Raw genomic sequence first — 72,089 nt, 5'->3', positions numbered from 1 at the left:
AAATATTTACCATATAATAAACATAAAAACGAAAATAACACGCAAAGGAAAAACTGGAATTTATTTTACAAAAATTTAAAAATTATAGTAAATATTCGTAATGCCCCCGTTTTGTTATAATAATAATTGACAACTTTTTCATTCAGATCTTACTCCATTCAGTATATACATTGGCTTTATTTTTATAAATGTTTGATAAATACTTTGGAATTACTCTTCCTTAGTAAAAACCAGTTTTATAAACACTGTTTTTTTTTAAATCGTTAAATAAAAAAATAAGAAGGATTTAGAACAAGACCCATAAGTTACACCGATCCACTGATTATCAAATGTTTTATTTAAATAATTTCCAACGAATTTGGCATTATGGGCAGGTGCTCCATCTTCTTAAAACAAAAATATATTCTTCTCGGCCAGATATGTATTTCTCATTAAAAATGTTGTTTCGATTCGTTTTTAAGATACCTATATCCGGCAGTAGTTAGTTTATCATCACATACAAGATAAATTAATTTATTATGCTTAACAAAACACTATGTATTGTATTATTGCTATTAAAATGTACTAAGTTTTATGTATTAGTTTATTTAGTCATCGATTCGGGAATATTCTTAATTATTTGCACATTTTTGTTACTTCCATATTTCAAAGATTTTTTATGTGACAGTTTAGTTTTATCTTAAATTTTTAATTTTAATTCTTCTGCTAATACTTACATATGTATATTACTTTAGCCAATATGGTTAAGTTAATTTTAAGTTTACATTATTATATCTTTTATTGTATTTTTTATACGGACTTCAAACTTTATGTAAAGTGGTCAATAAACGTTCTATCTATCTATCTATCTATCTATGGTTAAAATTAGTTTCTTCCTGATCCCCTGAACTAAGTGAGAATTTAAGTCATTCCAATATCGTTCATTGTGTTAGTTAAATATTCCTACACGGGATATGCGAGCTTTATCGCTAAATATTACCTTCACTATTACCTTTTAATATAACCTACTCTACCAAATCTAGACGTCAAAATAAACTTTATTTAAAGTAAAATTGTGGCTTATTCCCAATAAAACTAGTAAATTGTATTAAAATCAATGGAGAGAAGTCACATGAAAATAACTTCAAAACAATAATAGAAGACAATATTATATCGGATATAAAATTATAAATAAAAACAAAAAATGTAATAAAATATCGTGTATTCTATTTGGTGACAATTTTATTTATAAAATATGGAAACAATACTACAAAACGGCAGTTTTGGAGATGTTAAGTCTGGAGAATGTGCAGGATAGGGGAAGTCAGTAAATCGTAAAATAAATTTGTTTAGAAAATGCCCTAAAGAAATTGACGAACTGCGACAGCAGTATGGCAAGTTGCTCCATCCTGCTGGAAAAATTGGTCTCGAAATGCCAAATTACGTGCACGATAAAATTGACGTAGATCAGGGATAAAGCGTGTTAAAATTTGTATGTACCTCTGTTGATTAAGTGTGACTTGCCTACCGTTTTCTTCAATAAAGTATGGACCAATGATTCCGTGTCCCGAAACTGCAAACCAGACACTCACTTTGGTACTATGTAAAGGAACTTCTTGAACTTCATCTGGTCTGGCAAAGCCCAGAAATCGATTTGGGCGACGATTTACATGGCCTGACAAATGAAAATATGCTTCGTCTGAAAACCATACATTTTTCAAAAATTCAGGATTTTCATAATGCAAGAATTCTGGCACAATATTTACATACGAAAATGCCTCCAGCTCCTTTAGGATTCTTTGTAAGGAAGTTCGTTTAACCCTGCTGTCCCGTTCGATTCAACTACACAAATGTACTGTTCGGGTCAATATGACCCAACTATGGCTTACGCTCCTTAATCGAAATAAAATAAGCTAATAGTGCTAAACAAAACTTTACTAACAAAAAATTATGGTTAATTAAACAAAAATGATGTTGTTAATGTAAATTAAACCTTATTGACAAAAACAAAAGGTATTTTTTTTTCATTAACCAGAAAAGCCTAATAACAAATATCTACAAAATTTAATTCAGTTTACAACTGGGACAGTAATAAAAAGAATGGGTTTTACAAATATGTTTATGACATATACAACATTAAATATTAGTCTTATTATCCTTTTTAGAACAAAATTTACAGCGTGATCGTTTAGCAGGTGGAGTTGGATTGTTCATAGACGGTTCACACGAACTAGAATTTCCATCTTCTCAACTCACTTCTGCTAGTGTCCTTTTTACCAGTTCTTGTGAGTCTTTGGTTCTTGGTAAATTTTTCCTGGAAAGGATAAGTGGTTTCACCAGTGTTTTTCCCAATTCCTTAAGAAAAATTCGCCGTTTTGTAAGTTTAATGGTGTTCCATTGGGGATTTGTTGATGTCCATAAAACGAACGCGTTGTAGGAAGAAATGTCCAGCGTATTATAAAAAACAATCATGGGCCAGCGATTTGTCTTTCTCTTACATGTATATGTACCAATATGCTGATCTAGAGTATCCACTGCTCCCTTACTGGAATTATAATCTAAAATAATTTGGGGCTTTTTGTCATTTCTGTCACTAATAGCCTTTTCATGATGCAAAGTACTCATAAGAACAACATTTTTATTCTTTTTAGGAATATAGTTAACAACAGTGGTATCTTGCGTGAAGTAAAAATACGAACTATGAACTTCTTTATTCGCAATTTGTGCTGGAAGCTCTGGTTTATTTTTTCTTATAGTTCCCAGCATTGTATTTTTTCTTTTTAGAAGAAGTTGGCCTAACATGTACGATGTAAAAAAGTTATCGCAAGTAATATTGTGGCCTTTTAAATCATTAGTCAAGTCGCACACCACACGCATTCCCTGATTTCGTTCTGGCGCGGCACCTGCTTCTTTTCCTGTATAGATCTGCAATTTTAGAGCATAAGAACTTTTGGTGTCACATAAAGCCCAAATTTTTATGTCATATTTCGCTGGCTTGCTTGGAATGTACTGTTTGAAGGGACAGCGACCACTAAAGGCTACTAATTGCTCGTCGATAGTAACATTTTCATCAGAGTTAAAAAATTTTGGTAGATTTTCCACCCATTTTCCCCAAATTTCACGTATTGCAGCAAGTTTATCTAATCGTCTCCTATCCTGTCTAGTAGTCTTGTTATCAAAACGTATCACTTGCGAAATTTTTGTAAACACTTCAAGGGACATTGTTGCTCGAAATATAGTACGACCGGTTTCTTCATTCCACAAACTTTTAGTTGATTCACCATGGGACTTAAAAACTCCAGCTAACAATAAAAGACCAATGTATGCTTGAAAACCAATTTTATCCAAGCTTTCCAGTTGGTTCCAAAAACACGCTGACCTTCCATGTTTGTCATATTAATAATTTGGTTTACAACTATGTCAGAAAAGAGCACGTCAAATGAATTTTTGATATCGAAAATTCGTGCACATGCGTACCTTGTAACTCCTGGAGCATTATTTATAATATTGGCCGTAGAAAAACGACCGCGTTGATAAGGAGGATCAAGCGACCACTGAATATTACCATCTTTCGAAGGAACTGTTACAGAAGGTTCTACAGGATGTGGTACGTAGAATGGAATAACAGAATCATCACTACTTTCTTCTTCACTCTCACTACTTGTATGGTTTTCTGTTTCTGATATGTATTCATCACTGTCTGACACGTTCGCGAGCTCGCGCAGCTCATTTTCGGTTAGCGTTCTTCGATGCGACATTATCAACATGCAAAAATAGACTGAAATGTATATGAATGGCATGAATGCGTTTGACATATCATCAGTGTCCTATCACTTGTCTATCACCCCCACTTCCTTCTACATGACGTGCCCTTCTACCTGACATCGTCCAGCTACACTTCAAATTTTTTACAAGTTCTAGCTTGCAGAAACTTGTTTTTATTTATAAACTTACATGACTGACAAACACTGTTAGAAAATATAAAACACTGCCAACTAAACATACGTACAAAGGAAATTTTTAACGGTTTAAATACGTGGGTCATATTGACCCGAACGTATCATAGGTAACAATTTAATTTTTATCAAAAAAATCAGGAAGTTGAAGTTTTATCTCATATGCAATTGAAAGACCTCAGATTAGGTAATAAAGTCACGGAATACCAAAACGTTACGCCGCGTAATAATTTGTAAAATAAGAAATAATTTTTTTTTTGGGTCAAATAGACCCGAACAGGACAGCAGGGTTAAAGTCAAGATGCCACGCTGTTCTTGTCTGGCTGGCTTTCGGATTTTCCAAGATTCGCTTAAAAACACGTTTATGGTTATTGTTGTTAACTGTCCTGGGACGCACTGAGTTTTCTTTTAATGGCACAATATTTTACCCGTATTTCTAAACTTTTCAAGAACCTTCAAAATTACAGCATTACTTGGAGATCGTTTATTAAACCGTTGTGTGAATTGATCTCACACGTATTGCAAACTTGCATTATGACGTCGGCCGATTCCGTATGAGCGAAAATAATGCTCCACAAGAAACACTTTCTCCTCTGTACTTAACACTATTGTTAACAATTAGGCCTTAATAATTAATTGTTTAAGGATTAATTGACAGGTCTATACTAGTTTATTTGAATATATTTCATGCTTTTAGTTTCAGTACTGTTTATTTTGGGCAATACTGTATTTCTATCAAAAGTTCTTGTAAAATTTTTAAAAATTATTCTTAATAAAGAAGATATTTAACCCTGTCGTTCTCGATATTTTTCAATAATCGCTTTGTATCTTGCTACTGTGAAGAGCTATTTTTTCTATCTCCTCTAGTTTTCGGTATACCCTGAAAAACATACCAATTTGGGACACCCTGTATACTGTTTATCACATGTGCATTACGTTATATATACAGCAATCAGCAGTTATTTATCCATAATAATTTTCATTTTGCAAGGTTTCAAAACTTTCATAACACATAACAACTACAATTTCTTGCACATGCAATCCCATAATGTAATTATAACTTTAAAGCTACATAATTAAATAATAACAAAGTTTGAAAATCTGCGTGTTATACATGTATTACGGTGGCATCATCTACAAACTTTGCTTTAAATCGCTAACTTATCTGTTTAGTTAACGCAGAAGTTTTGATCCTTTATATAATCCATCAGCGTGTTTAGTTTGAATCATTAGGGCCAGATAATTTACAGGGAATTTTAGGATGATAACTTTGGTAGGGTTGTTAATATTACTTGGCCAATTACGTTGATTTGTATAGTGGTCATCGCTGTTTATGCAGTTTCATATAAACTATTTACCCAAGGAAATAGTACGGATAATGATCATAGTATTTAATGATTACTTTTATAACTGGCATTATATGCACAAGCCCAGTGCTGAAGCTGAGTTCAGTAGCTAGGTCATAAGTGTCGGATAGTGGGTAACTTTTATAAAGGTTAACTAAAAAATATATTAAATATTCAGTCACCGACCAAGCAGCAACGATAATGAAAAGGGTAGTGGGTATGAGTTATAGGTCTATCATTGATAATAAGGAAAGGAAAGGACTGTATTCAGTTTAAATTCGAGACAAATACGTTTTACTATAAAGGCAATGAAGAGAATATCAGTAACGGAGTAAGCTTTGTAATAATTAAGAGATTCTTTAATATATATCGTCTATTAAGGGCACATTAGATGTACTAGCGTATATTATGCTTAAATTAAAAATATCATATTTTAAAATCATATGGATATACGAACCAAGAAGCACATATAGCGATAAAGACATTAAAATTTTCAACGAACAGATAACACGTGCTATGGAAAGAAAGAAAACCAAACTAACATTACTAATTGGAGATCTTACTACCACGAAAATTTTTATCGCTTGTGTTGTGCATTTATTTTTCTATGCGAATTTTTATTTTGCTAGCAAAGTTATAGATCGAAATTAAATCAATCGTTTGTTGCAAGGTTAGCATTTTACCTTAACGAAAAGATCAAAAGATAAAAAGATAAAAAATTAACCGAAAAATTTTTATCACCGAAAGGTATTCTTCGGTATGTCGGCCATGTGTTCTTTAAGAAACCAAAGCAAACGTTAATTTATCATATTTTCTAGTAGTTTGCACAGATTAGCATGTATATATTGGGATCCTTAGAAGTCATTTTTTCTGATGGGTATGGTAAGCGACTGCCGCCAAAGACTCAGAAAGCTTTGGCTAAAGCATATCTTAGTGTAGAACGCAAGCAGCTTTTGAGGGTTGCTCTCTGTAGATGTTTGAGAAAAATAGACGGGATGTCATTAGGACCTGCAGATGAGTTTTTTATTGACAAGATTGCCAGGTTTAGCTCTTCTTCTGTGAAGGCAAGGATTATTGAATTGATTTGTATAGGGATAGGTGGTGACTGGTTTGTGGGGTACGAAATGGAGAGTTCAGACTTAGTTTTGTTTTGAAAGTATTTGGATAGCGTTTCGATGAATTTTCTAACAGTACTGGAAGAAATAGATTAAAAAGTCATGGTAATACATATTTAAATAACACTTTTTTGGAAAAGAGATGATATACTATCGTTTTTTCAAGATGGCGTCCGATAGTCAAGTCGCAGTTTTAACAATACCACTGTCCGGTTCTAATCCTCAGTTATCAGAGTACGGTAATAGATTAACACAAACAGTGCAAAAAGATACTAAAGCATTTAATGTCACATAACAACATAACTTTTAGGAGGAAAGTAAGCATCATTCCATTTAAAAAAAAACGTACAGAAGAGGAACAAGATTTAATGTCTTTATTAAAAGATAAATACAATAACAATTTAGCCATATCCATACTTACATGTACCAAAAGTCGAAGAAAGATGGGATAACATAAAAAATGGTATCATCGATACAGCAACGCAAAGTGGAACTGTCACCCATTATAAAAAGCAAGCATGGATGACAGATGAAATAATCGAAATGTTGGACGAAAGAAGACAGCTTAAAAATAGAAATAACTCAGAGTATAAACGAAAGCATAATCTGATTCGAAGAAAAATCAGGGAAGCCAAAGAGTTATGGATGCAAGCAAAATGTGAGGAACTAGAAGAATTGCAACGAAAACATGACGAATTTAACACACATAAGAAAATAAAAGAAGTTACAGTACACAAAAGAAATACACCCATAACATTAACGAATAATGAAGGTCATGCACTATCCCTAGAAAACGAAGTAATGGAGGAATGGGAAAACTACATTAAAGCATTATTTAAGGATGATCGAGGATCACTACCTAACTTAAGTGCAAATACAGGACCATCAATCTTAAAAGCTAAAGTGGAAAAAGCCATACACCAAGCCAACAACAACAAAGCCAGTGGACCAGATCAAATATACAGCGAATGGCTAAAATTACTCTCAAATGACAATATAAAAGAACTCACTGTACTTTTCAATCAAATATATGATACCAGTGAAATTCCATCGAACTGGTTAAAATCGATCTTTATTCCTCTACCTAAGAAACCAAACGTTAAGAAATGTAGCGACTGTAGACTCGTTAGTTTAATGAGCCATGCCGTTAAAGTACTGTTGCATATTCTCCTAAATCGAATTAACAACAAGTGCGAAGAAATAATTAGTCATGAGCAGTTCGGGTTCCGGAGATGCCTTGGAACTAGAGAAGCACTATTTTCTATGCAAACACTCCTTCAACGATGTTGGGAGGTAAGAAAACCAGTATATATGTGCTTCATTGATTTTGAAAAGGCATTTGATCGCGTTCAGCATACCAGACTAATTACCGCCTTGCAGAGCATCCAACTAGATGAGAAAGACATCAAACTTATTGCCAAACTTTACTGGAACCAAACAGCCATTATTATTACCAACAACAGAGAATCAAAGCCAATCAGTATTGAACGAGGCGTAAGACAAGGCTGTATACTATCTCCCACCCTCTTTAACGTGTATTCTGAGAATCTATTTAGGGAAGCTTTAAAAGATCAAAAAGGAATTATCATAGGAGGAGAAATAATTAACAATATACGGTACGCCGACGATACTGTGATTCTAGCTAAAAACATCGACGATCTGCAGGAGCTAATCAATAGAGTTGACATGGAATGCACAAATTGGGGACTGTCGATAAATATCGATAAAACTAAATACATGGTGTCCAGTAAAGTGGATATCGGCGCAACCCAACTGATATTAAACCAACAACCGCTGCAGAGAGTTCAGAGATTCAAATACCTTGGATGTTGGATTACCCAAAATCTAGATCCATCCTTCGAAATTCGATGTAGAATTGAACAGGCAAGAAACTCATTTCAAAAATTCAAGCCTCTATTATCCAATAACTTATTAAATTTGGAAATCCGTGAAAAGTTTACAAGATGTTACGTGTGGTTTGTACTTTTGTATGGATGTGAAACTTGGACTTTAAACGCCGATATCATGAATAAAATCGAGGTGTTTGAGATGTGGTTGTATCGAAGGATACTAAAAATTCCATGGACTAGCAGAACCAGAAACGAAGAAGTTCTTCGAAGAATGGGACATCAACGAACTCTATTAAATATTATTTAGAGGCGTAAACTAGAATATCTTGGACATATAATCAGAGGACCAAGATATGAGTTCCTTCGGCTAATTCTCAACAGTAAAATCAAAGGAAAGAAATGGATAGGACGGAAGAAACTCTCTTGGTTGAGGAATTTGCGGCAGTGGACAGGTTTGACAGCGGACCAATTGCTACACGTAGCGCAAGACCGAGATCAGTATAAAAATATTATAAGCATGGTAGTCGCCGACGTTCCGTAGGGATATGGCACTCAAAGAAGAAGAAGATAGTTACATCATCGAGCAAAAAACTAAATAAAGCAGGCCCAAACAACTCAGATTCTACCAGTGAAGAACCCATTAAATTGTCATTAAACAAAAACCCAAGTCGACCTCATTCATACAAGAATGAAAAACAAAAAGAAAATAAAAACCATCTAAAAACAGGACACACGTATTCCGCATAGATGTTGATATTAAAGCCGATGAATGATCTTCTAAAATTCTTGGGTGAGAGGGTACCCGATACTTTTAACTGCGCGGAATGGCATAGAACTGATAAATACTCCACATTTTTCAATTAAATTGACGAAGTCTACAAACCTAATTCTTTGATCAAAAGAAGCTGCAGTGAGGGGATTTAACTTTAAAAGAAATTTTCAGCATATAAAGAAGACGGAGGAAGAAACCTAAAAGCTTCTAGAAACTTTTAAGAAAATAAACTAACTCAACAAGTTACGTTAAGCATGTTTCATGTTAATTTGCAGTGTTTTTCAAATAAAGTCGATATAAGCAATGCTTTTCTTGCGGATCAAAATTTATATGACGTCATTTATGTTTTTCTGAGCACTGGTAAAGTGAAAAAAATTAAAAATTAATTATCATCTCCGGCTTTTCATTAGCTAATTTCTTTTGTAGAGTAAAAAAGAAACAAGGTGAAGTTGCAATTTATGTAAAAGAAAATCATATGTGTTAATCTAAATGAATATAATATAGAGGAAAGTTCAGAGTTTTGTGCCATTTATATACCTTCAATAAAAACCAATATTTTTACTGTATACAGATCAGGTAAAGGTGACTTTGACTTGTTTTTGGTGAATTTTAAGAATGTCATAACGTCCTCGCTTGGTAAAACAGACAAACTGATCATTTGATAATTTTAATATAAACATATTTTGGTCTAGAAGTAACTATAAACGATTATACTAGAATCACATCTCAGTAAAGTAGTTGCATCGACATTATGGCAAATGATCCTTATTTATTGACAGTCTTTCTTACCAAAACTTATAACAACTTAATATCAAAGCATTTTTTACTAAAAAAAGTACGACAAACTTCTGAAAAAAACACCCGTGCAATGGTTTAAGACCCGTTTAGAGACTGCTGTAAAATAGTAAATTTCGAAAGAAACAACTCAAGATCCAGTACGGTACAACCTGATCTACCTCCAGACGAAATAAATCAATTTTTTACTATAATTGCAGAGAATATAATTACATCTCTTTCCACTATTAATGTCGATGTCTTTTCAATTATAGAAATTATCCTTTTCCGAGCGTTTTTTTTTTCGTCCCGTTGTGGAAGAAGAGATATTTCAAATTATGAAGTCTCTTAGTAATTCTAATTGTAGGTACGTTCACGAAATTAATAGCAAAATTTTAAAAGAAACTTGCCAAATAGTTTTAGCACCTTTCACTCATCTTATTAATTTAATTTTACCAACTGGGGTATTTCCAAACGTACTAAAATACTCAAAAATACTATATCAGAATCATATAAAAAAGGTGATTCCTCAAAAACTGAACATTACAGACCCAAAAGCATTGTTCCCCTTTTTGGGCAAGTGATTGAAAAGTCCACAACGAAACTAAATTCCTGTTGCTGGCTGTAAACGATGTATCACAAAAAATTTATTTAAAAATCTTATATAGAAGGTATACAATTAATTATATACCTTTTATAAAGGATTTTTAAATAATTTTTTATTGAAAGGGTTATCAAACAACAATTTTATTTCTACTTTGAGTCAAATAATTACTTTAGCAATTCACAATATGAATTTAGAAGTGCTCGTTCTACTACGAACGCGGTATTGAATGTTGTGTGCGAGGTGATTGAGGGTAGGGATGGCGGTTTTTGACAAAACACCGGTTTTCGGTTATACCGGTTTTTTTTGCTTACGGTTTAACCTGGCGGTTATAACCGGCCAAAAAAAACCGGTTTTTCCAAAAACCGGTTTTCGGTTTTTTTAATCCAATAGTTACAAAGTTACATTTACAATGCACTTTAGTTTGGGATACTTCATTAGACTCGATATCAATATGATCAAAATTAGAACTATCGAAAGAACATCAATATCAATATAAATAAAACACAATTTTTAATAAAATTATTTTATTTTATTAATTATTATATTTATTTATTATTTTATTATTAATTATGATTATGATTATTATGATTATTATTAAATATAATATGGCGTAAGATTAATATATACATATTGCAATAATATACAATAAAATAATATGAAGTAATATTTTAAGTAAAAAAGTATAGGTTAGAAGGTTACAAATAGGTTATATTATATGAAATGGATTTAGCATTATGTTGGCCAGTATTTTTCATGAAGCCTATTAAGAAAAACTCGTTCATATAATATGTTGGTCGGTTAAGCGGCTTCTCTCATCTGACACAATATCATTCAATGATGACACAAGTCTCTCTGATGCCACCGAACTTCCGACCAACGACATGTATTTTTTTAGCTATAAAAGCCAAGCCTGGCATACAGGTTCTGTTCTGATCCCAGAATGAAAACGGATCACTTTGCAGCAAAGGCCGCTGCAGATATAGAGTCAGTTCATTTGAAAAAGAACTTTGAATCTGTGTGTCCTGAGAACTTGAACTGAAACCACTGTTCACCAACTCCAGATCGCGTGAAGACCAAATAGGGTTTGATTTTAAACTCACTTTGGCTTCTTCATTCTGGAAGGAGCAGGAAGGATAAAGTTTTTCGATTTCGGTAAGTTACGTCCTAACTTCCGAGCCTAAATTGGATGTGACTGTCTCCGCTATATACGGATTCAGATATAGTTTTTTGAACCTCGGGTCCGTGATTGTAGCATGGCAAAGCAGGGGATTTCGTAAAAGCCTAGTGCCCCTCTCTTGAAGGCTAGTTATAAGCTTTTGGTATAACTTTTGAGCTGTACTAAGGTTTCGCTTGAGGTTTCTTAAAAATCATTCGATAATAGACACAAGGGGGATAACAAGGCTAGCAGTAATGTCCTGGGAACCCGAGATCTCCTTTGTGGCCTTATCGAAAGGCGATAAAATGCTTACAATTTCAGTGATTAGTTTTATATCTGAATCAGAAATCATCCTTGGTGCTTTTTTAGTTGAGGGATCTGCCAATTTTGCAGCTATATATGGGAACATTAGTGTAAATCTTTTAAGCATATGGTAGACAGAATTCCATCTGGTTGTAGTCAGATGCAGAGAGCAGTAAACCAAAATTATTATACTACCTACTGCTCAACAGAGAGCGCTAAAATAATTCAGGTTCTATTGTCAATGAATATAATGAGAGTAAAATATAATATGCAATTATTGTATTCAATTAATGATGCAAATTTAATTTACTATTTAAAAATATAATCCTCTAAAATACCCACCAATTTACCTCTCCTCCCAAACCCAAAAAATTCCCCACCCCAACCATTTCAACTTATAAAAAATTTCCCAGACTCTTTCAAATGGGATTTAAAAAAAAAAACTAATATCAACATAAATATTTTACTTAAAAATAAATTGAATAATGCAATTCATCTTTTATTTTTACTACCATCAAAAAAAAATTATCATGTATTACTTTTAACACGTTTGTATATTTGTATAATAGGTACATTTTAACTCATTTAATACTTCCTGTATGTGTGTATCGTTTTGAAAACGTAGGGAAATCCTTGGAGATTCGTATTCGTAATCGGTAATTCGATATTTATAGTCAGAACATTATTTTTGGTAATCAGAAACAACTAGAAACAACCATTCACCCACTTTCAATGTCAAGAGTCAAGTGTGAAAAATATATGATGTAAAAGATCACTTCTTATGTAAATATTATGATTACAAATACCTTTTCAACGAAATATTATAATAAAACCTAATTGTTTCTGGCTGATGAGAGTTTGCACTTTCAGTTTGCTTCTGTATTTATAAAATAAAATAAAATTTGAATTATGGTTTTGTTTGGAATAATTACTTGAAAATAATAATTATGATTGGGATCCAAAAAAATACCTAACCTAATCATAATCACCGTAAAAACCTAATAACCGGTTTTTACTTTAAAAATAAAAAACCGGTTATAACCGGGACAAAAAAACAACCGATAAAACCGGTTATTGCGAAGTAAAAAAACCGGTTTTCGGTTAAAACCGGTAGGTTTTTCCCATCCCTAATTGAGGGGCTTGAACGCGGCAATCGCATAGCAATTTCTCTTTGTGACTTGTCGATGGTTTTTGACCGAGTTTCACAGAAGATACGACATAGGTACGTTATATCAGGAAAAAATGATGATTTAAAAATGTCTTATGAGAAAGTTTCTACTAAATCCTGCACATGGTTTGCTACAAACAAACTAAAACTTAACTCTAATAAAACGCAAAATTTGGTTATATCTGCAAGTAATTTATACAAAGATCTAGATAAAAAAGAGACTGTTAAACTATTGGGAATAACCATAGATAATCGATAAAGTGGTCGGCTCATATCTCACAAATAAAGAAAAAGCTGTCAAGTTTATTATTTGTTATTCGCCAACTAGCAAGGGTTGTCAACTTTGAAACATTAAAAATGACATATTTTTCTTTATTTCATTCATACCTAAGCTATATATTAATCATATGGGGCAATTCCACAAATGCACTACATGCGCTGTAGATTACATACTTTCAGATAAAAATTGCCTTAATTCTAACTATTATAATATTTTACCAAAAAGTATTAAACAGTCAAGCTGTAATAGTTTCGCAAAAGTTATAAAAAATATCTTCTGAAACATTGTTTTTACTGCTCAAAAGAATATATTATGACTCATTGCAGAACATCTACTGAACTGCTTACCGTAACTTTGCCATAAATCTTTTTCTGTTAAATATGTGTTCTTGTTTGTGATACATATACATAACATAAAAAAAATATGTTATATCAAAAAGGAATATAAAACCAGATATCTTAAAACACATAAAGATAGGACGTCTGAGGTGGGTAGGCCATGTAATGCGGATGGAGCAAACCGACCCAGCTAGAAAAACGCTCCTTGATAGACCTATTGGTCAAAGAAGAAGAGGAAGACCCAGAACAAGATTCCTAGATAACATAGACCAAGATATGAGAAATATGGAAATACGTGCTTGGCGGAGGAAGGCGATGGATAGGGACGACTGGAGAAAAATTCTTGGGGAGGCTAGGACCCACACAGGGTTGTAAAGCCAAAATGATGATGATGATGATGATATAAAACGTAACTGGAATATAGTTAAGTGGTGCAAAAATACAAAAATGAGACAGCCGAAATTCCGCGGAACATAGAGGGGTTAGGAAAGAAAAATACCACCGTAATGGCCTGCATTTCAGGAGGTTGTACTTTGTTGTCTCTTCTAATAATTTTCCAAGGACAAAATTTATGGAGCAGTTGGAAAGGTAAGATGGCAACCTTTTGTTAAAATATAGTTAGTAATAAAAATATGTTTTTTAGGTAAGGCCGATTTACCGAATACATGCTACGCAGCATCTGAAAAGAGATGTCTTGTCAGATGACAGATGACTTGTCAGATTTTTCAAGAGTGGTTCCAAAAGTTTTGTGCACTGGTTCATGAACGCCCACTTCTTATCATACTGGATGGAGATGTTACCGATTTGGATAAATCGGCGATAGAATTGGCTGTTCAAGAAAATATAATTTTATTGAAACTCCCTGCTCATACAACTGACTTATTGCAACCGTTTGACAGATGTTGCTTTGGTCCCTTGAAATTGAAATGGAATAAAGCTTTAATTAACTGGCAAATACTTAATCAGAGAAAACCATCTAGAAGCGAATTTAGTGATTTGATTTGTAGTATTTGGACTGAAGGTTTATATGCCGAAATTATTAAATCTTCTTTTGAAAAGGTTGGGATATTTCCATACGATAAGAACAGATATCCAGCAGAACGCTTAGATCCTGCAAAGTTACTTGGTTATAAAGAACAGAACAACAACGAGCCTTCAGAAAATGGAGAAACAAACCTTGAAATTACGGAAGCATATGAACTTAGAGAAAATAATTTTATCCTAACTAAATTTAATACTAAGAAGACGCAAGTTTACTACGTGGCACAAATTCTTAAAATTTTTAAGAGCGATGTAGAAGTAAAATATCTGAGGCGCAAAGGATTTAAATTTATTTTTTCAGCCATTGAGGAAAAGTACTTCATCGAGAAAAGTGACATAGAAACGAAACTGCCCCTGCCAGAAATAGAAAGTACGACCTGTCGTATCTCTCAGCAATATTGGTTTCCTATCGACTTTCAAAAGTACGTCGATCAATAATATGTTTTTTACTTTAGTTCTTTAAATCCTAATAAAAATCTTTTTTATCTAGTTTTTGAATTAGGTATGGTCTATTTAACTTGTTTTTTTAAATTGTTTTCATTTTAGTTTAATAGCAACATAGTTTTGTATTTATTTATGTGAGTTTTCTCTAAGAATATTCTTACAATTTAAAACCTAACTATGTTATTTGATTTAGTAATCTCTTAAAACCTTTGCATGTGTATCGTTTTTATTCCACAGTGGCTCATTATTTGCACACTCATATAAAATAACTAAAAGCGCAGAAAATACAGTGTCTTATTTTTAACCTCTCACTGTCTTATATTTAGCCTAAATAGTGGTTAAAAACAAGACACCGTTTTTAAAAAATTACGCTCTTTATTAAAAACATTATAAATTTTATTTTACCGTGAGGTATACTACATGGCTTTCTCTATACAGGGCAATATGACAAAGCCTTAAAATCATGCTTTTTGGTTACAAAAAATTAAAAGTTTTAAAAATCGTCTCATTTTTGCACCACTTTACCCTATATATTTGTATTTGAATTTGCTACTTGGTTTGTCCTAAAATAATGAGGGACGCAAAATAATATAAAGACAAATTTCGATACTTTAGTAGGTTGTAGTGTACATTGGAAGATATGATTTTACTTTTTAAGTTATTCTGTGTTTTATCTGACTACTAATGCTGGCTACTACTGCATGGTGCTCAAATAATAATTAATGGTAACATGTATTGTTACTGGCAGTGTTTCTACGAAGAAAACATAGAAATATGCATAAATCTATGGTATCGGTGTAAAAATAAAACATCAACACAAATTATTACTTAAATATTATACAAAATAATGAAATTTTATTTATAATATAAATAAATTCACAAAATAAATGGTCGCTATTTAATATATTAAGGAAAGTATCAGTTTATAAAATATCCATTTCTCATCGAACCCAGTTTTTGGTTTAAAGAACGAGTTCGCAATTTATTTCCCCTGGAGACCGGTTTCACTTTATCATTAATCCTTATTACCCTCCTAATAACCGTCCATTTTTCCTGAATTACACACCGATTTATTATCTTGTGGTTATAAATTCTAATTAAACTCTTTTTCTTATTTATAGTTTTTTAATATCGACGGGAAAATAGCCTAGAAAATTTAAACATTGTTTTCTAGAGGAACTTTTTTAATACGTTTTTAAGTTGAATTTAAAACATGTTGAAGCTACAAAAAATTGTACTATCAATATACAACATTTAGTAAAATATAACAAGAGGAAAACTTCGGTTAATTAATTTTTATTCATTTAATAGAGTTTTCCGCTATTAAGATGCGGCCTAAAGTTGCACGTTAAATATATTGATCGCTACACTTAAACAAAAACGAAGAACAAATTGTCTTAAAATTTCATATCCACTAGAAATATTGGTAACTATATTAGCTCATTTAATTTCTTTGATTGGTGATAGAAATAATTCTTTGCTAATCCATTATTATATATTTTTTAGGCGAAGATTTCGCCATGTTCTTTCGTTCCTTTAGCTCGACTCTGTAAATGTATATCTAATTAACAATTACATAAAAATCTTTTCCTAGAATTTCCCCTAAATATTACAAAAACTATCGAAAACATCTACCAAAACAACAAAATGGAAGTCAGAATAGATGGACAACTTACAGAACCTTTAGAAATAGGCAGCGGAATAAGACAAGGAGATTCATTGAACTTCATGCTCTTCAATTTGATCTTGGATGAAATCATCAAAACCGTTAACAAAGGAAGAGGATACAGAATGGGAAACAAATAAATAAAAATACTCTGTTACGCAGACGACGCAATATTGATAGCCCAAGATGAAGATAGTCTGCAAAAACTGGTACACAGATTTAACATAAGAGCAAAAAAATTTAATATGACAATCTCATCTCAGATAACTAAAACAATAGTAGTCAACAAAGAACCAACTAGATGTAAAATAAAAATTGATGGCATCAGTATTAAACAAGTTATGACAATAAAATACCTGGGAATTACACTGTTTAGCTATGGAGACCTGGACAAAGAAGTGAGGGATCTCACGTATTTATTTATGTGACATGGGATGGTTGGATGAAAATGGAATTACGTGGTCAGTCTGTGTGGGTTTCAGTATCTATAGGAAACCCACACAGACTGACCACGTAATTCCATTTTCATCCAACCATCCCATGTCACATAAATACGCAGCTTTTCATAGTTACATCCATCGCCTAGAAAGCATTCCACTGTCAGATTCAAACTACAAAAAAGAACTAAATATACTCAGACAAATAGCAGTCAACAACGGATATGATCACAACATCATCAACAAACTCATCCACAATAAACACCTTAAGACCCTGCGGGACACTGCGTTCTCCAGAGACCTTACCACCAAACACATCTATGTTTCACTCCCTTTCTATCATGAAAGTCTTTCTGGAGATATTCGAAATCTCATCCAACGTTCGGTTGAAAACACCCATGTTTCTTTCAAAGTACCCAACAACTTGGGACAACACATTTTGAATTCCAAAGATCCTATCAATTATATGAACCGAAGTGGAGTATATAGACTTAAATGTTCAGATTGCAATGCCACCTACATAGGCAGAACATGCAGATTTCTTTCTTCGCGCTCTCTAGAGCACATAAAAAGAGAAAATACTTCCATTTTCTCTCAACATCTCAAAGAACACAACCACACCCTCAATATCCCAGAAGACGTTTCACTTATCCACAATATCTCCCAAAAAAATTTCCTCAAATTAGATTTATACGAAGATCTTGAAATTCTTAAAGAAACAAAAAAGCCCAAATTGCGTTAATCGTTATGTTTCATTCAATCAAGATTTTCTCCCTCTCCATCGCCAACTATTCTCCTAACCCACATCCCCAATTTACTTCTACAATTAAAATCTATATTCATTATTAGTTCTAAAATAATACTCATCTTCCTTAGTTCACTCTAAAAACCTTTCTTCCAATACATCTTACTTTCCATCTATCCCACTCTTTTCTTTTCAACCCAAACTTCATGTCTTAATAATCACTATAACCAACACTTTCCATGCTTCTATTTCGACCCTTCCAAATTCAGATCAGATCATCCTTCATCCACCACCCATTCCATATTATTAAATTCTTATTTTACTTCTCTACACAATTCCCTCAGGGTTTGGCTTCGGTTCTCTGGGAACCTCAGCCTTCCGCAGTCTATCCGTTTATCACAATTTTCTCAAAAACACCTTAATTTTCATTCTTTTTACTCAAATTTAACAGAGCCACCTACAACAATTTCATTTTACTATAATAGTCAATATAGACCAATAGTTCATTCAATTTACCAACTTATAACTTAATCTTTTATTTTCCTATGTACCTAGTGTTGTTTTATAACAGATAGGACCTTTTCTCAAGTTATAAGTTGAGTACCTTACGACCAATATATTACAACACCACTTTCAACCATCAAATTTTGTCCATTTCATATACTTGTCAACACACAAAATATAACTACATCACTCAGTTTGTCAACATCGAATCAGATATTTATATTCATAAACTTGCAACTCAAGAAGTTTTACATTTTCCAGGTACCAAATGTTGTTTTTTGACATACAGGGCCTAATATAATTGAGTTATAAGTCAATTTTTTACATGAACTTTATATCATAATAGTTTTATTTCATTCATTGAATAACATCCTCACATATTAAATATATTTTTTTCTATACTTTTTCAAGAACCCAACTTTCCACCTGTGTCTAGTTTCGATTTTCCAGGTAACAAATGTTATTAAAACATAAAGGGCCTTATATTAGAATCTTTTCATCACACCACTTGACACTGTATAGTTGGTTGCCAAACTATAATCACATAATTTTCTCACCACAATTTCATTTCACATACATAATTTATAACAATAACATTGATGGTTGATACTGTTATAATTTTATTTTATTTCAACTTTCACAATTTTAAACAACGTTGGCTTCTGTCTTAAATAGACATATACAGTTACACTGACTGCTCTGTCATAACTTCCGTCATAACCTGCCAAGATTGTCATTTCAATCAGTTGCTTTGATAAAGTCCTCGTAGACATACCGTCTCAGGACTTGCAACTTAATGTAGAGTCATATGTCGCCATGTTACCAATCCAACGGTAACTTTACCATCTTAATTGTAAATTAGACATAATGTAAACTAAATTTCATTTAATAATTTTTAAAGGGTTTTTACCCACATATTTAGTGGCTACATCCATGTATTAACTAGTAAGTATTAACCACATTTTACATTAACCTTAGTCAAAACTTAAATTATTTCATGTTCTTTTTAATTAAGTGGTTAAATACTATTTTAGGACACTGATGATGGAATACTTATTCCGAAAACGTTTTGTCAATTCAACATAGCCCAACTGGGTTTTTTATATACCTTTTTATAAAGGATTTTATTCAAAAAATTTTTTTAACTAATAATTAGCCTTGGATCAAAATTACAAACCAAAGACGAACAATCTGTTCGTCTGTGTGAAGTAGGTGAAACTGATAATGAATACAGTTACATAAGACCGTACAGGATATACCCAAAAAGACAAATTAGCTTATTTAAGAAGTTAAACAAAAGAAAATAAATCTACTAGTCAGAATAGAAACCATGAGAAGGGACAAGGTTCAGCAAACATAAGACAATATGACAATTTTTTCTCAAGTGTTCCTAAAGAGACGTAAAGAAGAGAGTATCTATTATAATATCAAAAATGGCGTAAAAATATAACTTCGTGGGAAGTAATCTCTGAAAGAATATTTAAGATGTGTGTATGTTTGAAAAAAAATTATAATTTTAAATTTATAAAGCAAAACTATGCATAGATTTTATTGGTAATCCAGACTGATCGAGAATATATAAAATAATGCATCCATGGCCGTAAGACTACACAATGATACAAAATTTAGAAAAATCAAATAAGAAACTAGGCAACGAGACACGTTATCTTCCAAACTCTTTACGGCAGTTCTGGAAAATGCTTTTAAAAAATTGGAATGGGAAGCCAAAGGGAAAAAAAATTGAAATTATGCTTACTGAGTAAGATGCCTACTGTAATGAAGTTGGTTTGAACATAAATCTGGAAAGACACAATAAATGCTTAGGTCGTGAAATTCAAACTACGATAAACAACCAAACTGCTGAACTGCAACAAAGAATCCCTTTAGCATAGACCGCATATGGTACTCTTCCGATATCTTCAAAAAGAATATGCCAAATTATTTGAAAAAGAGAGAGTTAGAACTAAAGAAATTAGAAGGATAGGGGTAACAGATAGAGCGCATAGCATGGCTGAAGTGAAACTGGGTGGTCCATGTAACCAGAATGAATGACAAGTGGTAGACCCAAAAAATTACCCACGTTTTGACAGAAGAAGCAGAGGTAGATCACCTACACCATGGACAGACGACGTCAAAAGTATCGCTGGGAATTGGCTACAGGAAGCTCGAGGCACAGAACTAAACGAAATTAGGGAGGTCTATGTTTAACTTTGGACGCATAAGACTGGATGATGATGAATATGCAGCAAAAAAGTAGAAGTAAAAGAAAATATACACTCATATGCAGGGGAAGCTAGGATTAAGGATAAAGATACTAAAAAAGGCGTAGAAGATAAAAAAAAGAAAGCCGAAAAATTTCTAAGTTCAAAAAATCTAACACAAAATACAGTTTAAGGAAGCGCAGTGGAAAGTTCGCGGAAAGATCGCCCAGAAAAAAAAAACCAACACATAAGAGATAATAATAATAAATAATAATATTAACATCTGCTAAGAGGGCAGCGAACCAAGTTAAGAGAAGAAAGTATACAAAACATACCAGCAGAAGAGCCACCATAGGAATATCAAACACTTTCTTTCTTTCCCCCCTTCCTTTTACCCTAACAGGGTGTCGGATTTGGGCTAGCTATTTTAATTTCCATTTACCCACCTCTTCCATTCTTTTCTGTTTCCTGCCATTATTTTCAATTCTTCGAGTGATTTTTGTTTAAGTTTTCCCGCCTCTACTACTTGCTGTATCCATTTTTTTCTTGGTCTGCCTCTTTTTCTTTTTCCGATGTTTTTTGCTTCATAAATTTTTCTTGTTATTCTATTGGATTGCATCCTCATCAGATGCCCATACCAGTTCATTTGTCTCTTTGCTATTTTGTTCATTATCGGTTCCTGGTTGGCCATTCTCCTAATAGTCTCGTTGCTTAATCTATCCCATTTTGTCTTTCCAACTATCCTTCTTCAGTATCGATCGTTCCTTTGACCGAGTCAGTCGTTAATTTCGTTAAAGGCCGAGCCGGTTCCTAATTACTTGGTGTTTGGATTTAACTTTTTACGTATAGACAATAATTATAAAGTGTAAACTGATAATTAATACGAAATAATATCGGTCCCCGATGGGGGACAAAAATAAAGGGACGTCTTTTATGACGACAGATACTGACATGAATAACAGTGAGTTAAGTGTTAATAATATTAATAATAAATCTAGTGAGGATAGTGATGTCCAGAAAACAGCGAAGCAGTTGGAACCGAAAACATTCAATATCCTCTCAGATAAGTACAACGTGCAAAATATTTGGGTATATATAGAAAGTACCGACAATAACAATTTAAGTAGATTGCATCCAATGACTGTTGGTCATATTCTTTTTAAAAAATTTAATCTTAAAAGCATTCTTGAAATTAAAAGTATAGGCCGAAACCGGATTAAAGTGTTATTAAAATCACTTCTAGAGTCAAATAATTTAGTAAAACATCCACTACTGAAATCAGAAAATTTAAGAGCATTTATACCGAACCATTTATTAGAAATTAAAGGGTTAATAAGAGACGTTGATACTCGTTATGATATCAACTATCTCATGGAAAATATCGAATCAGACTCACGCGTTACTAACATATATAGGTTAAATAGAAAAGTCCAAAAAGAAGACAAAACAGTCGAATTTGTACCTAAAAAATCTATTGTCGTTACTTTTGAGGGGAATATTTTACCAAATCGCGTAGCTTTTAATCGAGTTTTTTTCTCGGTTGAACAATTTGTAGGTAGAATAACCCAGTGTTACAAATGTTTGAGATATGGGCATGTATCTAAACAATGTAACAGTACTCAAGAAAGATGTATAAATTGCGGTGAGATTAAAGATGATAAACACAATTGTGATAAAAATTTGATTTTTTGTATACACTGTAAAAGCAGAGATCACGTATCTATCTCAAAAAAGTGTCCCTCTTATGACAATCAAAAAAAAATTAAAAATATAATGATAGAGCAAAAAACCTCATTTAAGGAAGCCAAAGAAATATTTGAAAATTCCTTATCCAGTTTAATAAGTCACAATTCCTTTTCACCGCTAACAAATTATGACAAACATTTTCCAGAACTTCCTAACAACGATCGTATATCGTTATCTCATCCAAATCGTAATCAAATCTCTACAAATTTCAATGGCAATCAAAATAATTCCTTTTCCCAACAAACTCATGCGAGGGATAGACCGCCAACCAAAAAAAAGAGAAAATCAAACTCTCCCACTATCCAATCACCTGTCCAAAAACCATTATTTCCATTCACCTTTGGACCTTCACAACCTTTGACAATAAATTCAAATAAACCAAACTACTCTAGTTTGGAAATCAAAAAAAGCAGTATAGCTAGCAATTTATCAATTTTTATCATGGACTTTATTAATAAAATAATTTCAAGTAACAACAGACAACCTGTTGATATTAACGTAATTACAAGTAGTATAGAACAAGTATTGGAGGATACTTTGAAAAACCAATAAAATTTAATCCTAAAATACGCAATTTAAATATAATGCAATGGAATGCACGTTCTGCTATAGCTAACAAAAATAGTCTGATACAATTTCTTTTTGATAAAAATATCGACATTGCTCTTATAAGCGAAACTTGGTTTAAAAAAAATCAACAATATAGTTTTAGTGGTTACAATATAATACGCAATGACAGAAACGATGGCTATGCTGGTGTGGCAATTTTAGTACACAAATCTCTTCAATTTGTGGAACATAAGATCAATATAAATTACAATGAAAATATTTTAGTGTGTGCTGTACAAGTTAAATATGGAACTTTATCTTTAAATTTTGTATCTATTTATAAACCTCCAAAAATACAAACAATATATGAAGATTGGGTAAAAATTTTTGAACAGTTTGATGGGCCTTTAATTATAGGTGGTGATTTTAATGCACACCACTCTATATGGGGCTGTCATAATAATGATACCACAGGATCACAACTAATAAATGTCGCAGATGATTTAAATTTAACTGTTTTAAACAATGGAGAACCTACGATTTTAAGACGTCCTGATCAACGGGATTCAGCTATTGATGTAACCTTCTGTTCACCTGAACTAGTTAACAAAACATCTTGGAATGTCATCTCTGATACCCTAGGATCAAATCACTATGTCATTTCTATAGAATTAATTTTTGCAATTAATGAAAATGAAATATCTCCTAAAAATAAATGGAATATTAAAAAAGCCAATTGGGCATTATATACCTCGACGATTCAGATTTTGCACGATACGAACAACAGTCACTCGGATAATCTAACTGAACAGTACTCCTTCTTCATTAATAATATAAATACGGCCGCAGAAGCAGCAATACCCCAATATAAACCTTATAAATGTAAACGGCACCCACCCCCTTGGTGGAATATTGATTGTGACAATATTATCAAACAACGAAAATTGGCTTTAATAAATTACAAAAAAAACACTAATTTTGAAAATTACGTTTAATACCAGGAGATCTCGGCTAGAACCAAAAAAACATTAAAAAATATAGCAAAGAAACATTGGATTGAATGGGTCTCTTCCCTGAATAAAAATACACCAGCTACAACTCTTTGGAATCAAGCTAGAAAAATTTACAGAAAACCAATATCAAAAATAAAATCTTTCGATCAAAAATGGATGGATGACTTTCTTATTAAAGTTGCACCACCAACTGCGAACCCTCAAAAATCCAGCTACATAGATTCAACCCCATCTGAAAAAAATCATTTTCTACTAAAACCTTTCACTTACAATGAACTAATTTTCGCTATAAATGATCGTAAAGATAATTGTCCAGGATACGATCATATCAAATACTCCATGCTTATTAACCTCCCAGAAGTAGCAAAACATTTTCTATTAGACTTTTTAAATCGAATCATTCAAGACAATTCTGAGGTAGATTTTTTTAAAGACATCATTGTTATTCCGATTCTAAAGCCTGCAAAAGATCCAAATTCAGCAGAATCTTATCGACCCATTTCTCTCTTTTCTTGTGTATTTAAAACTTTGGAACGGATGTTAAAACATAGACTAGAATGGTGGGTCCATACCAAAAAATTACTACCAGATAATCAGTTTGGATACAAACGAGGATGTGGAACTTTAGATGCACTAGCTACACTTGTAACGGACATACAGAGTAACTTTTCTAGAAATAACTATTTGCCTACTTTATCTCTAGATATAGAAGGTGCTTATGACAGTGTGTGTTTACCTCGATTAAAAGACAAAATGATCAATCAATTTCAAATACCCACAAATCTGGCACAAACCAGAATTAATTTCTACACTAATAGACGCTTATACGTTAGAAACTATAAAAATGAATTTCTTGGACCACGTTATAATAGTTGGGGATTACCTCAGGGATCAGTCTTAAGCCCTTTTCTTTTTAATCTGTATACTGCCGATTTTCATAGTCTTAATATACCAAGTATCACTTACAAAACAATCCAATATGCTGATGACTTCCTAGTCTATACAGAAAGGAGTAAATATGAAACTTCCCTTACAATTTTAAGAAAATTACATGAACATTTCTCAAACTGGTTTTGTAAAAATGGTTTTAATTTATCCACTAATAAATCAAACGTGTGCATTTTTTCACGACATAATATTCCAAACATAAATACTATTTTATTAAATGGCCAAAGTTTAAATTTCTGTAAGTCAATAAAATATCTAGGTATGTTTCTAGATCAAAAGTTAACATGGAAAGTACACATCGAGTATATGCTTGGCAAAAGCAATAAAGGTCTCAATTTTTTAAAATCAATTTCTAAAACTTGGTGGGGTGCTGACGTAGAAACAGCTTTGCTTTTTTACAAATCTTATATCAGATCCATTCTGGACTATGGATGTATACTTTATGGATCAGCAAGTAAACAAATTTTAAATAAAATTGATGTATTTCAACGGACTGTTCTACGTACTTGTATGGGAGCAATGAAGTCTACTCCAATAGCTCCATTGCATGTTGAAGCTTTAGAACCTCCTTTAAATTTTAGACGGGATTATCTAAGTGAAAAATTTGTAGTGAAAATTTCATATATCAACAATTCTTTATATTCTGGCATAAGCTCGCTAAATACCGAGGATCTAACAAACAGTTACTGGATTCATAAAAATTCACCAACCCTTTGCACGGCCTTTAGAGCCATGTGTAACAATAAGTATACCAACAGTATTAGCAACCTTGAGATTAACGACTATTTCGCATTTTTTAATGAAGCTGATATATACATACCAACATATTATAGTATTCCATCATTAGATTCATGCATCTTAAATTCTTACATAAAAAAATGGCCCATGGCAACTGTAATCTATACAGATGCATCCAAAACATCGGAAGGGACCGGATGTGCTTTCTACATTCCATCCAAGTCAATAGAAAAAATGTTCAAACTACCTCTCAATTGCTCAATTTTTAGTGCTGAAGCTTTTGCAATTCTTGAAGCCTTGAAATATTTCGACAGTTTAAACAATAATGCAGTTTTAATAATATCCGATTCATTATCAGTCTTATTATCTCTCAAAAATACAAAGTTACCCAATTATAATTCTAATCCTTTTATTTACCAAATTAAGAACATACTTGTTAACCTTAAAAATAAAAATAAAACTACGAATTTTATTTGGGTAAAGGCTCATGTTGGTATAAAACATAATGAACATGTTGATTACATTGCAAAAGCTGCAATAACCTCGACAGCTGAAATTTTACCAGATGAGAGAATTTGTGTTCCTGATGCTTTTCTCATCTCTAAAAGAAATCAAACAGATCGTTGGAATACCGCCTGGCAAACTTTTTGCGACCACTCAACAACACAATACGTGCATATACAACCACACATCCCTAATTCCAGATGGTTTAAGAATTTCAATACCGCTCGTAAATATACAACAACTTTAATAAGATTGAGATTTGGCCACGCTTGTTATCCTGTTCATCTTGCTCAAATCAAAATATATAATTCAGACTTATGCGAAACTTGTCAAGAACAAGGAGATCTTAACCATATCTTTTTTAAGTGTTCCAAATATCTTCAGCATTCAGGATCTCTTTTAAACAACTTGCAAACTCTAAAAATATTTCCTCCATATCAAATAAATAACCTTTTGGCTACTAATAATAAAAAAGTTTATGATTGTTTGATTAAATTTATACATAGTGCAAATGTGTGTCTGTAGTCAATCTCAGCTAAGCTCGTTAACCTTTGTTCTAACCCAATTGTTTATTTACCTTTCTTTCCGTGACCTATTGCTAGTAATGTCTTAAACAAATGTCCTGATGGGTCCCTGGACGAGAAGTGAGTATCCCTGTTGTTCCTTATATTTGTTTTTTCTTGATATAATTTTCTCTTTTTGTTTGATTCAGTTATAGGGATTTTATGAGGTTTTTTGACTCGAATAGATACACTTTTTGCACTAGCAATTAATAGTATAGATTATACACTTATGTATGTATACACTGTATAATGTACACTTATGTATGCACTTAGGTGTATATGCATACACTTTTTTTTTCTTTAGTATTAATTATATCAGAATATTGATATTAGTAATTTTTCTTTTATTATATCTCAATATGTAATTGGCTAAATAGCTAAGTGCTAAAGCCACAAAAAAAAAAAAAAAAAAAAACTATCCTTCTTAGATGTCTCATCTCCATTGCGTTTATCCTGCTCTTATGTTTTTCCAGAATTGTCCAGTTTTCACTTGCATATAGCACAGTCGGTATCACTATTGTGTTATATATTTTTATTCTTGTTTCTCGTGCAAGTTCTCTTTTTCCCATTATTGGGGCTAACGCATAGTATAACTTGTTTGATTTCTTTGCTCTATTTGTTATTTCCCAGTCTATTTTTCCATCATTAGTTATTATACTTCCCAGGTATTCGTAAGTTGTTACTATTTCCAATTCTGAGTTTTTACATTTTATCTTTATTTGATTATCTTCCTTATCTCCTTTGCCGCTGATTATCATTATCTTACTTTTTTCCTCGTTTATCTTCATTTTAAGTTCTTATATTTGTTCTACCCATATATCCATTAAAAAAAAAACCAACACATAAGAGATATTAATAATAAATACTAATATTAACATCTGCTAAGAGGGCAGCGAACCAAGTTAAGAGAAGAAAGTATACAAAACATACCAGCAGAAGAGCCACCATAGGAATATCAAACACAAAAGAGAAAAAACAGTGTGAAGCAATACAAATTGGGAGAAACCTTGAACCAGGAGGTATAAACGGAGAACTGTTAAAACATGAACATAAAGTTCTGAAACTGTTGTCTTTTGGCATGTCTTGTGGCTAGTTAAATACTATGGTTATATCGCATTAAGCCACAAATGGTTGTAATGACAGTTACATTTTACATAAAAATTTGACGTTTCGATTTTTACTCCGGAAATCGTTCTCAAAAAGGTTACTAAATGTTTTTATAAAAACATATATCCGCCAATACTAGTATTGTTGAAAAAGGTTATGTCATGTCACCAAATTGGAGGTTGACTTCATTTTGGCCACGGTGTTATAGACAACAGCCATACTTTGGCTGAAAAGATGTGACAGTGATTTTTTTACTTTTGTAAACGTTTGTATGTGTGTAGAGTCCTTCTGTTAAGTGAACGGGTGTTGCATATGTATTGTGTATGATAGAGGATAATCTGTATACAAGATTTCTTATTTTGCTATTGTTGATATATTCTTATTGATGACTTCTTCTTTTAGTATTGGCAACCAAAGCCTGCTACATCCTGTTGATGGTTTGCTACACATTTCCTTCATTTAGTAGGATAAGGGCTGCTACTTTGATTTTTGTTTTTCTATGTTTATCATGACTATTTTGCATCTCTCCATTATACTCTATGTTTATTATCCCAGGCATGTTTGCATACCTGTGATTCGAAGATCCTGTTTTTGACATATGTTTCATGCTCGTTTATCCTGACACTTAGTGGTCCTGCGGTTTCTCCTACATTAAAGTTGTTACATTCACAGGTTATTTTATAGATGCAATTCTTTGATTTCTCTAGTCTGTTGTTAGATCTGGTTTTGGACAGGATATATATATATATATATATATATATATATATATATATATATATATATATATATATATAAATATATATATATATAGGTTGGTTTAAAGGTAGTTGTAATGTTGCACTTATTTCCTATCCTTTTTAAATTTTCTAATAGGCTCTTTATACATGGTTTTGCTGTTATTCTTAAGTCCCTTCTGGTAATTGTTTTTGGATTATCTTTTGTGTTTTGTTGTTTTCTGTTTTCTATCTTTCTGTCTTAAAAAGTCCTTTCATTAAAGTATGTGTTTTGGGTTCTATCATATAATGATTTGATTATTTTTTTAATTTTACGTTGTGGTTTAAGTGGTAATTTAAATATCTGTTGGTGTGGATTGGTTTTCTGTAAAATTTGGTTGCATATCCTGTATCATCTTTTCTGATGAGCATATCGAAAAAAGAAAATTCAAAAAAGAAATCGTCAATTTATTATATGGATGATAGAGTGCAAAACACCTGAACTAATGAAAAGCCTTTCTCAAGAAGAAAAAAACCCGCTAACAAAAGTTCTAACAAAAAATGACAGACTTTGAAATTTCCATGGGGCAAAACACCCACCCTCACATCTTTTCAGCCAAAATATGGCTGTTGCCTATAGAACCATGGCCAAAACTAAGTCAACCTCCAATTTTCTGACATGACATAACCTTGTCAACAATATTGACAGTTATATGCCGTTTTCAACAAAACATTTTCTGACATGACATAACCTTGTCAACAATATTGGCGGTTATATGCCGTTTTCAATAAAACATTAAAAAATCTTTTCGAGAACGATTTCTCAACCCGAGTGGAAATCGGACGTCAAATTTTAGGTAGAATATAATATACGTATATATATAATTCTTGTGTGACAGTGTTAGTTATCATACTCCTTCAGGAATAGACATCGAGTTAGAATCTATGGAGAAGCTATGAGCATATTAACGTGTGTATTAAAAACGGCGTAGGTAGGCGTGGCTAACTGTGAAACCAATATGGCGGTGGGATCATGGCCGGACTCAATAATATTAAAACTACTATAAAAATATGAGTAGTTATTCAGGAGATTTAATCATAATCTACAAAGTGCAATACATTTTTAATAAACTATGATTTATTTATCCCGCGGTAAACACAAAAAACACGATATATTATACATAAAGATAAATTAATACAGTCAAATACTCTTAATTTATTCTCTGAAGTACGGGCCATTCCTTTGTTTACATATTTGTATACTAACCTGTAGAACGTTATTCCTGAAGATTTTTTATTAATATTGCTTCTGCCACTGCAACTACGTTGAGAACAAGAAACCATTATTATACACTATCACAATATATTATTACAGTTTCTATAAAAGTATTATAAAACTAAAAATATTTGAAAAATAAAAGTAAATAAACATATACGATCTGTCAAAAGTGGCAAAACAATATGGCCGAAGTGAGGTCGTTTTTAGTCACGTGATGCCCTCTCCATAGATTCTAACTCGATGGGAATAGGTCATGTTCTATTGTTTTCTAAGTGATAAGGATTGTCCACCTCAAACATTTTTTTTTATTTTTTTGACAATTTTTTTTATTTTTTTTATAGTGTTTATAGTTTTTACAGTTTTTTATCATTTTAGCCTTGGTAAATAACTAATCAATTATCACTAGATTAGTTATCTGCACAAGGCGTCCAACAGTGTCACTTTTCACCCCGTAAGAGCACAAAGCAGGGAAGAAAACAAATCCGATCTCCTGTCTCTCTCATACAATAAACTTTTTCTCTGAAAAATCTGCACAGTTTTCGGCCATTATTATTGTTTATGCATCGAGCGTAGTAGTGTTTGGATTTCAAACTACGCGCGAATTAGTGTAAAATTGTCTGAACGGCAACATTGTAAAACAGAGAATAAATTGTTTACTTCAAGTTGACACACACGTTTTTCATTCTGTCAAAGTTTTAATTAATTTATTCAAGTTTATTCAACAAGAAGTTGATAACCAGCGCAAATACACAGTCCAACCTTCATGGTTTCTTCTAGTCCCTTCATGGTTTGGTCCTTCGAGCCGGATTTGGTTATTAACAAGAAAAATATAATTCATATTTTAAAGTAATCAACGTAAATTTGACGTTCATACATCAAGACAGCAAGTATTGTTTGTCCATTAAAGTATTCAACAGAAATCAAATTGCATTCACCGCAGCACTGAAGAAAGTAGGTGTTACCGTTAGGAACTGGAATGGGACGATCCAAACGATTTTGTATTTTGTTTGGTCATGTTACCTTCTCAGTGTAATTCTCAAGTATATTTATTATTAATTTACTGGACCGATCGTATTTAGCGTGTTTTCCAGACATAGCTAACAGTTCAAAACCATAATTGGACTAGCAATATTGGTGGCAAAAATACACATTTCAATGATCTAAATGCGACCATTCTGAATGTTCTTCCAAGAAAGTTCTTTTTGTGCAAATCAAATGACATAGTTATAAATCAAGATGACGTAGTCAACTATTATAAAGAGTTTTTTAATTCATTGGAATTGCTTGCATTCCCATCTAACAATTTACAGTTAAAAGTAGGATCAGTTGGCATTATACTACGTAACTTAAAATAACTTCGACTATGCAATGGAACGAGCCTAACAGTGAAAAGGCTAATGAATAATATTATTGAGGCAACGATCGTCAAGAAAAAATACAAAGAAGAAGATGTCTTCCTGCGCATATCGATCATTCCAACGAACGTTCCATTTGACTTTAAATGTTTATGATTTCTCGTGCGCTTGACTTTTGCAATGACAATAAACAAACCACAAAGCTAATGTTTCAAAATTTGCGGAACTAATTTAGAGTTTCAATGTTTCACTCAGGGACACTTATTAATTGCGCGTCGGAAAACTGTTATCGCTGTATATTTATGCAATGCAAAAAAAAAATAAATATATTGTCCATCAGAAACCATTAAATTGATGACCATTTGTTTAATTATAATAATAATGATATAAGAGTTGTTAGTTTTATCAGAAAAATCTTAAGTTTTTAATTACAACTTACTCGAATCAGTTCTTCTTTAATCAGTAGAATGCTACGGTTAGTTGAATATATGTAATATTATATCCAAGTAACCCTGTCATTGAATCTATAACGATAGTTCATTACATGAAAATTAACTACAATTACAGTAACCAATATATTATATAAAATTTGTTGATTTTAATCTTTAATAATGTTTGTCGATGTTAGCGCAATCATATATTGAGCAATTCAACACTCTCAAAGCATGATTAGAACTGCAGTTCGTCAGAAACTAATTACAACTCGGGAGAACTTAATTAAAACTGTACTGTGTAAATATAGTTAAATGTTTACTGTAACTTGATAGTGTGCAATTCGGAGTGGACTTGGTGCACTTAGCGAAGGGGCTTTTTATAAACATTCGAGAACTATTTTAATATGTGTTTGAGTCCCAACTTTGAATCTGAATTTTTAAATTTGGTGAGTAACGATTGAAAAACAAAACAACAAAATAAATAAATATAAATATATAGTATGGATTATAAGATAATATAATATTAAGCAGCATAATAAGAAAGCATAAATTTAAATGGTGCACTGTGAATAAAGGTATAATAGCAAATGCTGATTGTAGACGACGCAGTATTACCTACTTGATTTGATGAAATTTTCCCGAATTTCCCAATCTTCAATTAAATTTAAAATTTTATAAATGTAAATACATACTAAAATAAGAAAAGTCACAACAAAGTTTTGTTTTTGTATTTTAGCCTTGGTTTAGAACCTTTAGCTACGTAATTATGTACAAATATTAGTATTCATTCATTCTGAATTGTATAGGGAGAACAATTTTTACGCACAGGGGTTCATCAGAGCGATTTCATTATAACACACAAAACATAAACTACGGTTAGATAGGTGGGCAACAAATAGGTACACATACAAAGGAAATATCCATTCAAACGATCAAATCATTCATTTACACCTTTACTTTAATTTTTTGCGAAAATATCATAATCAATTTAAAAATTTTTGTATTATCTTTACTGACTTGATAGTACATTTAAGTTTAATGGCATCTTTAAACCTGCTTTTAGCAATTCTTGGAGCAGACATGTACTTGTATTGAAATGTAAGCGACAGTTAAAGAATATGTGATTTAGATCAGCTATACTAGTTCTACACTCACATCTGTCTGTTGGGAGAACTCAGATTTTATGTAGATGCTTCGAAAAATATTCATGATGAACAATGTAATTGGTCGACATGAATCTGGATGATCTTTTTTTCCCCGGTCTTAGAATAAATAATTATATTTGTAAAGAAGTATTTGAAAAAAAAAAAGTAATTGAAAAATGAAATAGCGAATGATCTTCTAAAGTATAGTGGAACACAGCTGCTACGATAAGAAGTCATAAATACAAAATATACTCGTTGGAATGACTTTCTTACAAATTTGGTAAAAATGTAAATAATGACAGTTTAAGATTGACATTTTACTTTCTTTTTATTTTCTTTGTAATTTATTTTCTAATTTTCATAATTTTTTACATTTTTAAAAAAGCTTTTTTAAAATCAGCTTCGGAATATTACTAAATTAAATTTGGACTGATGATGTAAGTTAACACTACATTGAGAATCGATTTACTGGCTCAGGATTGTGGAAAATGCAAGTTATCGAATGTGTGGCTTATGGAGGAAAACAAACAAACAATTTGTGTGCTATTATACATCGCTACTAGATTACCTCGGACGAATTGTTTCATGTAGAGATTACCACAATCAAGGATTACGATCTGTATTCGTGAGATAGTGTTTTCATATTAACAGACTGCATTAGCCTTCAAATACCGAGTCGGGCATGAACAACTGGAACATTTTATAATAACATAAATATATTAGTTAGAACTATTTTTACAAAATTAGTATACTCAGTTTTATTGGCGCTTCACTTGTAATATTTACTCACGTAAATATTACAAGTGAAGCGCCAATAAAACTAAAATTAAAGCCATTTTAAATTTTGTTAGATAGTGAACCATTTTTTTAATATTTCTGTTAATTTGCATGTCGTTAAAAAAATATAAAACGAAGGGTACCCCCTCGTTTAGATAGGCATACTGCCCTTACTCTTAGAACTAATTTTTTTTCATTTTTTTTTACGTTCTATGTGATTAAAAATAAACCTCAGCGCAGTTTTAGCTCTCCGCTCTCTCCCACAACCATTACCCCTTAAAAATGTCAATTTTTAGTTTTAATAGTTTAGTTAAGGCTTCTACAAAACTTTTAATCTATTTTTATAGATCAGTAGATTGAGTACATAACCTAAAAATGCATTTTTTTAAAAAGCTGATAACTTTCTTTGGAGGAGGCTGCAAGTCAATTTTTTTATTTAAAACAAATGCATTTTTAGGGTGTGTATACTCAACCTACGTGTCGATGAAAATATAAAAATTGCGCCGAGTCTTATTTTTTATTCACGTAAAAAGAAAAAATATGAGAAAATTGATTCAGGCTGTGTCGATCTCAAAAAACATGATTACTCCCACCAGAACCCTTAAAAATCGTGAAAAACATGTTTTTTTGAGGGAGTTTAAAGGAGTTTCAAACGATTTTTAAATGTCTCAAAGACCTGATTTAATTTAAGATATATGCAATCTATAAAAAAACATTAATTTAGTCTATTTTAAATCTATAAAATGGCAAAAATACCTCAAAACACCTAAAAAACAGTTTTTCAGATTATTGAAAATGGTACATCATACGGAAAAATCTAAAATAAAATCAGAGAGTTTTGATCAAATACACAAAATAAAATAAAAATTGAACCTGCATCCACCTCGAAAAAAAAAAGTTATATGCTTTTTTTTCGAAAAAAATGCATGTTTAGGAGGTAGGAGTTGGGGGAAGGAGGTTTTCTAGTATAGTCCATTGAAATGTTACATTTTTAAGGGCTTAGCGTGCATTTCTTAAAGCACGCAATTTTATTTTTTCATGTATTAGAAGACGAGATCTTTTATTCTATTTAAACATTTTATATACGAAATAAAATACTAATTAGTAAATAAAGTCTCCGCTGAGATGTTATTCTATGTTATATCCAATTTAGACCGCCAACCTTTTACCTGATTTGAAACTAGCAATTATTTGTTTTGTCTATTTATAAACAGCAATTATTAAAAAAATAATAATACTTGTAAAGTATTGGTAATAATAGCATCAGTAACATCTTTTACAGTAAATGAAATTTTTGTTTTTGAATGTAAAGAATTAAGATTAAAAATAACTAATGACCAAGTCATAATCTCAGAAGATGGAGATTATGAGATACTATTAGATGATGACGACGACGATACTCGTACTAATGACGCTTTACATATAAAAAGGAAGCTTAAGATCCTTTTTTATTTTCTAAATGAAGCAGGGATACTACACGTCAACGTTGACTCTTCGACTTCCATCTTCCACCAACTTTTTGGTTAAAATATACTGCAGCACATAGTAGAACAGTCTAATTTATATTTTTAACAGCATGGAATTACACTAAGTTTAAACGTTCAGCAGCTCAATGTATTTTTTGGGAGCTTGTCCTTCTTCTGTTCTTTATCCTTCCTTGTTCATTGTTAGGTTTGTTTTTAGACAAAATAGATCTCAATGTGTTTGTTGTTTTGAATGTTGTCGAAATGTTGAATTTATTTTCTATCGTTTTAAGTTTTTCTGATAATCCTTTTATGTATGGTATTGTTATTTTCCTCGTATTATTCCTTGTCTATGCTGAAGGATCTCGTTCTAAGTTGTTCTGTTCTATTCGGTCAATTGTTAAAAATTCCTTATTTATAGGATTATCAGAAAAACTTAAAAAACTTCTAAAACCAAACCTAACAATGAACAAGAAAGGACAAATAATTGCATTTATAAAAATACCTTGTGAATGCGATCAGTTTTATTTAGGTGAAATATCAAGACCATTAAATGTTAGAATAAGTGAAATCTCATATTAAAAATAGAGAATTTGATAGATCTCAAATATGTAAACTCGCATGGGATAATGAACATAGGGCTCAATGGAATGATTCAAATATAGTCCTAAAAGAAGCGAATGGTAAAAAGAGAAAAATTAAAGAAGCGGCTCTAATTATGCTAAATGAGACCAATTGTGTCGCAAATTCCTCGTCAGAATGTAGTAGGATCTGGTTACCCATATTAAAAGAGGAAGTTATTAAAAGGAAAACACCAAATTAGTAAGTCGGTAACATATAGAGGATACATCATTTATATATTTTTTTAAATAACACACATATAAAATCAGAATTTGGTGTTTATTGAAAGTAAACTAAATGCACGACCAAATACTTACCATCTCGGGATAGTATTATAAGGTTTTTTCTTGGTTTTTCCCTCATACTTTGGAATCACTAACAGGAGATTTTTATTGTCATCATGGCATGTGTTAGTCTTTTTAAAGACGAATTACATGCTATGATTTTTTCTGACGGATATTCTCAAGTTAAAGTTGAATTCATGTAATCGAATAAACTATCTTACATGTAAAGTCGTCCCAGGAACGCAACTCAACAATATTGGCAATATCATTTTAAAGTCGTCTACTTTAAAATGTAGAATGTATGTCTGAATTTTCAATATAAATGAGTCAGATAAAATTAAATTATTAGAAGAATTTTTCACCAAGTAACAATAAAACAAAATTTGTTTAATTTAGTAATGTTTGTATTTTGAGAACGATTTCCGAAGTGGAAATTGAAACGTTAATAAACGTACTTTAACCTTTAGTTGTGGCTTATTCCCATTTAAGTAGTAATTACTCTAACATACCAAAAGAAAATAGCTTCAGAACAATATATACTGTTCACGACTCCATATAAATGAAAATTAAAAAATGCCAAGAAAGGTGAAATCAACTTCGACTACAACTACATATCATCTACAATCCATCGATAAACGTACGGTTGGCTTTAAAGGTAGATCAAGCTGGAAGCAATATATTCCTCTAAAACCAACTAAACGTCGTTTTAAAGTTTTAAACTGTAGCATGCGCTGAAACGGGATATATGTATAAGTGTACCAAGACAAGTCTACTGAAACCAAAAATTACTCATTAGATGAAAGGGTTGTTCTATTCCTTTCAGAAGAATTGTGAAATAACCTTTATTTCACAATCATTGCTTTTACTTGGACAAGTTTTTTTCCGCAGTAGTCCCCTTTTTCAAAAACTGTCTAAATAATTATTTGGTTGCGGGTCATTTCGAGACAATAAGAATTTTTACAAAGTAATAAACTTTAAGATTCTGACTTTGATCAAACTGGATAGGTTTACCACATCTGTGGTAAAATGAGAAGACAGAGGAAAAAAGTGTGTGATGCTGATTAGCAATATGAATAATCCTGCTGAAAAAGAAACTGTAAAGCGGTCTAATAAAACTGATGTACGAGAAGAAATTGACTGCCCAAAAATGACTGCCATAATTTTGCAATTGAAAAAAATCACATAAGCTTATGTCGCATTTGACATACCGCAGCATTTTGCAGGCGAGCTGATAAATAATTTTAAGAGTAGGAAACGAAGTAGTCCTCTAGCAAAAATATTTTGTAAACTAAACAAGAATATAGGACAAAAGAAATTGACTGTTCCTGTAATTAGAATTTTAATGGTTGGTGAACATTTACTTGTAAAACACTCGGCTGTAGTACAATGAAGAAAACAAAGTGATCTCACATGATTGGCAAAAAATGTAATGCTGGGCTGTGTTTTGGAATGTTTTGCACATTTTCATTTATAAATAACTGTCTCATATAACTAAACAGTTGTATAAAGTGATTTTTTTTTTATTTAGTAACGTAATTCTCTTAACAAATTGATTAAGAGTTTAATTTTTAAACTAGTGAAATTTTTAAAGTCCTTGTTTTTCAAATACTTGTTTTGCATTAATTCTTTACCTGTGATTCTAAACCTTCTTTAGCACTCGTTTTATGATAATACTTTTAAACATACACATAATTGTGTTTCTTTTTTGTCGTCCTGTAAAATAAATAATATCAAAAAATTATTGATAAAATGTTTAAATAAATATAAATTAAAAACTTACGTTTGCTTTCAAAACCTTGTATCTTGAAATCTGTAACAAGAAAACAATTGATTAGAAAATTTACACTAAGTTTTTACACTACAAGTATTTTGCCGATTTGCAGCCTCTATAGTATATGCTATCGTGAGATGGAGGATGGTCTGGAGCATTGGGGAGGGGTGGAGTGGTCTACTTGGTCTACCAGATCTACTTGGATCAATTCCTAGTACCACAATGAATTGAAGCACCTACATGTCCTATCCTAAGAAATGTGCATGTCTCACAGGCTGGCTTCGATTCTATTCTTGTTTACTTGCTATATATGTAATAACCTCCTACCAATCAAATTAATTGAAATAGAAAAGTGAGGGATTCAACCGTTCCTTAATAAAAATTCATTTTATTTAAAAAAAAAACACTGAAAACTTTCTTATATGCAATAGTAAAAGCTATATCAAATTTAAAATATAGCAAAGCTCCTAGACCTGACAAAATGCTGAACTCATGAAACTATTTAACACCGACGGTACTCGATGAGTAACAAAAATATTTAATGAGATATTAAAATCCGTAAACTAATTTTCGAAACCAAATTCAGATTTATGCTTTAATCTGTGCCTTCTAAGAATTGCCAGGCAAAACAGACGTTGATAAAGATGTTAATAGAGACATGGGGAATCTAAAAATTGCATTCCACGACACGTCTCCTCAACTAAGCAAAAATCCTTAGCGAATTTAGTTTCTAGTCCTCGTACAGAGTATATCGGAATAAAAGTAAAAAGACAGTTAAGATTTCATTTCACTACTTTTACTTTTATTCCGATATACTCTGTACGAGGACTAGAAACTAAATTCGCTAAGGATTTTTGCTTAGTTGAGGAGACATGTCGTGGAATGCAATTTTTAGATTTAGCTTACTACACTACTACAATATTATATCTTACCTATACTCTTGTATGAAGTTGAGTGTGGATCTAACAGACGCTACTTGCAAGAAAATTGAGGCTTTCGAAATGTAGCTTTATCGTTAATTATTAAAAATATCTTATACAAATTATAATACTAATCACTACGCTTTAATAATATTACAAAAAATACGCTTGTAACTACAATAAAAACAGCTAAAATCGTATACCTCGGTCCCATCATGAAGAATAGCGAAAGAATAGGACTACTGTAACTAATTTTACAGGAAAAAGTAAAAGGAGAACGAGGACCAGAGAGGTGAAGGATTTCCTAATCGAAAAATGTATATACAGTGGTGTTAAAAAGTCCTGCATCACCTTACCAAATACATGAAAATACAAATTTAAGACATTAGCTTAAATATTTTTTAACCATTTACTATCTACGTCAAACAAGCACTTAAACACAATATTATAAAATGGAGACCCAGCAAAAATTTTGATTAATAAAAAAAAATGTAGTTCGGAAAAAAAAAGAGTTTTATTCAATATTACAAAAATTAGGCTATTTACATCAAGACGATATTGTACATCACATTAAAGTAATTTAAATTAATTTTAATATTTAATTGGCCAGCTCATTGTTTTTAATAACTAGTTTACATCTTTTTGCATGGAATTTATTAATTTTTGCAGTTTCTTAATGGAAATACAGTGATGCCATGCGTAGATTAAAGATTCGATTAATTTCCTTTTATTTTTGAATTTGCTTTTGGAAATTATGTTTAATATCCTTTGCCACAAATTTTCGATAGGATTGAAGTCCGAGAACTGCGCTCGCCAGCCCATCCTATCAATTTCATTACTCTCCATCCAAGCTTTAACCAATTTTGCTCAATGGCCAGGAGCATTATCATCCTGAAAAATAAATTTTTCTTCGCCAAACAGGTCTTTTCCACTACGCAGCATCTTATTCTGTAGTATCTCAATGTATTTGGTAGCATTCATCATCCCAGAGACAACGTGTAGGCGACCAACTCCTCGAGCGGACATGCAACCCAATATCATAATGGAGGTTGGATGTTTAATTGTGGAAAGAACACATTTTGGAGAAAATTATTCACCAGAAAATCTTCTGACGTAGGCATTTCTAGCATGATTATTAATATTGAAAGTGGATTCATCACTAAAGAGTACACTCTGCCACTGCTCTGTTGTCCAAATTCGATGTTCCTTGACCCATTTCAAACGGTGCAATCTTTGCTTTTCTGATAGCAGTGGTTTCTTCCGTGCTTTACATCCTCTAAGTCCAAAACTAAGCAGTCTTTTTCTTACAGTGGAAATGCACACGCTTACACCTGTAGATTCAGACCACAGCTTTGTCAATTGGGTGGAATTAGGGCTTTTGTCTGCCAGACTTGTTTTTCTTAACGCAGCGTCATCCCGAAAAGAAGTTTTCTTTAGTCGGCCACTACGCGGTCTGACGTCGATTTTTCCTTGTTCAGCATACTTCCTAATGAATCTAATTACTGTAGATTGATTAAAGTTGCGGATGCTATTTCGCGACTAGATTTGTCGTTTTTATGGTGAAAAATAATTTCAAAACGCTTTAGTTTGATAATAGATAATTTAGTTTGTTTGGTCTGGGATGACATTTTGACCTTTTTATCAAAAATCAAAGAGCGAATAAATGTGTTAGGGTAACTACAGTGTTTATATATTCAAAATATGTGGCAAATTTGTCATTAAGATTCAATTTAGTAGTACTTTAACGACTTAATAATCACCTTATAATTTTCTCGGATTATGGGAAATCCCTTCAATCAGATTGTTTTAATCGTTTCTGTAGAATTTTGAACTAGCAATTAAAAAAACATTAGTAAGTATACCGATAATGCTAATTACAAGCACAAACTTAAAATGAATTAGCGAAAATATACAAAAAAACTTGTGTTAAACCTCAAAAACTATAAGGCGCTTAGGTGATGCAGGACTTTTTAACACCACTGTAAGTGCCTCAACACAACAACTATTAATCTTTTTAGAGCAGCAGTGTGCAAAGAACATATTGCCATGATGATCACAAACATCCAAAACGGATAGGCACTACAACAAGAAGAAGATTTTAGATAAAGCTGTAGTTATGTCTGTATTTAGCAAAAATATTTTGATTACAATTTTTTTTGTATGGGGGAAGGGTGTATACTTTAACCGTTGCCTTAGGGGAAACAAAATTCTGTGGTCGGCCGTGCAACTATTATAGTAATACACAAACTGATACTGTCCATTTCATCTATCTATATAAGGATTTTTACAGCCGCCTTCCTTCTTTCAGCCAACGTCTCCAGTCCTTTCTGTTCTGCCATTCTCCATCTTAAAGGTCTCGTCTTTTCATGGCCTCGTCCACTTCATCCCTCCATGATCTTCGGGGTCTACCTCTTTTCCTCCTTCCTATTGCGCTCCAATCCGAAATCTTTGGATCTTGTATGATCTGTTCCTCTCACATGTCCATACCAAATTAAACGTTTTTCTTCGATGTAGCTGAGTATGTCTTGTTCTACTGCCATTCCTCGTTTTATCTCCTTATTTCTGATGCGATCCATTTTTGTCACTCTGCAGCTTCTTCTCATGAACTCCATTTCAGTTGCTGTGATTTTGAACCTGTTTCGTTTATTTATTACCCAATTCTCTGCTCAATAGGTCATTATACTGCGTACCAAGGTGTTATAAATTCTCTTCTTTGTATTTCTGGTAATTTGTCTATCCCACAGTATCCCGTTCATTTGTTTAATACATGTTTTTGTCTGTGCTAATCTGCTGGTTATCTCTTGCTCGGTAGTTCCATTTTTTGAGAGTATGAATCCTAAATATTTGAATTTGTCAGTACCGTTAATTTCCCTATTATCGTCCATTTCCAAGTTTCTCACTGGTTCTTGCTCTGTTGTTAAGTATTCGGTCTTTTCTAGATTTATTTTCAGTCCATTTTTTGTGTATTCCTTTTCTAATTTTCGGAGCATATAGCTCAGATCTTCTTCATCTTGAGCTGTTACCACTTGGTCATCTGCAAAGCTTAATGTGTACAAGAAATTGTCCAGTATTCCCATCCCTTCACATTTCCTTTTCCATGGTTTTAATATTTGTTCGAGAAATATCTTGAACAGTGTCGGAGATGTAGAGCATCTCTGCAATAAGCCTTTTTTTCCATTTCATCTTTCTTTATAATTATTATTTTAATTACAGTTCATATTTTAATATTGAATTTTTATTGTTTAGAATAAAAAGATCTGTTTTTACATCTGTAGCTGTAATTGACAACAATATTACGGGAAATTAGGTTAGGGCAGGCCGAGATATGAATTATTTGACCTTTGTTATGTAACTATCGATTAGTGCGCAAATAATTCATCGGTCAAACACCAGACTGGGACATATTCGAATGTGCATTATTTATTCAGGAACAACCTAATGTTAAAGCGAATTTTGCACGTATGTACATTTTTACTCTTTGTGTTACTTTGTTTGCTCTATATGGTTTGGTAACAAATTTATGTTTGAAAACTTTAGTTAAACATTTGTCCAGCGATTTTTATACAAACTAGTAGAAATATAAGTTGAATTTAAAGTAGAAATAAAATAAATAATTAAAAAACACAAAGGAACAACAAGAAATTAGAGCTTGATAAAATACATTAAAATCGGCTCCAAAACTAATCCCAAATTTGCATATTCCAATAACGTTATTAGGTAAATTTTAGCAATATCTAAGTATTGTAAGTACTTTTGCAAGAATTTTACATATGCACGTATTGCAAACGTTTTTACAACGAATAACAATTTCGTATCAAGTAAATCACAACTTCATTTTCAAAAAAGTTAAACTAAAAAACTGTCCCTGATTAATAATTATTTATGGTAATAATGGCTGGGCTAATAATTTGGTAATAAATACTGGTTTACCTATCACAAATACCAAATCGTACTCACGGTTTACAAGACGAATGCCCTTTCCAACGAAATATCAAGCCAAAGTAATATATCCAAAATAAAAATAAAAGAATATGCATATATTTAGCAACCAAACAATGTGTAGATGACTTCTTATTTTCTTTTTCAGTGTCTTATCCGGTCCGGATGTTGGCGATCATCAAGGCTATCATGGTTTTGTTGACTTCTCTGCGAAACAGCTCCGCGGCGGTCATCCCAAAGCATTGTCGGAGGTTTTTTAACCACGAGATACGACGGCGTCCCGGTCCACTCCTGCCAAATACTTTACCCGGCATAAAGAGTTCAAGAATTTGATATTTTTCTTCGTTCCGCATCACGTGGCAGAGGTACTCAAGCTTACGTTGTTTTACTAAATTAAGCACTTTTTTTTCTTTTGTCATTCGCTGTAGGACCTCAACGTTGTTGACATGGTCCACATACGATATTTTTAGTATCCTCCTGTAGATACACATCTCTTCCACAAGGCTTCAATCCGTTTTTTTTGTGGCTTGCGTCAGTGTCCAAGCTTCAACTCCATATAGTAACAATGGAAGAATGTAGCACCTCACCATCCGCATCTTGATTCCCAAACTGAGATCACTGCAGCACAGCAAGGACCTTAACTTGATAAATGTAGACCGTGCCATTTCAATTCTAGATCTAATCTCTTGAGTGTAGTCCCATTGTAAGTTAAGGGTAGTTCCGAGGTAAATAAATCTGTCGACTCTCTGGATCTCTTCGCTACCTGCCACTAGTGCCCCGGGATCTAAATTTGCACGGCTGATAGCCATGATATGGCTTATGACATTAAATTATGCCACCCAACTATATTCACCATTCTATTCTGATCTTATAGAAATTATTTATCTTAAAAGTTCTTTAATTTGAGAGTTTCTAAATTAAAATACATAAACAATTCACCAAGACAATTTCAGAAAACCCTTAATTTCGCAGTAATTTATAAATGTTAATAACTTTGTTTTTTGCATAATGACATGTTATATAACTACTTAAAGTTATAGCAGATAATAAGCTGTTAAAGTGTGCCAAATTTCAAATAGATCGACCAAATCGTTTATTAGTTAGTCAATTTGTTTATCCCGGAGAGCGATTATTTAAACAACTGTTCTTGTTTTCTTGTTCAATTCTTTGACGTTAGTTAGTTATTTTAGGTAGTTAGTTTTTGACGTCAGTTATTTTAAACATCATATATATTTCACATAATAATTAAAATTACTATCAAAATGACATTTATTTATATTTTATATTTAATTTAATAATAATATTTAGAAAACGGGTCTGTCAGAAGTAAACAACGTATACTTGGCAACAATGTAGACGAAAAATACAACGTAACCTTGTTGATATGTTAGCTGGTGTCGTTAGGAGCAAATATAATAAATTAGTGTGAATTAATTTATTATAACTTAGTTTGTTTATAATATAAATAATAAATAAATAAAAAATTTCTTTATTTAATTTTAAAAATACAGAAAACATAGTATAAAACTTCGCGCTAGTCTACAGCATTGCTTACTTTTACCACCCTTTTTTAATTTATGTTTATAAACAATATTCCAATTTTATCATCGCTAGGATTATATATCTCGTACTTCGTTATTTTCTACAATTTCTTTTGAATGGCATACCATTTTGAAGACTTATCGGCTTATTTTAACCCACTTCCCAATTCGCTGATCTACAGAGACAAATAATATACCCTAATCTTTCAATCCATAATCGATTTCGAGCTGGATATATGTCTCGTTGAATATATCTGAATACATCGGTGTATTTGATTGTTCAGTCACTGTCATAATTTTGCTTCAAGCTAGATACTTGTAACGTTTATTTGATTGACATTTTTTTTCAGCTTCGTGTCTTTTTGAATAAAACAAAGTACTTATGTATATAATCAATAATTGAAGCGAATTCTAACAAATTAAAATAGTAAAGCTGAGTAAATAAAAGCACACATACTATCTTACTTATATATTTTTATGCTTTTAGATGTGTAAAATATATATAGGATAAAAAATTATAAACTTAGTACTTAAGTGTTAAGACTAACAAACAAAATATACTTTCGCATTCAGGCCATATAAAATTCGGAAGCGATTGCTGCAAGAACTAAACGTGAAATATTTAAAAAGCAAAACAAAAGAAAATTATAAACAATTTATCAAAAAGGGTGCCAAATCCTTCTTTTAGCTTTTAAGAATTGCAAAAATGAAGATGAGATATGTAAAAGATATAATTATTAAAATGTTAATTTGTTAGAATTGTAAATCTGTTAGAGATAATTGATGATTCAGTAAAGGATTCTAATCATTCATAACCCATACTTAGTCCTACTCAGTCACCCATAGCTCCTACTTAGTTTGCCAGAAGGAACATCAGCTAGAAGTAAAATAGTAAAAAAAGTAAAACAAACAAAAATAAAATTTCCAAATCAATAGTTCTGCAGAAAAAATGAAAGTATTTTTATTTAGTTTGGTATTTTTATTTATTTCCAAACCAAACGAGGAATGGTTTGACCAAAATTGCCAACAAGTAATAAATAGCAAAAATATAGCTAGACAGAAATGTCTACAAAGGGATTCCCGATCGAATTGAAAGGCATATGAAGAACTCAGAAGAGATGCAAAGAAAATATGCAGAAGGAAAAAGAGATGAATAGAAAAATACAACAAATTACAGATTATAATAACAGAAAAGAGACTAGAAAATTTTACAAGGAAACCAAGCAATGCACCCAAGGATACATGACAAGATCAACAGTTCGCAAGGACAAAAATGGGGCAATTATCAGCGAGAAAGAGGAAATAATGAAAAGATGGAAGGAGCATTTTCAAGAGCTGTTAAACCCAGAAAAATAACAAAACAAAGATGAAGAGATAATTCACCACATAGCAGAACAACTAGTTGAGTAACCAACATTGGAAGAAACGATAAACGTCATAAAACATCTAAAAAATAACAAAGCACCTGGCACAGATGGAATAACTGAAGAACTGATAAAGAATGGTGGACATGCGCTATGGAGGCGTATCCATAAACTAATCGACTACATATGGACACTAGAAGTCATCCCAGAAGATTGGAAAGTAGGAATCATACTTCCTATGTACAAAGGGGGAAACAAACGACTCTGCAAAAATTATAGGGGCATAACAGTTTTAAATGTCATCTATTAGGATATCTTAGATATTATCAGGAATTATATACAGCCGCCTGGAATCGTTTTCGGAGGAGATTATTGGTGAATACCAATGTGGCTTCAGACCAAAGAGGTCAACTATAGACCAAATACATATGTTAAGAGGTATACATGAAAAATGTGTTGAATATAACATACCTATTTACAACTTGTATATCGATTTGAAACAGGCGTTTGATGGAGTAGATCGACAAAAGATGTTAAAGCAACTATCTATGTTAGGGATACCCAATAAGTTGGTTAAACTTATACGAATGACTCTGGAGGGTTCCAAAGCTATGGTGAGAATAGATGGAGATACGACGCAGGCCTTTGATATTGAAAATGGAGTTAGACAAGGGGATGCCTTATCAACAACATATTTTAATCTAACTTTAGAAGCTGTTATTAGAAAACTGGATATAAACGGCTGTATTAATACAAGATCTATGCAGATATGCACATATGCGGATGATGTTGCCATAATAAGCAGCAACAAAAGGGTATTAAGCGAAAAAATTATAGAACTGAAACGAGAAGCTGCTACGTTTGGTCTATATATAAATGAAAGCAAAACAAAATATATGAAGTACACAAAATCGAATGAACATGAGAATTTGAAGGTAGAGAACCATACCTACAAATATGCCTCCACTTTTCCCTACCTAGGCTCAATAATAAATGACAACAACAACATCAGTCAAGAAATACAAACACGGATTCTTAGCGGTAATAAGTGCTTTTATGCATACAAAGACTTAATGAAAAGTAAGTTACTGAATCGCGAGTCTAAGCTGAGAATCTACAAAACAGTAATTAGACCAGTGATCACATATGGATGTGAAACGTGGACCGTCTCAACCACTGATGAAAATCAACTGAGAATATTTGAGCGCAAAATACTAAGGAAGATATTTGGACCAACCCAATGCAGCGATGGTTCGTGGAAAATTAAAATGAACCACGAGCTGGATGAACTAATGCAAAGCGCAGATATTGTCAGATTTGTAAAGTCACAAAGACTAAACTGGCTTGGTCACCTAGAAAGAATGCCAGATAATCGAGCTGAAAAAGTAGTCCAGAGATGGAAGCCCCAAGGAAACAAAACAAGAGGAAGGCCCCGTAAAAGATGGATAGACGACGTAGAGAGGGATCTTAAAACCATGAACATCAGGTAGTGGCGAAGTAAAGTATCCGACAGGGCAGAATGGAAGAACATTGTTAAGCAGGCTAAGACTCACAAAGGGTTGTAGCGCCATTAGAAGAAGAAGAAGATTTTTATTTAGTTTTAATGTTTCTTGAACCTTTGTTGATGGTATATAGAATGCAGATCCCGTGCCATTATTCTTTTATGCATCGGTATGTATCTCCAGAAAATGTGACAGATTTGATATGCAGGCGCTTAATATATTTTCACTTATCAACAAATTTTCATTTTATACAGGAATAGTATTTTCGTGTGGCTCCAACATGGTAAAGAATTTGGATTTTTTGACTGAAGTAGGTCTTCTTAACTTACTATTGTGAATTCTTTTATTTCTAAAAGCACTACACATTGGACGAGGAGTTTTTTTTTTGACCAAGCTAATAAGGACTGGCTCATCCATATGACGTATATCCGTTATCCAGGATGGACCTAATAAAGGTTTTGAAAAGGTAAACACGATTGTGGATATGCTCCTATCAGGTTCTCCTTATGAACACTACAGTTTTAGGAAGTAAACAAAAAAATTGTAAGAAATTGTTTTCCTGAACTATAAATTTCATAAAAATGTATACGAAATATGGGGCTTTATATAATTCTAGTAACCGCGTTGTTGACTTACAGCAATATAATAAAAATATATGATAATCGCATGTTCAGTAAACATATTTTAATGGCAGTTTGTTCCCGTAATAGCGCCACATACTCCCGATAAGTATTTCTACCGCCATAATTTCCCATTACGTGACTTGAACAGTTTTCTTAGCCTCTTTCATGCCGAAAACAAAGGAGGGTCCATTAACTTCTTCGAGTAGATTTACAATGATTACTACACCGTAGTAACTCAACAGAAGAATTCCTTAATTACTTTCATCTCATAATGTGTTACTCAAATTATACAGTTAGGGGGATCCGAGTTGTTTAAACGGAGCCAGCAGGCACCATTAATTTGGTGTATGGTGAAAAATAAGTCACCTTGAATGATGTTTGTCTTGCGACAAATACTGGTATTAAAATTCCACAATGGGAGGACCATCTCGAGGTGTTTTGGAGAAATTTAAGTGAAAATAATTTAAGGTAAGTCGTTAAGTTATATTCTAATTATAAAGGATATATTTATTTATATATTTGGTTTAATTAAAATTTCTGGCGAAAATTACTGCTTCGCTAAAATTTTTGTTGTTGTAGAAGACTTTTAGTGCATTACCTATCCTAATAGCCAGTTCCTTTTTTTTTATTATAAACGTGAACTAGTTATATTTATTGACATTTTTTTGTACAAAAATATCTTTAAACTAACCATGTCATGTAACCATGACAAAAGCATGTCATTTAAGTCTAGATTGATAAATCTTTAAGTTTTGTCAGTATAAAAGTGCAAGACATAATTTTCTGAGTAAAAAGAAATAAAATATGCATCATTGTATCTCATCTTGATATCTTATCTATATTATGGATAGCCCTAACAGGGCTTGAGAATAAGCCACAATTTGACTTTAAAATAATCCACAAATTTATTTTAAAATAAGTTTATTTTGACGTTTCAATTTCCACTTAAGTATAATATATACAATTTAAAATACAAAGTATTAATAACTTTTTTTACAGTATTTTGTATCTGGAAAATAATTTTCGAAGCGCAAATTAAAACTTTGAAATTAACTTTTTTTAAAGTAAATTTTTTGGCTTATTCTGAATAAAAATAGTAAGCTGTCATTTGAATCAATTAGCCCAAATTTGATTGTCTTAGTACATTTTTAAATGCTAAAAAGACGACAAGTCAAATAAAAACAATAGTTTGGCAACAATGTTGAACCTCTCCTTTGGATTTAGTTCCACCATATAATTTTCGATATATATTTTTGATGATCTTATAATCCTATGCCGTTCTAAAAATGCCTTTCCCACTTCCTTCTGTTAAAAACGCATACCCACGTTAAATTTTTTCCAAATGTGTATAAATATCTATGATCTTAACTAGCAACAAAATATTTGTCTGTTGGTAACTCTGAATTCCGATCTTTCATTTCAAGCTTCGCTTTAATGGAAGTGGCAATGTTTTTTATAATACATATCTTTTGTCTATTTAAGGTGAGATTTGTACTCCAACACCCATTCTGTGTTCTTAAATCTCTATTAGGTTTTTTTTACTTTTACTAATTAAAATTTTGTCCCTCTTTTTTGTGGGACTTCCCAAATTACGTGGTGCACTACACAGGGAACAAACTGCAGTACTTACTTTACTTTATCGGATTCGGACATGTCATTCATAAAATTTCGACCCAGTATCAGGCTACGTCAGTTCCATCTTTGTTAGCGAGCCACAAATCTTCGAGGGTACATCGATGAGTTTCATATTTTGTGTTTCTCCACAGTCACAGTTTACATCATCTTGGTCGATTTTTCCCTATTTTGCCATGTTTGATTTTACTGGAGCGACCCCCGTTCTTATCCGATTCATAGTTTTCCACGTTTTAAAGTCTAGGGACTGGCCGGTTTATTGAACCTAGGGAAGAGGAAAATACTCAGACGATTCATCCTGCACTGTTTCAAGGAAGCGTTTCCTAGATTTTAGTCGCTTTCGTGGTGTTCGAGCTTTGTATAGGGCATGCCGCTCGTCCGCGATCTGTTTAATTTTCTCTATGTGCTCTGCAACGCCTCTGCGTGTTGAGGGTTCTGCAAAACCCGCTGCTTTATATAGATTTTAGAGTGTCGTTGGTTTGTTTGGTGTGTGCAGATCTGCCCCAAACGGGGCACGCATATTCAGCAGTTGAGAAACACAGTGCCTGTGCCGTTGTTCTTAAAACGCCAGGACGTGCGCCCCATTTACTTCCCGTTAGCTTTCTGAATATGCTGTTCCTAGTTGTTACTTTCCCTAGTTGTCTGTAGGTGAAGGACCGGTCCAGAGTTACTCCAAGATATATAGGTTGGTTTGTGTGTTCTAATGTATTACCATTCCACGCAATTGGGAGTTTTCGCTTGGCGTCCTTTGTGCGAAGGTAGAAAGCGCAGACTTGGGTTTTAGAGGGATTGGGTCTCAGGGAATTCTGCAAGTAGTACGCTGTCATTGTTTTTAAGGCAGTTTCGAGTTTGTTCTCCACTTCTTCAAAACTATTTCCTTGGGCACATATTGCAAGATCGTCAGCATAGAGGAAGTGCTTAGTTTCGGTCGTCGTAGGTTGGTCGTTTGTGAATATAATGAAGAGCATTGGTGCTAAAACACTTCCCTGTGGGAGGCAATTTTTTTAACTCTCCTCCTACCTACTTTACCCAAAGCATTACGAAAAAACGTCTGTTTTTCAGGAAGGAATATACGACATTACCCAGATGGTGGTCATTGAGAGTGTCGTATAATTTGCGGAGCAATGTTTTGTGTCTTACTCTGTTAGAGGCTGCAGTCAAATCTACGAAAGCAGCCCCTGTTATAAGTTTTTCCTCAAAGCCCTCTTTAATGTGTCCTGTTAGTGCAAGGACTTGATCAGTGCAAGATTTGCCGGGTCTGAATCCTCCTTGTTGTGGGATGAGGTGCTTGTTGACATTTTTTTCTACTCTGGCGAGTATGAGTCTCTCGTATAGTTTGAAAAGGTGACACAACAACTGCAGTAACATGGCTGCTACTATGGAGAACTCCATAGTAGAGAGAACTTCAACGTACATCCACATATTAAAATTTAATCAAACATTCATCTACATCTAGCTACAACTATAGTTAACACTACATTTAACTACATAAATCCAACAATACATTTTGGCATTATTTTTACATTTTTGTATAGCTCCAGGCAGCTCCATTGCAGCAAATCGGGTTTATTAGTCGTCAAATAGAAAGATAATAATGAAGTGTTTGTAATTAGTAATTCACAGAGCTGAAATTGGTTTAGTCAAAAAAAAAAATGAAAGATGGTTCAAAAACTAATGTCTCTTGTCCACAGTCAGTTTTATTTTACAATCAAAATATGGCCGTCGATCTTGCAGCCAGCTGTGTGGGATGTAAGGTATAGACAAAAAATTTAATAAACAGTGGAAGAAGGTATTTTAATAAATATTTCTAACGTCAGAGGTATATTCTTAAAAACTTTATAAAGAAACAGACCATTAAAAAATTCCTCTTCTGTAATTTATTATGCAATTAGCCAAGAAGCTGATCATGTCAATACAATATGCTTCCGTAAAAAAACGCAAATTATAACGGACAAAATATTGAATGGACATTGACGAAGATGCCACTGATGTCACAAAATGAAAAAAGAAAAAATAACAAATAAGTATGGATTGTTTTAAGATATTTCATCCATATTAAATACTTTTAGGTATTTTATATAATTTTCTACAATAAAAACGTTTTTGTTTTTCCATTTTTCATTGAGTTTGCAGCTACCTACTGGTACACAATTATAATCTGGAGGGACATATATGTCCCATGGTAATATTAATCAAAATATAAATGCAAATTATATAAAAATAATATTTAGAGTCTAAATAACCCAAAAAGGTTCCAAGTTCATAAAAAATTAAAAGTCAAGGCGAAAGGGTGAAATCGTATAGAGCTCCAAAATATTAGTACACAAACTAATTTCTATACGTAAAATATCGAACACCAACAATAATTCAGACCTTCTGATTCATAAACCATAACAGATTTGCAAAGATTAAAGTCTACAAATCTGCTAGTAAAAAGATACAAATTAAAAAGTCTGGATTCTGCTTAACTAATATGGGGAACTTGGTAAATTTCAAGTAGCGCGATTAACTGATTAATTCATCACATCTTAGCGTGATTAACTGATTAATTCATCACATCTTAGCGTGATTAACTGATTAATTCATCACATCTTCTTATCAAGTCTATATCATTCGGGACAATTCTCCAAATTTATTTTTGTATGCATTTGGTTTTAATAAATTAACTACTTTTTCTTCTTTTCTGTCTTCCTCAGAAGATGAAAATATTAATTCTTGTATCATTCTTTGTCAAGAGTTCGTAACATTTTTCTATAAACTCTTTCACTTCTGCAACATGCAAATTTACGAATCCCACACCATCTCGTGTAACTTGAATGATCACTCTAATATCAACATCTATCCCTGGTAAGTTATTTATATTCTCAGTAAATTCTCTTCACAACTTCTTCCAAAAGACTTTAAATGCCACTGATTTCAGTTTATTACACGTTGCTTTAATGTGAGTTATGTTAACAGTGATGTTAAAAAATTTCCTAGGTTGAATGATGACACCATCAGGGTACGAATCAACGACTAGTTTATTCATTTGAAACACTTGGCGCTGATAGGAAGCCTTGGTACATCCAACGAGTGCTGTCTAAATTATGAAATAGTTATGTTAGATGGTGTAAATATCCTCTAAACTTAAAAAGTGACAGAAATTTTATCATCCATTATAAAATATTATATTTTGAAAATATTTTGTATAATTATATAAGATAGCCAACTAAACAAATTTTACAAAAATTTTAATATGACTGAAACAAATTCATGGATAAGTTAATTAATAATGGGTTGAAGCACCTCAATGGACTAGGTACACACTCTTGAATGCGTATCGGTTCACTTCTTACTAGGTGGTCAATATTCTCCTGCAATATCTTGTTTTATGTCCCATTAAACTACTTCAGAAGTAAAACATAATGACGGTATTAGATTTTTATTTCCATGCAGGGCAACCGCAAGCCGCTTATACGTATTTCAACCTCTTTAGGTGTCATCTAAACGATAAATGCTGTTGCTTTGTATCGAAACAAAATCTATCCCGTCGTAGGACAATAATTATCGAAATAATTATTTACAGACGTCACAACGCCATCTAATAACAACACTAGGAATCCTAAGATTTCCTACTTGGCGAAACTGAATTCAAATCATTACCACTGTGCTTTCTAAAAATTTGCAAAGCAGACAGACAATTTGCAAATTAGGAGGAAATTTTTCCAAGTAGGAAATCTTAGGATTCCTAGTGTTATTAGATGGCGTTGTAATGTCTGTAAATAATTATTTCGATAATTATTGTCCTACGACGGGATAGATTTTGTTTCGATTCAGAGCAACAGCATATGTCGTTCTCATGAGACCTAAAGAGTTTGAAATACGTATAAGCGTCTTGCGGTTGCCATGCATCACTATAAAAATCCAATACCGTCATTATGTTTTAGTTATTTACTCTGTTTTTAGTACCAGAAACTGAATTTACTACAAATTTTGACCATGATGAACGGCATGTGGAATGCATATTGTAGATTCCCTTGCCGACTAATTTATCAATATGCCCCAATATGCTCAAAGAAGTCCCTGGTGACTCTCAAAATGTATGGTTTTGCACTAATCTGCTAAAAAATTGGATCTTAGAGCGTCTGAAGTTAGGGTATGAAGTTAGGTTTCAGAATTTCTTTTACGTATTGCTGAGATGTCATGTTCTCTTTGAAGAAGATGGGATGTTACCTTAAATCATAAGCGGTACCCCAGACCATAACCTCAACAGTGCCGTGCTCGTGCCGTTCGACAAAAAACTATGAATTTTGTTTTCTCCACGTCGTTTTCTGATCCTGGCTCGGCCATCATATGTGTCTAAACAAAAGAGAAGTTCATCACAAATGACAATTTTATTCCCAAGCTAATCGTTTTCTGCACTATTCAAGATGATTACGTCGATGTTCAGGGATAAGAGGTAGCACAGAGTATGACCGAAATAAGGAAAGGCCAAAATTGTAAAGTTGACGATGGATTTTTCGCATGTAAATTTGTCTTTCACGTTTTCAAACTAGTTATTGGTAATGTAACATGTTGTAAAGAAGCGGTCGTTAAGAACCATCAACTTTAGTCGACGATCTTCACGCTCGAATGTTCTTCATAAATCTAAACTTTTGTGAATCCTATTCGCAATTTGAAACGCAATACTCTGAGAGTATTGGATTTTAGGATGTGTAGGAACTTACAAATTACAGAAGAACTGTAAGAGAAGTGATTGAAAATACTAATAAAAAAATGGCTAGGTTCAGACGAACAAATTTATATTGCCAAAGGGACACAAAATCTCAAGTGAAGGTTCGGGCTAGCTTTTCTACACTAAGGCTTGGCTGAGGAGTAAAACGACAAATATATCGGATAATGAAATTATATAGATAAGGGAGAAAATGAGACGTTTTAACACGTAAATTTAATGAAATAAGAGAGAAGACAACTGGAAATATAAGGTTACAAAAAGGTACTATACGCAGATATATGGAGTTGTCTAAGAAAACGGAATGTGAGCGCCACGAACCTGAAAGACTTAAAACAATTCCCTATTAACCTTGTCTTGCTATATAATATACTAGTTAGTAGAAACTGAAATAAAAGCCTAAATACTAATGATAGATATTTAATAAACTATATTTATTAAAAAAAATGTATTAATTTGTATACATACAGATATAAAGACACGTTAAAAATAAATCAGTGTCCTGATGAAAAGCAAAAGACCTATACTAAGGTTAGTATTTTATCTAAAATAATCCTTGACTAGGTCAAGGATAACCTCAAAAGGATTGACTTAAAAATCAGAACAACTAAGGTTACCAAAAACTGATTACCTTACCTAGCAAAAGTGAAATGGTGAGGTACTTACAAATAAATAGAACCAGAAGCAGCGTCCTATAATGGGAGTAATGTTATAGTACTAATCAAAATACCAGATCTATATGTAGGCACTACACTTACATATAGATGCTGGGAAATACAAATCGCTAGAAATGAGTATGGTCAGATACCCTTTATACAACTAATATTTAAAATTCCTATATAAATTTAATTTTTCCTTCTCTTATTGAAAACCTCCTTTAAATTTATTTCCCTCGCCTCTCTTAAATTTTAAAAATTGCTTTATTTTAAATATTATTAACCATTAATTAATCCTGTTTTATTTAACAAAAAAAAACCTTTTACTGATTACAAAAAAAACTAGAGATAATGTACCGGCCTTATATGCATATAAAAACCTTACTCTAGCTGTAAATGTATACCAGAATATTGATATAAAATATAAACAAAAGCTTATCCTTTTTCCAAAAGATGTTTCCAACAAAAATAAGTCCTCTTAGGGTTCAATCCTCCTACTGGGCGCGACAATATCCAAATACTAGGAAAGGCTGTTGGTGAAGGAAGCCAAGTCAGCTGCTATGTTGATGGCAGTGGGAATTAGGTAGTGCTGTTTTGTTCAAGTGATGGTATCCAATATTATCAACCAATTCGCAACAATATGGGTGTTGATGATATTGATAGGCATGGGACGAAATCTACAAAATAACATTCAAGAAATATCCAGTAATCTAATCACAGGAAAAGCTATTAACAGTCCATATTTTCACATTGGATCAACAATTTATATAGGTTTTTACCAAAACAAACAAACATGTTGATGTATATTGTCAACTTGTGACGTACTGCTGTCATTTGATAACAGCAGTACATCGCATCTGTGCGTTCGATAAAATATCCATGCGGCTCGGAATTTTTATCGTATTTATAAAAATGACACAAAAACTACTAGCTATGCCAAAAAAAAATATGGAAGTCATATGATAAGAAGACCTTAACTATGATTTTACGATGATAAGTGTGGTTACGCCAAAAATACTAATATATATGTATCAGAATATATTTATTAATGATAAATACTTTATTGCCTCTTACCTTCAAAAAAGACACGCAGATTACGAAGAAATATATATTTATATCAGAATATATTTTATGTTTGGAGCTTTTCAACGTTATTTCCTTATGTTAATTTGCTGGTAATGTGTACTACTGTTTACTATGCTCCATATTTTCTAGATTCTCATCCCTTAAAATAATTTTCTACTTTTCTGCGTGTCTCTTCATTCGAGTTATCTGACCAACTAACCTTCCGCTCGGTTTTGGACACCAAAAACGATCTCAAGTGACAAGTGGCGTCCTCTGACCGATGACAAGCCATGATCGTAACGAAGGAAATTTTTAGAGGAAGCAGTATGTAACTGCTACAAATTTCCGCGAAAAAAAAAAATCTGGATTCTCTTTGACTATCTACCCCCTATCAAACTTGTTCAGGTTGATGAAACGACATCATAAACGACATTAAAAAAAAACACCGCTAAATTTTAATCAGTACTGAACTTAAAAGTTAAATTTTTGGTGGTTAATCATTTTAAAAAGAAGTGAATAAAAACAAAAATTAAAATGATATGACTAAAATTATAATCGTGGTATATAATGCATAACTAAATATAACAATAAATACTGTACATTTATTATTAGGGGAATACCTATTTTAAGATAAGTATAAGAATTATACTTACAATTACAATATAAAAAACTTTAGGTTTTCCCGTCTCTTTGAATTAACAACGTACTATCAGCATTTAACAGTGATGTTTTCGGTAGAATTGTTATAGATAAGGTTACTAATGAGAAAGAATAGCTTAATTTGATCTAACAAAGTTAGATATTTTTTTAATAAAAAAAAAAGTATTTTGAAACTCACGTACATTTCAAAAGACTTAATGTCACATAAAGATTACATTTTATAATTTGGTAATTTCCGTATTATGTCAAAGCTAACTTGCTACAAACAAATAGCTTCATATTAATAAATGATTAAACGAAAAAATGTTACACAAAACACTAAAAAGAAATATGTTTTTGCTAGAAAGCTACTTTTTATTAACCATAATTTTTTAATCTTACAAAATGCCCCCAAAGCCCATTAAGTGCCACACTTCAAGCGCAAGCCCACAAAACTCCGGTCGTAAATTTTATTTCCTGATTTAAAAACGCAAATAAAGGACTTTATTTAAGCGCGGTATCTTAAAAAAGAGTAATAAAGAAAATATCCTAGCTCGCTCGAAATAACAAAAATTACAGCAATTCCGGATCGTAAATATATCAACAACTTGACTTTTTTGCCGTTTTTTGCGTCCCGTAGCAATTTAAGCAGCGACATCCCTTAATTAGATGGTGAAAGTCAGTCACCATGATGCAGTTAATGGTGATATTTCCGGATATTTATTTACAGTGCATTTCCGCTGTGTAAAAGTGGATGAAGCCACGTTTTCATTTAAATTCCTAATGTTTCTATGGACTCTAGGTATGAGGTGAATAAAGTAATAGCGGAAAAGCAATTTAAGGTAAAATTAATACATATTTATATACAAGGCTTGTTAAATGGAACAAAGAAAAATAGGTAGGTAGAATAAACGTTGTTTGTTGTGTGTACAATAACTAATTAAATAGATTTAGATCGTAGCGAGCCTTTTAAATCTACGTACAAATGCATCAAACAGGGTATTGTGGGTGAATCATGTAGTACTCAATAACGTAAACATAAAGTAGGGTTTGTTTACGGACATCAACACTGATCTGTTAAGGATTGAATTATACTAATATGGATTTTTGAAAAAGGACTTTACTTTTATTCTTTTTAAGTTAAAGTGATGGGATGAGATGGCATATATTTAACGATACGTACAAAGTTGGTAATAATTTAATGCAAAAGATGCTAAGGAGGTTTCTGCACTAAATCAGACCTGCAAAATGGAGTTTTTGAGACAGTTGTAGCCATGGTTTACGTTATTGAGTTCCAAAAGCGTGTACTCTCTCATGCTCACATCCTGCTTATTCTTGACGCTGATTTAAAGTTGAGGAAGAAAGAGTATATTGACCGGTTCGTATGTGCAGAAGTTCCGGATCGTGAGCAGTTTATTTAACTCAGTGAAATAGTGTTGTCACATATGATCCCCGGACCATGTGGAGCAGCTTACCCTTGCTCCTCTTGCATGGAGAATAACCAATTTCCAAAGCCCGTTTCTGAAGCCACGTTAGGAAACTACGATGGATATCCCGTATACCCACGTCGTTATGGTCCACAGTATTAGAGGAGAGATTATAGAGTGGACAAATCTTGGGTAGTACACTAAAACACCTACCTTTTAAAGAAATATAATTTTCATATTGTGTTGAAGTATGTGCATCAGTGAAGAGTGTAAAGTACTTATTCAAGTACGTCTACTATGGATAGTCGGTATTCTAGCATTTGCCATGCATCATCGCTCCCATGCAATCATTAGATTGACAGTCCACTTACTTAATATTCAGCCTATTTATTTTAATGAAGCGGATGAAGGGGAAGATCTCAAGACCTACTAAGAAGGATTTCCAAGTGTGCAATACCTTTTCCAAACAACATCCATGTGGATAACCTAAATGACCAGGTTTTAGGCAAAAGTAATGGTAAATTCCATATTTATCTCAATGACGATTCCGTGGATGCAGATGACGAGGAGGAACAAACTAATTATACGGTCGAATTCTTAAATTCCCTGACACCCTCAGGAATGCCACGGCACCGCCTTCGTCTCAATTTGTGGCAGTTGTAATGCTTCTTAGAAATTTGAACACCAAGAATAAACTTTGTATTGGGACACGTCTTATTGTAACCAGTTTGGCGAATAATGTTATCAAAGCAAAGATTTTGTCTGGATCAGCAAAGGGAGAAGATGCGTTTATTCCCAGGATTAATCTTTGCCCCTCTGAAACTGGACTTCCATTCAAGCTTCACGTCGGTTTCCGATTAAAGTCGCTTACAAGGTCAAACATTGGAACGCTTTGGAATCTTCTTACTTGAACCCGTTTTTGGTCATGGACAGTTGTACGTAGAATTTTCAAGAGTAAGTCAAACATAAGCGTCAAAGTTGTGGATAGACGATCGCAAGGAAAATTAATCCAAGAAAGCAATAGAGTTTATACAAAAAATATAGTTTTTAAAAATATTTTGTAAGATTCTTCTTCTTTTTGTGTAGACATAACTCTGTCTGTTTTTAACTGTGTAATTGTATGCAAAATTATTTAAATAATTATTCAGAAATTAAAATGAGTTGTTACAAATGAATAAATCAATGATTTAAAGTAATTTTTATTTTACATTTTTTTTATTCTTGCATATGATCTGAGCAAAATCATTAGTAGTTTAATAAAGAAACATCTAAACCACACAGTTAAATTATTTAATTACAAGATACATCTTCTTCCTCGGCTTCTCTTTTGTCATATTTTTCCTGTATTATCACTTGAAGTAGATTATAACGATCACCTCTTATGACATATTCCAAATAATGTAACTTCTTAATTTTAATAGTACTAAATACTTCCTTCTCTTCTCCTATTCTTGTCAACACTTGTACATTTCTAACATGAACTACCCAACTTATTTTCAATATTCTTCGAGAAACCCATAAAATTTTACTGCAAAATTTGACAGGAAGATCTTAAACTTAAAAAATTGCGATTTAATAAGGTAAAAGTCCATTAAGATATTAAAATACCAGGGGACTTCAATGCTCGATAGGGTTAATAGACTACTAACCTTAAGTAGACCTAGTATCATATCAAAATTAGCAATAGAGTATCACCAGTCACTGACTCCAACTTCGGATGGTACTAACAACATCCTGAGGTAGGTTAAAGGACACAATCAGAAAAAATGGCAACCGGAGTGCTGACTAAGTAGATAGAAAGGCAGCAGGCCTAAGACTCTTAAGACCTGCTAAAAATTGCCAAATGTCACTTCTACATATACACTGTGAAAAGATAAGAAGAAGGGGAAAGATGTAGACTTGTCAGGGTAGCACTAAGTAACCTTTAAAAGTCAGCATCCAAGAGGTACTTGGGAATGACCAGGAAAAACCTACGCTTGACAGTTGGTTTTTCAACTAATCACTGTCAACTAAGCAAATACCTCCACATACTGGAGCTAGTAGATACACCTCTATGAAGGTAGTGTGACCAAGAAGACGTAACTGACGAGCATGTTCTACGTGAATGTCCGAAGTTATCGTCAATACGACAGTACGCGTTCGGCGTGTCCCTGGCCTACACCTGCACACATAAGGAAAATACCATCCTGAAAATGGCAGGATGGACAATGAGCTAAGGACTACTTAGCTCTAGTGACATACATATACTGACAGATAGGCTTCATGGAAAATTACGAAGCTAGTAAAATACAGCGAAAAAATAATTATTAACTGGCGGGAAAAATTAAGAGAATTCTGTAATCTGTTAAAATTAGCAATTTCTAAGCCTTATTTTTTTCACCCTTTACACCAAAAATCAATTACTGACTACATAATACACCAAAACAAAATATTTCTGCACCCGAGCTGTCTGTATTTTCACACTCCTCTGTATATCACGTATAACGCCGCAATGTATGTCGAGTGTTTTCTCCGCTCCATTTCCTGGTGACAAAAATCCAACTGAAAAGGTATTTAGGCCTTTATGTAGGTATTTCCGGACTGAAAATCGAAATATCAAAACAAAACAAAAAATAAAATTTTTCTTTCAAAATATTTAGTGTTTTTAAGCAAGCGGCGATGATCAAGGTCGAAGAAACGGGAGCATATGGAGAAGCCACAATTTAGTGCAATCAATAATATATACATAATAAATACTCTTCATAATTGTCCACTAAAAAGAAAATGTTATTAGGATGAAAACATAAATTCAAAAAGGTGTCCTTCAGATAAACTAAATGGCGACTCGATCTCTTTTGCATTACTCGATTAAGGTCAAAACGTTTTTGGGCTAATTAGTCCATCTTGCAAGCTAGTAGAAATGTTTTAAAAACCACCAACTCCTCCGACTTTGAGCTCCACGGCCTCGTTCATCTTATGTGCCTTAAACACTGTCCAATGTTTGTTGCAGTACAACATTGGGAGCCACTGTTATATGTAGAGTTAGAAAAAAGTTAAAGTGAGTATAAAGTGCATATAATTTGAAAATTTGGTGTTAACTATATATTTTTATATTCAAACTTACAATTAGCATGAAAATGCCAATATTTAATTTTGTTTTATATTCACTTGGTATTCAAATTTTGGGTATAGTAACTACTAAAAGACAGCCGCTTATAGTTTTATCATGTTATGTCCTGGAATTAAGGGTTTGTGTTTGCCAGTTTATGTCCCTAGGTAAAAATTTTATTTTGACGGTCAGTTTCACTTAGTTTCACTTTTGTTGTAAAACTGGAGGCGTAAATAACGTGTATTTCTAATTGTCAATAATTATTGTGCTTTGAAAATGCCGAAAATAAGCAATTTCAACTTGTATAAAATTTTACAAAGAGCTATCTATGGATATGGATAAAGTTTATTGCTCATGTTGTGGCAAAACCGTAAGTACATACGTATTATTTTTTATTTTATTTAAAAAATTTACACGGTGGTACAAACAAAGATTTTAAATTTGGAGATTGTGTTTAAGAAAAGTACCGACACAAGGCTAGTTCGCAATAAATCGATGTATTTTTTCTTTTTTCAAGCATTTTTTAAACTCCTTGTGATAAAAAATAGGATACCTATTTAAAATTCAAATCATTCAATAGTCTCTTGAAAGGTGGCTATAATTTTTTTCTAACAATAGCATAGTTTGCATTAATTTTGCTAAAAACAAAAACATATCATATATTGGACTTAATTAATTAAGTGCTTTTAATTTATGTTCACAGTATTTTTTCTTTAAATGTAAACAGAAAAGACCAAGAGCCTGTTGTAAATATTTAGGGGTTCTTCCTTCTTGTACAGTCATTTCTTGACATTTTCAATATTACGATTTTTATTTGATTTAATTTAAATATTCTAATTCTTATGCAAGTACGGTTCATGTTTAGTTTATTTCTACAATCTTAGATTTTAAAAATGGGTACAACTATAGAATATTTATATTCTTTTTTAGATTTCATCTGAAAAAAAAATCAAATAGATCAGCATGTCAGAACCACGGAATATTTAGCTAAAAAAGTAAAAACCATAAGTTTTTATTAGAAAATTTCATATCATTTTTTAATCTATTGTTACCACAATTCAAAATAATATTTATATGTTAAAATAATTGTATATGTTATGTATTTATAATACTGTAAGTATTTTTGGAAATACAAAAATATTTAAAAAATTTTTTTTACATGCATATTTTCTAGATAAATATGCATATTTTGCATAAAATACTGAAGTATTTTTTATGCAAAAATACTTCATATTTTTGCATAAAATACTGCATATTTATGCTCATATTTTATACATTTTTATTTGCATATTGGCCTAAATCTAGTTATATGCAAACACTAGGTATATACTTTATTTAGTTATGAGTAGATTTGAGCAAAATTATTTAACATTAATTTTAGAATTATATTTAAAATTATTTTTGTTTTTGTCTTTTATATACACTGATAATACTGACAATAAAATTTTCGTTGTGGATATATTACATTCTATATATTTTTTTATATCATAAATCTGGGATCAAACAAGTAAGAAATGGATTTTGTGAGTATTATTAAATATAAAAAATAAGGCCAATTAGTGAAAATGGGAAATTTACTGTGTAAGAAATTAAAGCGGGATAATATATATTTTTGTCCTGAAGTGTATTTCGACAAATACGAACGATACCTTAATCATCGCAACACGACGACTTCTCCTGTTCTTTGGCGAAAAGCTTTCAGAAAGTCAATTTTCATATCTCTTTGAGACTTGCTACGAAACCCAAACTTCGTAAAGATTAATTAGGGGAAAACCCCCGCCTCGTGCTTATCTTTGCCAAGACATCCTACTTTTCGAATGAGAGAATATTTTGGAGAGGGCCCAAGACATTTGACTGAACTTGATAACAAAAGCCGGGGAGTTATTGTAAAAATCAAATCGGCATAAGTTACAAGCCTGGCACAGCCAATTGGATATTAAATTTTTTGATATATAGATGTTGGCCGGCCTAACAATTCTCTAACTGAAAACATACTTTTGCAAATATTAAATTGTCAGAGTTTTGAAACGAACACAATTTTATGGGTATAATGTGAGTGTAGTCAAGTTACAAAAACCGTCTAAAAATTATATGTAAAATTCTATTTTTTAAATGCTTTAACCAGTTTTAAATTTGAGAAAAACGGAAAATAACGGTCAGAGTCCATTTTTAGTTGAAATTTAACTAGTTTAGCCAAATTAAAACTTTTTACGGCACAAAATCCAAACATAATTTTGTTTGCTTACTGCAAGGATCACAAATATTTCGGTGAAGAAATATCAACGGTTTTGGAAGAAAATAAACGGAGAACATAATAGATAACGGAAAAAAATGATCGGAGTCCTAGCACTAGCCAAATTTATGCACTCATGGATTTGCTGGCGCCACTAGTTGTTGGCGCACCAGTAAAATAAACGTCCGAAAAGTACATTGTGCCAGTAAAGTTAGAATCTTTTAAGTTTTCATGCACCAGTAACCATTTTATCGGCGTTTTAAATTGAATTTGCAGGTGTGTTTTGGATTATTTTAAATTATAATATTTTTTTATAATTATTATCATAATCTATAGATAATATTTTTAAATTTTTGGTTAAAAAATTTTAACAAATATTACTTAAAATAAGCAGTTCACTAGGTAAAAAATGAAGTTTCTTGTAAATTGTAGAATTGGAAGGATATTCCACTGTATAAACCTAAAAATGAATATGGGATGCGAACTTATTCTATTCTGCTAAATCTAGTATAAACTTGCCTTAATACTCTTTAGGCCTTGCGACATTTGTTTGGTATCAGATATCACTAGAACTCGGGAAATATGCACTTAAAAAACCCTAAAATATGAATACATATAGGCACCAATATTCAAGAACTATTCATTGATTTCACCTCATTCGGAGCGACGAATTGTACGGTTTGCGAATCACGGCCTCGCGTTTTGCTTCGTTTGTTAACCAACCGTCAAATTTATCTCGTTCCTTTAGACAACCACTTCTTCAAATACTAACATTTCTAATTTGCTACATAACCACATTTATTGTCTTCGTCTATTTCTTTCCACATAGTGGATACATATCAAATATGTTTTCGCATCTTTCTTAGAATTCGTATCCCGCTAGATACATTCTCCACAGCCAATTTTATTTAAGTGACCTACCAAATCACGCAATACATACTCATAGGTGTTGAATTGGTTCTTCGTTTCGTAAATTCTGGTTAAAATTCTTGGCGAACCAAATCATCCTGTGGCCTTAGAAATCATTTTAATTATGTCCTATAAGGGCGAGTCTCTACGACTTATTGTATATTTTATTTCACATCTTTCGTTACTTCTATGTATATAAACATATATCTTTTCTACAAAGGTTTTGGGAAGTCGAAAAGAGTAGGCACCTGTTAGTTTTGTCCCAGCACAACCAAGCTCGTGAAGGGTATTTCTAAGTTGTTGATTTTCCGAAAGATAACAGGCCGATTTTCTGTTTACCACCGTTTTTACAACCCAATCTTTTATTCTCTTTATTGATTATCTTTTTCTCTCCTTTATTTTCGCTACTTATTTGTTATTTTTATGCATATCTTCGTTTTGTATGCTAGAGAATCGCTTCAGGTAAATCCCGAATCTCAAAGAGATATATGTTGCATTCATGGAAGATTTTATTACTTCTCAACATATGATGCCGGTTTCTGAATCCGATTTTAAATCGACTATTTTTCTTATAACTCTCAGACAGTTTTCAAAAAACAAATTTTTATTTCACTTTTTTTCTCCAAAATTCGAACTAGCTTCGACGCCGATCTATATGACGTTCGAGGTGTGTCGCTAACTGACGCTTTTGATACTGGTCCTAAAAGAGCATCTTGTTATTTACTTAATTTTCGATATTTTTGTTTTGTTTCATTTGCGATATAAAGCAAACGTATCGACAAATTTAGGTAAATAAAGAATTTTGGAACTATAAAAGGGTTCTTTGGAAATCGGATTTTTCTAAACCTCTCCAATGGTTTTCCGCTAGGCAATGGGCCAGCAACGATCTGGACGGCCTTCCGTCATAATCACGCTACAAGTGATTCTCTTTGATCTAGTTACCTTCTTCAGTGAGAACTCACTTAGCTTTTAAAGTTCGATAGTTTTTCGCTAGTCAATGGGCCAGCAACCATCTCTACTTACCTTCTGTATCAAAACTGAAACTCGTAAGTCAAAGATTCAAAGATTTAGTCAATGTTTCTACAGGTATAGAGTGCGAGCAAATCGTTACTATTTTTTTTTATATAAAATATTTTTGTCTTTATACGGCGTCTCTGATCGCCGTATTCCTTTAGTTCTCATGTCTTTTTGAATTATGATGTTCGTCTCCCTTACTATAACTCAATGAGGTTTTAATTCACCATTATTTACCAAGAAAAACACAGCTATTACTCTTTGCACTTTAATATTAACGATTCTAATGCATTGATATTGTGGTAGGTCTGGATGCATCGGGTAACGTAACCCTAGTCAGCAATTAGTTCCTACTATATTTTTCTTTCCTTTGAAAAGCGGTATGCTTTTCCAAAAGCACACCGCTTTCATTTCAATCGAGTTAATTTAAAATTGTTTATATAACATTATAACGCGTGAATGTGCCATGTTTAAAACTTAATATAAAATTACGAATGTAAACCAGCGTGTGTCATACTGACCCACTTACACCGAAAGGTTTTTAAAAGCTTTGTTCCCCTGACGTTACATCTTCCATCGAAAAAAAAAAAATTAAAGCAATGATGATATTCACAAAGCAAAAATTACAAAAAAATCGTTAAAAGCAAGTTTTTACAATTATTAATTCCTAATGCTAATTTTAAGTACCTACTAATCAATGTCCATTTTCACTTTACCAATGTTACCTTTTATACACTACGTTTTATCGCCTTTTTGTTTAATCAGTATACAGTTTAACATTGTTCATACGAATAATTACGTGTTTATTATTTTTATTTACGATAATGTTAGGTACTTTATCTTCTCTTACTGTATATGGACCTGAAAACAAAATGTTTAGATTTGAAATCGACTTGTTCTTAACCAATACCTTGTCTCCTGGTTTATATATTATTGTGTCTGTTTTAACACCATATTTTCTCTTCCTATCTGGCTCTGATCTCGTCAGCGTCTCTCTGGACTCTTTCGTGGCTACTTTTAGTCTGTATTTCAGCTCTAAGGGATAATCGTCAAAGCTGTATATTGGCTCCGTCTCTTTCAGTATATTTGTTGGCAGTCTACAGGTTTTTTCTAACAATTATTCGAACAGTGTCTAACCTGTTGCTGAATGTACCGAATTTTTGTACGCCAAGCAATAATATTGTACCCAAGTTCTCAGGAATTTTAACAGTTGTGTCATAAGGTACGCATTGAATTGCTTATAAGTATTCTCTAAAGCTCCAATTGTCTTATGGTGATACGTTGTGGAGTTTAGTTGCTCTATTTGCATCATATGCGCATGTTTCATTAAATATTCTTGCCTTCTTCTGCGTAGCTACCCCATACCTCAAAATGAAATTTTCTACCAATGATTTGGCTACTTTTTCGGCTTCTTTATTTTGTATTACGTATCCTGCTATATATTTGCTTCATTTGCATTGTAATGTCAATATATATCTATTTCCACTGTCATCTACCTCAAATGGGCCTACGAGGTCTATAAATATCATGTCAAATGCACTTGTGGCTGTCGATGTGATAGTCATGGGTTCTCTCATAATCAAGTGCTTATACATTTGACAGTCGTCGCATTTCTTCACGAATTCCTCAACATCTCTCCGTAATCCGTTCCGTATTTTCTTATATTCTTGTATAGCCTATTTATTTCTGAATGTCCTCCTGTAGGAAACATGTGAAAATCGTTAATTAAAGCTCATTTTTCTTCTTAATTTTCAATTTTCAATATATTTCGTTTGTCCTTTACTATACATTTTTTTATGTGAATAAGTGCTGGGATATCTATAGTAAAATCGTGAATTACACTAATGATATTTTGTACACCACCAACAAAATTAATCGAAATTGAAAACAAATGGCTGTGCATGATTTTAGCTGGTTCAAAAATAGCTTAATAGTCTTATTAGTCTTATATCCTGAAAAATTTTCTTTTGAATTTGTATCTAGTGGTGTAAGTATATCATTGATATTCAGTTTTGACTGAATGTTTATCCATTTTGTGTTAATTGTAATATCAATATTGTTGGTGGTAGCTTTTGGGTTAGATATTTTATCGGACTCTTGTTTTAATGATTCTGTATTATATGTTGGAGATATGTTGTTGGCATTATTGCATCGCTAAGTTTAGTTTGAGATACATTTTTATTATTGATCCTCATAGAACTTTCTTCAATATGTAGTGGCGAGTTTTCGTTGCAGCGATTAATAGTATATCGAGTTCTTTTGTAGTTGTAGCATGCCATACCATCTTGTAAGAGAAATATTTGGTATGTTGTATTGCCATGAGTTATTAAAAACGAATCGAGTAGTTTAAGACTATAAAGACTTACTTAGACCTGATTTCTGAAGCTGAGGATATGACTATACTCCGGTAATGTAGCGCTAATTTTGAGAAATATAATTGGGAATACCAAGGTAAGACCGATATTTTGTAGGTAGTTAAATAAGAAATTGTGCCGTATAGTGGGGTACATACTTGAAAGAACAATACGCTCCGTAGGTATGATTATTAAAGTTTTATAAGACCGTCGTTTGTCATAAAGTGATCAATAATTTTTTTTATCTTATTATTAGGTAATCTGGATGAAAATATTATATTCTAAGGTTAAATTGTCTTATTAATGAAATTTTAACAATCTTACAATTGAGTATTTTCCAAGGCACTAAAGACGATTGCTTTTTGTTCAGATGGGAATTGCATATTTGCTGTTACTGATGAGTATGTTTAGCTGTAATTAGAGTTTATTTAAGGTACGTGTACTAAGGTAGATGAGATGCTGTTGTTAGGATCCATATTTATTTCTACTAGCCAGCGTTAGAGCTTCTTCTTGTTCTTCCTCTTCTTTTTAGGTAGAGATGACTCTGTCTGTTTTCCAATGTGCCTCCAGTAAGTTGTCGTTTCATCGTTTTCGTGGTCTTCCTAATGATCGTCTTTCTATTGGGTAAACGTCTCTTGCCATCTTTACTACTCTATTTGTTATCATTCGACTTATATCATCGTTTCATTCTACTCTTCTATTTTTTACCCAGTTCTTGATGTTCTTCTGCTTGCATCCTTGTCGTATATGTGTATTTCTAGCTCTGTTCCATAGTGTCTTACTATCAATTTCTTTACTGTGTTTTCATCTCTGCTGTTTCTAACATCCTTTTTGTCCTCTCTGTATTAGTTCGTGTTTCTGCCGCGTATGTCATTATTGGTCCGATAACTGTTTTGTAAATTCTGCCTTTCATTTCTTTTTCGATATTTTTATTTCTCCATTGTTTTATTTAGGCAGCCTGAGGCTCCGTTTACTCTATTTACTTGATCTTTTACTTCAATTTCGAGCTCTCTGTAGCTAGATAATATGATGCCTAGATATTTAAACTCCATCACTTATTCTATTAACTGACCTTCCAGCTCCAATTTTCTTTCTTCTTACGGTGCCTGTCATTTCCGGATGTTGGCGATCAGCATAGTCAACTTTACTTGCAGCTATTCCCAATAGTCCGGTTGTATTCGTATTGAACCACCTCATTAGGTGTTTAAGCCAAGATATTTTTCTTCTACCTGGTCCTCTCTTTCCAAATACCTTGCCATGAAGAATGAGTTGCAATAAGCCATATCTGTATTCATTGCTTAAAAGATGGTCAAAATATTCTAATTTGCGCTCTTTGATTGTGTAAGTGATCTCGCATTTCTTGTCCATTCTACGTAGGATCTCAATATTGGTTACACGATCCACCCATGAAATTCGTAAGATGCGCCTCGAAGGTCTCGAGCTTTCCTTAAGAAGCTTCAGACAGCGTCCATGCGTCTACTCCGTATAATAATGTATAAAATACTGACGATAGAGATTTTGGTACTAAGTGGTAAATCGTGACTCATCATCAAACCATTTTCAGATAAAAAGAAGTACTTTGAAAGAGTAGTATTGGGTTATAGCTGGCCGATTAAACTGGATTTTAAACGATAAACTGACAAACAGTTTGAGAGTTAACAGTTTTTAAAAACACAAACTATTGATATTTTACACAAACGGTAAAAAACGGTACTATTTTTATACAAAATAGAACTTATTGGTTATTAATAAGCTTCTTACACAAAGTTCACAAAATTGCAGTAAGATAAACTACTACAAAATTAATTTTATCGGAGGCGTTCTTTGAGTCTACTGTATTTGACGTTTATAAATGTTAAACTCTATCATTGTTACTTACTTTACTTACTTACTATTTTTACTTGTATTAAAAAACATACTAATGTAAACTTTTTGTACAGCAAAATAGAATAGCCCCATTTCTAAAAATAGTGTCTTCGGTAGTTTTTCTTAAAAGGCCGAGTGTCTGGATATTCAATGAGAGAAACTCATTCAGTTAATGTCACATGCAGGCTGACGTGCAATACAAAGATGAAAAATATTACAAAGCATTGTTAACAGTAAGGACGGCCTTTTGAAGTTTTGCGTTGTATTTGGGGTTGCAGTAATACCGCGACAAGAATAAAGTTCAGCAAGAGAGGTCGCAGATCAAAGATTTCCTTATCTTTCGGTAATTAGTTCGTTTTTAATGATACCGAATGCGGGTTTTCTTTACAATCAAAGTAAAATAATGAATTAAAAGATAAAATATTCAAAGAATGGTTTTGTTTGATAGAATATTTGAAAATGAATAAAATCTGAAGCAGTCGGTTCCTGAAATATTTTATTAACAATTATACATAAATTATAATTAAACATTAATTACAATTATATATTAATAAAAATGTAGAATATATATATATATATATATATATATATATATATATATATATATATATATATATATATTGTTATGATGTATTGTTTGTTTGAATGATGAGCAATGAGTATTTTTAATAATATAGGGTTTTTATCGCGGTTCTCAAAGAATTAGTTTGTAAGTACTTTTTTAAATTATCTTTATTATAACTATTATGAAACACACGTATATATCTAACCTAGCCAATGTAAATTTAAAATAAACTATCTTTGAATTGATGTTCTTATAAAACTAATTAAATTCTATAGACAATGTTAAATTTAAACAAACTATCTTCAAAATTGAAATTGTTATAACACTAACTAAATTATATTAACAAAATTTTGTACCTTTCTTTCACTGAATGCCTAAATGAACTGTTTTCCACTATATATATTCTAATCACCACTGAATGTCTTCGTACTTCGGTTATCCTTGTTTTTGTGAAATTTCTTTTTCCAATTATCAGCTTCTACCAATTTAAGATATATTTTTCTTCACCAGCATTTATACACCACCAAGCAAACCAGCAAACACCATTTATATTTATTCTTCTTTTCAATATACCAATATCCAATTATTATAAGTTGATTTATACTAATCTCCAATCATAATATAATTTTAATTCCTTCCAATGTCCATCCAATATTCTTCTAATATACTTTTATAATCTTCAATAATTATTTGTGTATAATTATAAATGTGCATTAAATATATGCATAATTTTTAATCTTCATTTAACTCACTATATTAAACAATTGGACTATCTCCAACTAACTTTCATATTTCTTATTAAACTGCTTGACTGACTTACTAAAACTGTGAACAATTGACTTCACTAATTAATTGTGTCTATCTTCTACTAACTTTCATAATAAACTGGCCTGACTTCTGACTAAAAACTGCCCTCTTGAATCCAAATCACGGGTATTTATATCTTTTTGGATATTCCAGAATCATCTGGTAAGAAACCATGTTCGATCTCGTTCTATTTCTTCGATATGGATGTTCTCGAAAAAATATCTGTTCCATCCACCGACATAATCATTATTCCAGAATGTTCGACCGTAAACAATGGTCACACTCTGCACTCTGGAGAATTCGTTAATGTTCCATTGATAATTTTGTTGACATTTAGGCTTTTCAGATCAGAATAAACACTTAAATCATTAAATATATATAAATTAAACATTTTAAACTAACATTATTATTATAACCCCACTTATATTCGTATTATGATTAATTTCTATCTGTCAATTTACTGTATAGTTGGTTGCCTATGCACATGGCTCACTTAAATATATTTACAACATTAAAATACAACTTTTTACACTTATTATATACTAATTTATTAAAAATGCCCTCACATAAATATATTTTATTAAATTCTCTAGTATATAACTTATTTAAAACAACCAAATATCTAATATTATGTAGTATATAACTTATAAATTATTTTCTATAAACCCTAATCGTCACAATATATATATATATATATATATATATATATATATATATATATATATATATATATATTCTAGAAAAATATATGTTTTTAAAAAAATTATAGCGTGGTTCTAAAGCTATCTTAAAAGCTAAGAGCTTTTGTGCTCTTTTTATTGAAATGCTGGTGTTTTATTTTCTCTATGTCAGTATTCATATATTTGAGGACGAGGACTTTATTAAAGCTTTAATAAAGTCCTCGTAGACATACCGTCTCAGGACTTGCAACACTTAATGTTGAGTCATATGTCGCCATGTTACCAATCCAACGGTAACTTTACCATCTTAATTTTAAATTAGACATAATGTAAACTAAATTTCATTTAGTAATTTTTAAAGGGTTTTTACCCTCATATTTAGTGGCTACATCCATGTATTAACTAGACACTCATGATGGAATACTTCCGAAAACGTTTTGTCAATTTAACATAGCCCAACTGGGTTTTTATATACCTTTTTATAAAGGATTTTATTGAAAATTTTTTTTAATATATGGTATACAGCCAAATACAGGAACTTAGTTTCCTTGTGGATTTTAATATTTTATTATCTTCAAAGTTTTTTGCCTAATGTTTAGCAGAACAGATACGAAAATACCTGATTATTTCTAAAGTATATTTTAATAGACCAGGCAATATTGCTGATTTAAAAGTTAGGATAACGGAAGAAACTAACAAAGTAACCCCCGAGGTCATACAAAATGTTGTACGAGAATTCCAGAATCGCCTTGGTTATTGTCAAGAAGTGAATAATGGTGGTCAAGTTCAACATTTAATTTAATTGTAAAAATCAATTTTCTCAGTTATGATTGCACAAACTCAAAAAACTTTATATTGCTGA

The sequence above is a fragment of the Diabrotica undecimpunctata genome, chromosome 3 (assembly GCF_040954645.1).
Source record: "Diabrotica undecimpunctata isolate CICGRU chromosome 3, icDiaUnde3, whole genome shotgun sequence".
Taxonomy (NCBI): Eukaryota; Metazoa; Arthropoda; class Insecta; order Coleoptera; family Chrysomelidae; genus Diabrotica; species Diabrotica undecimpunctata.
The sequence above is the reverse complement of the archived record's forward strand: the minus strand, read 5'-3'. Positions refer to the sequence as shown.